Below are 72,089 nucleotides of genomic sequence, written 5' to 3'. Positions count from 1 at the left end.
GTGGGTGCTATGTTACTGATGTTGAACTTTATTTTGTTCATAAGATTAATTATTAGAGTTGCCAAACGTGCCCTAAAAAACGGAATCGTCTCGTATTCAGAGAAAACATTATGCGTTTCGTACTGAGGTGAAAAGGAACAGTTTGTCCCGGACTTCAGCTACAATGAAAAAGACACAAAGCTGGAGTTATTCTGTGTTTACGCTGTCAGCTGCCTCTTCCTCTCTCATTCTCTCCCCTCCCTCTCCTGTTTCTACTTCAATCATGAAACTGATCAATGATCAGCTGATCGGCTTTTCTGTCTTGTTTGTTTATCGCCCACTTTGCGCCAGAAAGAGGAAACCAGCGGATGTCGCGTTAAACAAGAGCAGCACGTTTAAGCTTGATCAGCTGTTGTTAGAATTTATTTAATATTAATTTCTAGTATCAGCTGATGTTTGTTGGAGCCACAGCTGTACAGCTGCTGGTCATGATATTGGTTTGGATATGTGGTGAGAGGGAAACATGCAGATGAAACCAGGAGATGTCCTTACTGAATCATCAGAGCTGAACAGGTGATGGAGAAACAGGTTTACCTTTTAGGTCACATGAATGAGTTGAAGTTATGAACTGTTTCTGAGAGACAAATAACACCAGGATCCTTTTCTATGTAGCTGACAGCTGGTAACTGTGCAGGGGCGGATCTAGCAAAGTGATGCCAGGGGGCCAGGTAGGGCATTAACAGGGAAAGGGGGGCAAAAAGAAATACTTTTCTTTCTTATTCTCATTTAAAATGTCTAGCTTTTAAAAAAATAATTATCTGTGTCTTACAACAAACGATTGATAGATTGATACATATATACCATCAAGACAGTGTACATCACTGTCACAACAGCGTTTGTTTTCATTCAAAGGCTTTATGATTTTTCCTATAATGGCGGGCCGGTCTCTAGTCAAAATGCCCGGGTCGATTTTTGCAGCTCATCTGCAGTCTGGTGTTACCTACATCTTCCTATTCAGAAGGCAGAATTTCTGAGTTCTGAGTACAATCAAAAGCACCACGACTGCAGTTTTTGTGTTGGATGTAAAAAGCGCACATGACGCTGTGACATAGGCTAGAATCATGGCGGCAGTCGACGATGGTCCAGGCGTGGGATTTCTCTCGTGGAAGTATGCACATTATTTTTTCCTTTCTGTTGGTAGGTGGCACAGTGCACTTGTGGCAAGTAAGCAAGCTAGAAGACTGGCAGTCTGGCTGGGTATCCAGTTACGGAAGCAACACATTAACAAGAGAAGTCTGAGTAAAACCAAAGTTACTTTCCCTAGTAACTAGTTACTTTTAAAGTAACGAGTAACTTGAAGTAACTGAGTTACTTTTGATGAAAGTAACTAGTAATGTAACTAAGTTACTAATTTAAAGTAACTTACCCAACACTGGTTATAACTAACGGGATGCGCTCCAGCAATTTCGCTCTCCACCATGGAAATAGGCAGGGTGATTCTCTTAGTCCTCTACTCTTTGACATAGCCATAGAACCACTGGCCCAGGCCGTAAGACAGGATGTTTTCATTTCTGGTATTCGTGTTAAAGAGAATATACATAAAATCTCTTTATATGCAGATGATGTGTTGGTGCTCTTATCCCAACCTGAAACCTCCCTCACCCATCTTCTTGAAGTCATTTCATCTTTCGGTGCATTTTCAGGCTATAAGATTAACTTTGCCAAGTCAGAGGCCATGCCCCTGGGGTCATTGTTGACAGTTCCGGTTACAACTGTTCCCTTTCCATTTCACTGGTCTCCTACTGGGTTTACTTATTTGGGGATACGGGTTTCTCCCTCTTATCATCAGCTGTTCAAGCTCAACTTTGTCCCTCTTTTCGATTCAATTAAGGCTGATCTGGAGCGCTGGGCCCCCCTCCCCATTTCATGGCTTGGCAGAGTGGCCCTGATCAAAATGAATATTGTGCCCAGACTGCTATATCCTCTGCAAATGATCCCCATCTTGTTATCTAACAAGGTTATTAAGGTTTTGGAGGGTTGGTTAAGTGCTTTTATATGGAGCAAAATGGCCACGCTCCAGATGCCCAGTCGAGATGGAGGTGTTGATTTACCCAACCTGTGACTTTACGAATGTGGGGTTAAGGAAAATGTTTTTGTTATCATATAACCAGCAGCATACATATTGTATTAACCAAGTATAGCTTCAGACTATATTAAGAAGAGCAAACATACTGGCAATTTGTAACCCTTGCTAAAGGAATGGTTATAATCATTTTATGTTCACTTTATACACATTGCATCCTGTGTTTTTTAAAGGAGTCGTGGCTCAGTCTGCTAATTGAGGGTCAAGAGCTTTTGGCTGGCGTTATGATCAGCCAATCTACTGTGATGTTGACTAGAGCTGTGGAAGGAATTGCATGCATGCTTACAACACATTTATACCAGGTTATTCTTTGTTATCCTTTATCCATTTATATTCTTATACTAAGCAGAAGATTAAGTTTTGAGTAGTGACATTTAGGACAGTTCAGGTAAAACATTTATTCAACAGGCTACATATGCAGTTTTAAATTGATACACATATGAGAGCGGCCTCTGTCTGGTTGTGAGTCTTAGTAGGCGAGGTGAGAGGTGAAAACAAGTGCATCTGAGGACACATACACACACACACCCACACACTCACACACACACAGTAGTTAGATTCATTTATAGGTAAGAGTTTAAACATATTTTGCTTATGACTGCAAAGTGTGCCTGCAAAAGTACCATTTATTGCAGAACGTGGGCCTGATGTTCCAGAGAGATAAGCGAGCATCCGGTGCTGACAGGAAGACACCTGGGAGTGAGACGAGGCGCTGTTCTTTTCAAACTGTGTCAAAAGTCGTTAACAGATGTTTGTGGTTTTGGATTGACGCATGCATGTATGGTATCTGCTTAATGCAAAGGGGGCGTTGTATTGCCCCAAGGATATAAAACCTTTGTTCCATGTATTGTTAAGAGAGATTAACGCCGATTCTGCACAGCGTTCATCTCCCACGCGTGTGTTCATTAAAATCTTCATTTGACCTTACCTCTTGGACCAGAGTTGTTATTTTAGATTTCCTCCGGTACCCCTCCTTCAATATTTTGAACCTTAACACCAACTTGCTATTCATCTTACAGTGATCGTAAAATGGCTCAGATGCAACTCTACCTCGATCTGGCTTGATATTGAATCCTCTCAGTCCAAATGTCCCCTGTTTAATTTGTTATTTGTTTAAGAGATCAGTGAAGTCAAAAAACTCTCCAACAATCCTATTACCCTATGCTCTGTTAAGGTCTGGAGGTCTGGCCGTGCTTTGGAGGGTCGGGCCCATTTGACAACCTCCCTGGCTCCTGTTATGAATGGCCCTTACTTCTTGCCTGGATGTCTGGACTGGGGTTTTGTGGTCTGGTCTAATTTGGGGCTGGTTAACTTGGGTGATCTGTTTAGAGGCCGGACCCTTCTTTCCTTTCAGCAGCTTCAACAATGTTTTGGCCTTCAAAATGCGGAATTCTTTAGATACCTGCAGTTGAGGCACTTTATAATTAATGACACCACCCTATTGTTGGACCCTACTAGGTCCGCAGTGGAGGATGCTTTGTCCTCCCTGCAGTTTGGAAAATCCATCTGTTCCTTTTATAAGGTTCTCAGCCCCTCGCTTCCTGGCTGCTAAACAGGCCTGGGAAAGAGACCTAGGCCGCTCAATAAATGATCCATACTGGCAAGAGATTTGGGCCTGTGCCTCTAAGATATCTGTCTGTAATTAGGCTAAATCGATTCAGTTAAAAATTGTTCATCAGGCATACATCACACCCTCTTTAAAAAGTAAAAAAGATGTAAACTCCTCCCCTTGATGCTGGAAGTGTAATGCGGAAGAGGGTGACTTTATGCATTGTTTTTGGTCATGTGTGAAAATTCAATATTTCTGGTATGATGTTGCAAAGGTGCTTTCAGTTATTTTCAACTCTGTTGTGATCTATTTGGAAGCAGCCACCCCCCTCTCCTTTAGACAGGTTGTGTGTGAGACTTTAAATCATCAAACTGTAAATTATAAATTTTAAATTATTGATCCCTTTACCCCTAGTCCTAGAGTGCATATTTATTTTCTTACTCTTCTTAAATTTATTTTGTTTACTTGCACTGCTATAACTGGAGCCTCGTCGTCTGGTCTCTTTACTGTACTGTACTGTATATAGCGGAGATGACAATAAAGTTTGCTTTGACTTCAGCACAGCAGCAAGCAGGCGCACCGAGGGCTCTCATGATCACTTTTCGTGTACAGAATTTCACCGAAAAAACATCGGTGCAAATTATAAGTCTGTATTATAATGTCTGGTGTTTTCGTGTTTGTTGGTTTGTTTTTATTTTATTTTAGTTTGCGAGTTGGTTATTAGATGCCGCTCCAGCCAGCCAGAGCATCCCCCACCACCCCGCCCTCTCCTCCCTGTGCTGCAAGCACTAGGCGCACCTCGCAAATGGAGGGCGCCCTTACTCCCAGCAAATGGGCGATAGTAAACCGATCGGTGCCTATGACATCTCCAGAATTCGCAACAAGCAACTTTTTTTTTGCCGATGCCCGTGATGCTGCCCCCACCATGATGCCGCCCTGGGCAACTGCCCATGTCGCCCATATCAAAAACCGCTACTGATCACCAGAACATTTTTTTTTAATTGTTGGCTTACCTAGTCAAAAATGATAGTTAAAATTGAAAAAATTATCAAATTAAATAAAAAAAAACAAACTCATAAAACAAGAGAAAACCCCACTAACCTGGAGAGCTTCTGAAGAGCTGAGACCGAACATCAGACACTTTCCCTGTGCAAGCATCTTTCTTTCTCAATAGGCTCTGGAGGCGGGGAGCATGTTCGTCCAATAAGGCATAGAAGTGGTTCTTCAGGTAGAGGTTTGTAATCCTGTGGAATTCTGCACAGATCTGAACACACAGGATAAATTTACATTTACAAGTTTTAATTAGTCTACAAATCTTTGCAAAATACATCAAAATCCTTACCCTACCAAGGGATAATTTGTTCAGACAGGCCAGAAAATAGAAGTCAATATAAAATGCAACTTATTAGACACATCTATATACATTCTTACCTGGGACTCCAATTTCAGAGCAGGCCAGCGATGCATGATCTGACCTACTGGTAGGTCATCGCTGATGATCTCTTTGCATCACAAGCAGTGTTGCCAACTCCTCAGTAAAGAAAATCGCTATTGGCTGTCCAAAAAGTTGCTAGAAGTCGCTAAATGACATCATCGCCTAATTTGCATAATTGGTCATGCTTTTAAACTATGCTGTGGGAGAGAGAAATAACATCGTGGAAGAGACATAAAGTGAGTAAAAAACATCCTAAATGCATTTAGGCATTTATATTTAGAACTACAAGTTACATTTGTTTTAATATCATTATTCCAACCCTCCTCCTTTATCCAGGCTTGGGACTGGCAAAAGTGACCCGAAATAGGCACTCTGGCAGAGTTACTTTTTTTGGGGGGGAGGCGGGGCCTGGGCTTTTTAAGTAGAAGAACATTTTTAACCATAATGTTGTTAACAAACTACATTAGCAATCTAAATTGACCAAACACACACAGGAGAAATAAACAGTGGCAATGTGAAAAAATGATGGGGACTAGTCTGGTCCTAATTCAGGATGATTGCTTTTTGTTTTTGTTTTTTTTCAGACATCCAGGTGGTGTCCTGGCTGACAGAAACAGTGGATCATCCTCATTTTCATCAAGATTCTCTATTGCAGGTTCAGCAACTGTAGCACTTCACTTAAATGAGTAAGCAGCTGATGTGCCAAAAAGCTGCAAAACATTATCAGGCAGCTGGTGCTCATAGCAAGCCTAACCAGACAGCTTCAGTCCATATCAGATGTACAGGATGGAGTTAAGGCTCTGCAAGGACATCCAATTTCTAAGTTTGCTTTTTACCACACTCATCTGGCTGAATACTCTCTCAAATTCAGCATTTAAGTTGGCAAGGACAACACAGACACATCAACAATGGCAAGTTCTGGAAACGTGTTGATATCAGCTGAATCCCTGTACTTCCAAATCTCACTCCAGAAGTCCATTGTGGGTTTTTTTTCTCATTCCATTTACTAAGATGGATGGTACGCCATTGGTGGACAATCTTATGTATTGCTTCAGGGGAGAAGCCAAGGAGTTTAGCAACTTTTTCTATTTCTCCAGGGCTCCTGTTGTGCTTTAGACTTTCCTCCACATTGAAAACTGATATGTACTGCAATGCTTCAATGTTGTCCAGCAGTCTCACCCTCAACTCATTAGTGAGGGATACGGTGAAGGCTACACACCGCTTTCTGACATTTTTTTCATCCTCAGGCACAAGGTGGAACTCAGCTGCTTTCGACTCAAAAAGGTAACCAAGGTATGGTTTGGAACTGATGTATCCCTCTATTGGCTCTTTGAGTACATCAACATTTGCCAGTGGATTCAGCACCTTGCTGCTCACAGACTTGATCAGGCTAACCAAGCTGTAAAGTAGTTTAAGAGGATCTATCTGTTCCCCTTCAAAACCCTCGATGGCGGTCTGTACCTCCGCCAGCACTGACTTCAGAAAAGTCATGTACAAGGTATTTTGAGGATCACTGTACATGGAGTATAAAACTTCAGCCATGTAGCAGTGTTCACTGGACTTGGCATCTCCTCCCTCCAACTCAAAGAGCCCTAGAAAAGTGGACATGATTGTGACAACCCCCAGGTACTTAGAAACACTTATATCTGTGGACTCATCGAGGAGGAGTCTGAAACACCGATCACATGCCAGCGTGGAACAGTGTTCAGTGATAATGCCATGGTGGCTTCGACCTTTTTTGCAGAGTCTGCTTTTTAGTAACAAACGGCAGTTTCATTTGGGTGGAACTGTTTTAAGGCTTTGCCTTTTGAGTATGTTTTTGTGTTATCATGTGTTTTTTCACATCACTCAATTTAGCATAGAAATCAGCCTTGCAATACAGGCAGTATGCACAGGTATCATCTCCAATAAATGGCTTCAACCAGCCCTTAAATTCAGGGTTTGACTCCCACTCTTTTCTGTAGTTTTGAGTGTACAGTTTAGACTGAGACATGATGAGCTAGCTACCTAGATCTTTAGCTTATGTCACAGAGAGGCACCCACACAATGGAGTAAGTGACTGTGTTGGAATGATTTTTTAGTGCACTGATTTAGTTTAGACAAAGAAAAATGTACATTTACCGCTGCGGCTTCGCTCATGCACGATTCATTTGCTGTTTGTACGGGTAGGTGTAAACATCTTCTGCTCTGACAGCCGCTGGGGGGGGACTGCTGCGTGAGGACTATCTGCCGCCTGTGAGCGCTTTGACACCGGCGATGTGCCCACTGCAGCACCGGCTGCTTGTTGTTTTGGGGTTTTTTGCCTGTCCCGTTTGGATCTTTAGCCATCAGAATTGTTGTCTGAAGGCCAAAAAAGATGCCTAGTGGATTTACTTTACCAAGTGGGTCATCATGGCCTTGCCATATTGGTCCATTTGCTTGACCTCTTATCTAATTATGTATTTATTTCATTTTATTTTATTTTATTTTATTTTCAGTTGTTACAAACGGGACAGACATGACTGGGGGATGGGACAGGGAGAAAGAAAGAATGAAAGAAAGAGAGGGAGAGAAAGACAAAATAGAGGGGAGAGAGAAAAAAAGAAAAGCAAACAAACAAACAAAAAAACACCTGGATCACCTGTCGAGAGACAGAGCAGCATAATAAATACAATACCATCACGATAAAGTAGCTAACAGTAGATAACAGTAGATACTAAATATTAAATGTTATTGCGCAGCACGCAAGATCGACAGCGCACAATGTGCTTTGAGGTAGCAGCCAAGAAAGGTGTAGTTTGTGTCTGTGAACACGTGTGTACACCCGTGTGTACACCTGTGTGGATCAGCACGCTTGTATTCAAAAGGTTTCTCCATGTAACGATCTGCTAGGGAGTGTGGGGAGCCATAGCCCCGTCCCCCAGGGCATGAAGCAGGTATGGAGGAGATTCAGGCCACAGACATCCAGAGGGCCCAGAGTACGAGGACTGTAAATATCAACACTTCACCAAGTTCTTTTGATTCCTCAGAGGCATCCGATGGAAGACAAAACACTGCTCAGTAGACCATTTAACACTTTATTACTTCTAGAACTGAGATGCGTCCTGCATGACACGTTGCCGCGGATCTCAAAATGGTGGTGTGCCTAACAGTTTTATTACAGAAGCTCTCTCATTCTAGTCTAAACAACAGTGTCTCAGTAACTTTCCACTAGAGATGGTCCCCTCTTATAATAATAATGGATTGCATTTATATAGCGCTTTTCTAGGCACCCATAGCGCTTTACAATTCCACTATTCATTCACTCTCACATTCACACACTGGTGGAGGCAAGCTACAGTTGTAGCCACAGCTGCTCTGGGGCAGACTGACAGAAGCGAGGCTGCCATATCGCGCCATCGGCCCCTCTGACCAACACCAGTAGGCAGTAGGGTAAAGTGTCTTTCCCAAGGACACAACGACCAGGACAGAGAGAGCAGGGGGATCGAACCGGCAACCTTCCAGTTACAGATGAGCTTCCCAATCCCCTGAGCCATGGTCGCCCCATTTTCCCAGGCAAGCGTGAGCAAGAGTCTGCAGCTTTCTACTCCCCAGGGACACATGGTCTCATGCCTTTATTTTTCAGGGCTGTGTCCACTTAATAGTACACTATATAACTTTATAACACTTATTACTAATAAAAAGCATACCATTATTGAGGCACTGCAAATTATTTAATCCCAACACCAAAGGGGCAACCGTGCCATCCTCCTGGGAAGAGCTGAGGAGAGCCCCAAATGAGAGGTCACCCAGCAGCCATGGAGCAGAGGCCAGAGGGGGTTACAGTGACGTGCCCGTGGGCTCTGCCGGCAGCCAGCTGTGCCAGAGAGGACCGGGCCCCAGGCCCAGAGGCCTGAGGGCGCCCCACCCCCGAGAAGAGGCCCAGCCTCTGGGCCACAGGCACCAGGCCCCGCCAATCGGCCACCAGGAGTGAGCCGGTGCGTACATGAGCACCCAGCCCCAGACACCATGAACCACCAACTCACCGACGTCTGAGGGCATCAGCCACCGGCAGGGAGTGTGGTGAGGGGAGATAGGCCTCCATACCTTGGAGAGCCTGAGATGTTCCCAGAGAGGTGGAGTCTAAGACCCAAGCTGATATATAGACACAGACGAACAGGCGCACGTAGACACAAACGTGCATTCCCACCCCCATATACACATAAGCAAATATTTGGCACTCACCAGACGTGGAGACAGACGGAAATAGACACTGTACACACATTCACACTCCTCAAACATACTCTATATCCCAGGTCCAGGTACCCTCACCCCCAGAGGGGCAAACCGTACCTAGACCCAGGAGATGTAACCCTTTTCCCTGGTGTGGAGGCAAGCAGACCGCTACCTTATCTGCAGTAGCAGGGAGGCCCCGCATCCCTGACCCCAATCTGATGACCAACACCTCCTCCCAGCCCCCCAGCCCCGACGGTTAACAGAGAACGGGGGTGAGTGAAGACCCAAACCTCCCTCCACCCGCTCATATGTAGTGTTGCTGCGTGCTGTTCTAAAGTGCATTTAAAACACAGGAGGGAATGATGCTTCCTACCAGAGAGCAGGACGGCTCCTCCCAAAAACCCTCAGTGTCTATATGCATTTAAAATTGAGGGTTGGGCACCAGCGCAAGAGGTGGGTTTGAATACACAGACCATCCTCTGGACGCTGTATAACGTGCCCACCCCCAAGGCCCTGTATGTATGTGTTATGAGAATATGAGTAATGTGGATGTCTAGGTCGCGGATTAAAATTTAGGCACAGGCGGCCAGAAGGGGACAGAGGGGGAGTCCCTCCCCTGCACCCTGGTGACACACCTGCACCCCAAGCCTTGCATGTGTGGGTGGGTGTGGTGGAGCGGGAAGAGGGAGGCAGCTTAGGGTGGGGAGGGAAAAAAGGGAGGGGCAAGTGGCCCCTCCCTGGGGCCAGCTCCCCTGCTGACCCCAGTAGGCACCCCCACACCCTGGAACCCACCGGGGCAACGGTGGCCCCTGCACCAGGCCTGAGCCCCCATGCACCCACCCGCCCACAACCCTGGTGCCAAAATAACCAGGACCCAAGCCCCCAAGGCCCAGCCAGAGCCCCAGCCCAGGGGCGAAGGACCCCCCAGATCCCCAAGCCTCCACGCCTGTCCCGGACCCACCCAGGGGCAGCCAGGCTACCAGGCCAGTAACTATCTTCCACCAGCACAGACCCTCCCCCATCTCCGCTGTATGCAGCCACAAGGAAAACACCATCTACGAGCCACCAGAGCCCCTAACCAGGTCATGGCCACAACCCCCGGGTTAGGCCCTCCATGGAAAACGTCCCAAGGGAATCCCCAGATGCCCTAAGCCCGTCCCTACCCCCATATCAACCACAATAGCGAAGGCAGGACCAAACCATGACCCCCCAACCCCACGAAGTGATGAAGCCAGTCAAAGAAGCCCAGAGGGATTTATCAAATGTGCTGGCAGAGGCTGTATCAAGACTAATGTGATCTATTAGATGGCTTTTATATTGGTTAGAATTAAGATTATTTTTATTTTTCCAGTTAATGAGGACCGTTTTCTTGGCAATGCTTAGGGCCGTAAAAACAATGTGGGCTCTGTTTATTTCTGCAGTGACCTCATCCAAGTTGCCCAGCAAGCACACTAAAGGGGAGGCTGGAATGTTACATTTCAGACATTTTGATAAGTCTTCACATATCCCGTGCCAAAAATTTCTGAACTGGTGGACAGAACCAAAGAACGTGGATGTAATTGTCCGGTGCATTGCCTTGACAGTGTGAGCAATTGTTGGAAGATGTAAAGGCCATCTTGAACATCCTATGACCAGTATAGTGCACTTTATGTAGTATTTTGTATTGTATTAATTGCAAACTGGGATTTCAGATCCATTGAAAGGTTTTTAAGCATATTGATTCATCTATTTTAGAAAGTGTTCTGTATATTTTAGACAATAATTTGGGTTTTTTTTAGATTGAACAATTGTACCACACTTGGTGGTGTTTGTAATTCAGCTTCACTGGGCTTAAATTTCTTTTTTACTATGGATTTAATTTGTTGATATTCCAAAAATCGTTTCTTGTTGATCCCATATTGTATAACTAGTCCGTCAAATGAAATAAAGTCTGTTCCTTCCAATATATCTTCCAAGTATTTAATTCCTTTATAACTCCAATCTGGCAAGTTGATCATATTATTGTTTTGTAATATGTCCGGATTGTTCCGGATAGGTGTACGTTTGCATGGGATGAAGACATTTTTAGAAACTCCCACCATGCTGTCAGAGAAGAGCTGACCCAGATAGCAAGGAAACATTGAAACAATGTTGAGTCAATATCAGGCGACGTCATTGAAGCAACGTTGAAGTGTGACGTTGACCCAACATCACTCTTGCACCCATTTTTAACGTTGAAACAACGTCAGGTTTTGATGTTGAATCAATGTTGAAACCTGACATTGATTCGACGTTATATTTTCTAACACTGTTGACATTGAAACAATGTCAGATTCTGATATTGAAACACTGTTGAGCTATGGTATTGATTTTCCACCTCTTTCGCGCAGTTGCTTTTTATTGAAAAAAAAACAAAAAAACAAAAAAGGTCAACAGACATGTATCATTTGCAAAATACTTTATTAAAAGACAAAGTTTCCTATTTACATTTCTATGTTTCACATCACTTTTTATTATTTACTCCGGGATGGGGATGGATGATGTGCGTCCTGCGCGCCACCCGTACGATCTGGAGCATATCTGAGCCATTTCTGGACTGCTTGAGCAAAGACCAACTCAGACATAGAGTTCGCCCCTACCTGCTGCACCAGGCCATCTAGGACAAAAATAGACACACACACAAAAAAACAAAGACAAAAAAAGGGAATTAGAGTACATGAATAAGCTCTTGTTAATTGTCTTCAGCAGGGAGAAAGTATGTAAACTCCTAGGCTGATAAACATGAAAGTCACCAGGCGGAAATCAGCAAACTGCCGCATTTGATTCCCAAAGAGCTATAAGCTGAAAATGTGATATGTCTTAGCATGGTGTGCCGTGTATCCTTTAAAAAAAAGAAAAAGAAAAAGAAAACATGGGGTCCTCGGGCTGTACAAAGTGTACAACCCGAGGACAAAACAAGCCGAAGACCAAAGACTCCATCTCCAGATTAACCGGACATGAAAGTCTTATTAAGAAAGACAAAGTAATATAGCAAAAACCAGACATAGGAAATGTGAAACGCACCCAGCACATCAATTGATCCCTTTATTGTTCACTTTAGGCTCATAAAACTACAATAAATGTTAAAACTTACCAAATATGCATCTGCACAGCGCTGTCTCTTTAAATGCCCTTTTTTGCTTTGTCTGGTCCTTGGTTTTTTTCCCTGCCCAGTTGAGTACAGAGGCCAGCTCCTTTGTAATGGCATAAACCATTACACGGCGGACTCGCACCTCCAGTGTGGTCCAGCAGCACCAATCAACGCAAAGCGTCTCACCTATAGACACATTTTATGAGATGGAATTAGCGTGTCTCATGTCTTAAATGTGTATGCAAGTGCTTGTGTGTTTACTTCATGTAATTGATGATAGAAACATGTCATTTAGTTTTCCCTAAAGCCTGATTTTCAAGTCATACAAAGAATAAACCAAAGTATTGGCAGTACAATGTATTTCTATTCCCTTTTGTTGGATATTCATTTGTTAGTTCTTGTAACTGCTAAAAGTGTTTACTAGTTTTTGCCTGTCACATATATTTGTTATACCATGTAAACTGTGAAATTCCAAGATTTTCAAACTTGCCTTGTAATAGTGGCCTCACAGAGTCTCTGGAATCTACAGAAAAAAAAAAAAAAATCACAACAAGATGACATTCAGGAGTATAAATTGGGTTTTTTTTTTAGATAAGAGTACAATGACATTGTGATGCAGCTTTAAAGCTTTTTTGAAAGCATACCATCTATAGGGAAGACATCAGACTGCATGCTGGCGAGATCGCAAAGCTGTGTCGGTTTGTGCCGGAGTGGCGAAAGGTGCCGGAAGCTGGGTGGGGCATTATGATGGTTGCTATCAGTGGGCTGGGGGGCAGACTGCGGAGTGATGAGGGCTGTTTAGAAAAAGATAATTTTTTAAGTATTTAAGAATACAGACAACTTGTCAAAAAAGTTTCCTCGTGTCAGACACAGATATGTACACAGGCACTAGACAGTATTTTATTACCTGGTATTTTCACTCGAGGGGCCTGGGGAAACCGTTTTTTTGTAGGCTGCTCATCCTCTGAGTCCGTATATGTGTACAGGGGATTTGGTCTAAAGAAAAGAAATTAAAAACGGTCTTAAGTAATTGTAAATATGCTTTTGGCATATTGTTTCCTAAAGTTAGTTTGATTTCTAACAACACACAGAGGAAACAGAGACGTGCAAGAAGGTACAGTATACAATGAATTTTTGAAGTGCACAAGTGTACACGGCTTTGCATTTTTAAAAAGTTTACAAACTTCCACTTTTTGGACTATATTATGTGGTGATATCATAAATTCTTAACAATCAAAGATATGTTTGGGAATAAAAAGGTTTTACTTGTGCTTTCTTTTAAGACTGGTCTGTGTTTCTTCTTCGGACTGAAGGTCAGACGTATCACAGCGTTCACGTGGATATCTCTGAGACTGCGTTCTGCTTCGTGAAATGTGCCTGGAAATACAAACACAATGTACGGCCAGACATACATTACGTGTGGACAAAAGGTGCAAACGCATAGAAAAATCAGCGGTTTCAAAAATACGCTGGTACGTGTGGACGTACCCTTATTCATTATTCAAGGCACAAACGGAAAGTCATGTACGCGTGCAACGTACAGTCACGTGGGCATTCAAACTGAGTCTAAAGTTTTCGTGTGCGAATTGAAGCGAGTGCTCTCCAATCATCAAAAGTAACAAAGTCATTGAACACGTTTATACAGTTAACTTTACGTTTATCAATCATATATCACAGATTTAGAATGTTAAGCAACTACAGAGCGAAAGTCTGGGTCAAGCCCCGAGGCGACGGCAAGAACAAAGGAAAACTCGAAGCGTTAAAGCTAGCTTTGTAAGGGAATATAACGAAGAAATTATGAAACGAAAATGTTTTCTTTGTTGATATACTTTGTTCGCAGTGCAATTTATTTGTTGCCGGATTGTAAGAAGTAGACACAATTTCGGGCTCCCACATTTTGTGGGAGCAACGTAAATAACAGTAAAAAAAAAACTCGTACAACATTAACGAGTTTTTTACTGTTATTCAAATGCAAACATGGAAATAACGAGTAGGAAAAAAAAATCATTCATTCTTACCTTATACTAATCATGGTGCAGGCCAGTGCAGTGCATGAACTGATGCCTTCTCCGGTCAATTCCGCTGAGAGTAAATCAAATGTCCCGCTCTACTGTAGAAGACAATGAATACCTGGGGGGATGTACCAATGTGAGAGGGGTGCTGTGGAATAGTCCAAGTGATCGCTGCTTTAATTTCCCGGTCAACTATACATAAATTGCACGTAGACACGATTTTTTAAAGCTGGTGAACTAGACCAAGTCATTGATAACAAATGAACAATAAATCTACTTTCTCTGGTACTTTATACCCGATCAGTTGCAATGCAATTTAATGCTCAACTACAAATCGATGGTTTTTGATGGTGACCGGAGCCGAATGATCGTCAACTATAAATAGACGTTTTCTCGACGTTGTTGTTGTCACCTGGTCGACTATAAATAGATCAAATATCAATGACAAAAAAACAACGGTGAATCAACATCGTTACAACGTCTCTATAGTAAGACCGTCGGTTTACCACAGTATTTCAATGTTGTTACAACATTGGCATTTCAACCCCGACCATATACGACGGTTCGGATGAAAAATCAACATAGATTCAATGTCGTCTTGCTATCTGGGGATGTTGATGCTTTTAAAGTATTCATGTCGTTTGATGTTTGAGCTGATAAATGGTAGGTCTGAAATCTCTAGATTATTACAAAGTGCCTGTTCTACATCTATCCAGGGTTCATCTAAGAAGGTGTGTTTTAACCATCTAGAGATGAATTGGAGCCTGTTGGCTAAAAAGTAGTGATTACAGTTAGGCAGATCTAGTCCTCCTTTATCCTTGGTCCTTTGTAATGTTTTTAAGCTGATATGCAGGGGTTTATCTTTCCAAAGGAATTTAGAAATATATGAATCCAGAAATCTAAACCAATCTTATGATGGCTTACTTGGGATCATTGAAAATAAATAGTTTATTTTTGGCAAAACCATCATTTTTATAGCGGCAACCCTTTTCATGAGTGATATGGGTAGAGATATCCATCTAGCCAGATCGCCTTCTACTGTCTTTAAAAGTGGGATGTGGTCTAATTTAGTTAATTCTGCAAGCTTAGGAGAGATATTGATACCTAAATATTTAATATTTTCAGATTGCAGTTGGGTAGATGAAGAATTATGGAAAGAGCAATTAATCAGAAGAACTGTAGATTTTGACCAGTTAATTGAATAATCTGAGACTTTTGAGAACGAGTTTATCAATGCAATTACCCCAGAGAGACTGGTTTTTAAGTTTTGGAGAAAAAGCAACACATCATCCGCATAAAGGCTGATTTTATGTTCTACATTCTTACATTTTATGCCCTTAATTGTTGTAGCCTGTCTAATTGCTGCTGCTAGTGGCTCAATAAAAATTGCAAACAATGAAGAGGAGAGTGGGCATCCCTGCCTGGTGCCCCTTAGGAGACAGAAGCTGGAGAATGTTTGATCATTTGTTCTGACACAAGCTGTTGGGGAATTATATAATATTTTTAACCGGAAGAGCAATATGTGGTTCATGTCAAAAAGTTGTCATAAGTCTCCAATAACACCAGCAAAAATCGCCAGATTTGTTGCTAGTCGCTTTTCAAAACTTGCTAAATATAGCAACAAAGTCGCTAAGTTGGCAACACTGGTCACAAGGCCAAAGTGGTGTGCATCAGCATCATTGTAATCAGGACATAATTCCTTTGACTTTTCTTTACTTCGTCCATAATCTGTAGTCTTAGCTGGTCAAGGCAACAGCATCTTCACCCCTTGGGAAATTAGGCAGAAAATTTACTTCTGCCCTGGCATGGACATAACTAACAGTAAAACATAGAAGACAAGACAGACTACACAGAGAACAAAAAAGACACATACCCAAGGAGACACAGATGAAACATAACTAGCCCACAACCTTAACTAATAATAATAACACAAGTACTACACCTCATTTCAATATAAAATAAGAAAGCAAAAATATAAAATAAAGTCAAAATTCTGGGTCTTTCACTAATGTACACTGGGGTTCAGAATAAAATAAAAGGGAAAAAACTGTTTGGTAAATATATTATTGATTGATTCACCATTGATGGATAGACCAGGCACAACAGTTTTACAGTTCAGAAGATTCTACATTTCAACTTACTATACACAACTATTTGCAATGCAAACCAAGTTCTTCCGCCTAATTATGTAATGATTAATCACTGCTTTTGTAAATATCGTCCTGTGCCTACAATTTTGATGCCCCATTTTTAATATGTACAATTCCAGAGAACTGAACATAGGTTTCAAGTTCTACCAGTTAGCAAACAGGTTAGCCAAAATCAATATCCATGTATGCGCCAAGTGTGAAGCAGCGCAGCAGTGCACATTGATTCAACAATTTATCCAGAAGGCATTTTATAATCTGCAAGTCTGTTTGGCACTTTAGAAACGCCTTCTAAATACTTTTTTTAAAAAATAGTAGGAGCTTAGAAAAGTATGAGCAGTACGCACCTCTGCTGGGACTAATAATGTGTTATACTAAATGTGAGCTTATTAGCATAATTCATGCAAAACACACTTTGGGGCCACTGCCACCAAGAATATACACGCTAACCTAATTTTGTGTTAGGCAACATGGATAAAATGACTCATGTCATGCATGTAAATCTTAAATGCCTGCTACAATTGTACATTTATGACGATAAAAACTCATATTACAACAGAGAAATATTGTTTTAGAAAAAATAAAACTTACCACAAAAGCGTTCCTGAAGATGGCGATGGCGGTAAATGCAGCTAGCCAAGTGCAGAGCGTTAGCTGTTCCAGTTCAAAAGTCTGTAACATGCCTCAGCATGTCCTCCTTTATCCAGCGTCAAAGGCAATGCAGCAGAAAAACCTTCCCAAATGATTTTATTTCTGTTTGGATATTAATGTTCCACAAGTTTCTTTCGGAATAACGAGCGGTCATTCGCACTCGAAGCAAGGAATCAAAGATGGTTCCCAGCACCTCATTAGGAAACAGGTGGCGCAAGTAGGCACGTTAGTGTCGACTCAAATTATTCGAGGGCAATGTCAGAAACTAATCAATATATTCAAGTACAGTGGAACCCCGACTTACGAAAGTAATCCGTTCCCGAGGGTCTTTCGTAAGTTGAAAAGCACCCATCGCGCCTTTTGAGTGAGGCGATGCTGGCTGGAGACGAAGTTCTTGGTGGCGGAGGCTGAAGAAAGCATACGTATGCATGCAAACAGCACCACTACGGAGAAAACTGGCATAACATTAGGGTGTAAAGTTCTTGATTTTTTCATTCAAAGATTAATCAGGCTTTAAACATAAGGAGGTAGTGCAACAGACACTGAAGTGCATGTTAAAGACCAAAGAAAACATTATTTTTATTAACAAACATTTTTAATCCACCAACAGCCCTGGCATCTAAAAACACTACAAGTGAAAAAGAACAGCAACAAAAACCAATGTACTATTCATTCAGACATTTTTACACAATTATTAACACTTCAACTCTCTTTGTAATGTCTGCTTGTATTTTAAGAAGTATCGCATTTGGGTAAAAATATTACCAATAACTCAAAATGAGAGGAATAAGTGTACATATGTGTCAGCTGTATGCATGCATGCATACGTATGCTGCGTGTACATAACATTCTAAACATTAAAACTAAAATTACATATTTTTTAAACTTGTACTGTATAATTTTTTTAATTTTCTATTTTATAATTTTTTTAAATTTTATATTTTTGTGCATTTTTATGTTTTTTAACTAATCACTACTGCTACTTTTATTGCTTTTCGCCTTCTAAGGCACACTTTCACCTGAAGGTTGACTTGTTGCTGGCCTCTGTGAAAAATCTATCTAACGACATCTGTCTCTCTCTACTTTTCAAAATGGATCTGAAGTGGGAGAGGCAGACATCACTAAAATGCTCTATAGCACGAGCGGTAAAGTTCTTTTCAGGGTGATTTCTTTCGCCAAAATCGGTCACCTTCTGAAAATCGCAGAGAATGTCCTTGATATCGGCCGATGGTATGACAGCCTCTTCCTCCTTGCTGAATTGTTGCTGTACTGATGAGTGTTGTATCGCCTCCAACTCTTGCAGTTCTGCCGTTGACAGCTCCTCTTGATGTTCAAACACAAGGTCGTTTATATCCTCCTCCTCGACCTCCAGTCCCAGGGCGGTGCCAAGATTTACGATCTCCTCAACTTCGACTTCAGGTTGAGGTTCCCCCTCCTCCCCCTCAAAGCCTTCAAAATCTCGAGGGGGAACAGCATCAGGCCACAGCTTCCTCCAAGCAGAATTTAGCGTTCGACGACTCACCTCCCGCCATGCCAAAGAAATCAACTTGAGGCATGCAACGATGTCGAAATGATTTTTTCAAAACTCCCTGAGGGTGAGCTGCGTACTCTCTGTTATGTCGGAACACCGTTTGAACATGTGTTTCGTGGACAGTTTCTTAAAATTAGAGATGACTTGCTGGTCCATGGGCTGGAGGAGAGGGGTCTTGTTGGGAGGGAGGAATAGAACCTTGATGAATGAGAACTCCTCCAGGATGTCGTCCTTGAGACCAGAGGGGTGGGCGGGGGGTGTTATCGATGATCAGCAGGCACTTCATGGGGAGATTGTTCTCCTCGAGGAACTTCTTGACAGCAGGGCCAAAGACCAAGTTGACCCATTCGACAAAGAACTGTCGGGTCACCAAGGCCTTGGGGTTGGACCTCCACATAATCTCGAGCCTCTCCTTTAAAATTTTGTGTTTCTTGAAGGCACGCGGGTTTTCTGAGTGGTACACTAGGAGTGGCTTGACCTTACAGTCCCCACTGGCATTAGCACACAGGGCGAGGGTAAGACGGTCCTTCATGGGCTTGTGGCCTGGCATCTTTAGTTCCTCCGCGGTGATGTACGTACGCCACGGCATTTTTTTCCAGAAGAGGCCGGTCTCATCACAGTTGAATACCTGCTGGGGGTTGTAGCCTTCTTGATTTATGAGTTCCTCAAATTTTTTAACAAATTCTTCGGCAGCCTTGTGATCGGAACTTGCTGCCTCGCCGTGACGCACAACGGAGTGAATGCCAGTCCTCTTCTTGAACCGATCAAACCACCCACGTCGAGTTCACTGCAGCTAGCGTGGAAAAGAACGTCGCACCGTATCACGTATAATTTGATTCACATATACATTTTTGTGAACTCCATTGTACACGAAGCGATCTTCACGTGTGGGGGGTAAAACGATCTGGTCGATATGCCCCCGAAGGCCGTTAAGACGCTACCGGCAGAGGATGACAGCTATGTCAGTGTTAGCACGCAAGAGGAAAGAACTGTTACCACAGCTGAGAGCGGCCGGAGACAGAGGTGATATTGCTGTCCTGAAATATGACAAATTAATTGTTAAACCGAGGTCACAGAACGCCGGAATTAATATTTAGACTTCAGCAATGTTGTCATTTGTAGCTATTGAGATCGATCGGTCTGCAAATGTCTGACCCTATACTTATTCCCGGATTCTCCGGTAAATATTTTTCAGTATCTCATGTCAATATTTGTAGCCTTAAATATAAGATTCAGGAAATTCAGTCACTGTTGTCAACAAATACGATAAGTGTGCTGGCTATTTCCGAGACTCATTTAGACGATGCCTTTGAGAATAATGAATTTGAAATAAAAGGTTATAAATTGTATAGGAAAGACAGAAACAGATTTGGAGGGGGCGTAGCCCTATACATTAATGATAACATGGCAAGCAAACTACGTATGGACTTAACGCTTGACGATCTGGAAATTGTGTGGGTTCAGTTACACCTGCTCTATGGCAGGCCTGTATTAGTAGGTTGCTGCTATAGACCCCCAAGTAGTAATATGTTGTATGTAGAACGAATCTGTGAAATGCTGGAAAGAGTAACTGAGGAAAACAAAGACATGTTCTTATTAGGAGACTTTAATATCAACTGGTCAGCTCCTTCTTGTCGTTTAAGGAAAAAGATAAGTTCATCAGCGTCGGCTTGTTGCCTGTCTCAGATGATTACCATTCCCACCCGGGTCACGGTCAACGCAGGAGGTCATAGGTCATCATCATGTATTGATCACATATATACAAATGTTCCTGAGCATTGCTCTAATATTGTTTCTGTTCCAGTTGGTTATAGTTATAGTGTAATCTTATAGGCTTGACCAAGTAAATGAAACCACTGAAAACTGCATAAAAGATTATTTTTCATAGATAACACAAAAATTTCAATGCAGATAAGTATATTAATGACGTAAAGGAAGTTCATTGGATTGACATCTGCCTCGAGCGTGACCCTGATATGGCATTATCTATGTTTATTGAAAACGTTTGCTACCTGGCTGACAAACATGCCCCCTTAAAAAGATTTACTGTTAAAAAGAACTACGCACCTTGGCTAGATAATGAACTTAAGGCTGCAATGTCAGAAAGGGATATAGCAAAAGCAAAAGCACATAAGTCTGTCAGTCCACAAGAGTGGGCAAGATATTGCGAGTTAAGAAATCAAGTAACTAAATTGAATAGGTGCAGGAAGAAAGAATATTATCAACTTAAGCTCAAGGAGGCCAATAAGGACAGCAAGAAGGTGTGGAAAGTTTTAAATAATATAATGGGTAGAGATCCAGTGGTGTCTCACATCTACACGGGTGTTACGTTTATAAGTAAAGCTAAGGACATAGCCAATTATTTTGTGAATTACTACAGCAATAAAATATTGCTTTAATTTAAAATCTAATATGAGCAGAGGCGATCCCACCTTATCACGTCGTCTTATACAGGATGTTATCATGAATAATAAGCAATGCCAATTTAAGTTTGAGGCAGTGAGATGGTAGAGCGCTTATTGATATCACTTCCTGACGATAGATCCTCCAGCTCTGATAACATAGACAGTAAACTGCTCAAAGTTGCAGCCAAGTTTGTGTCCCTTCCTATATGTCACATATTTAATAGATCTTTGGCATGCAGCTTATTTCCATTGCAGTGGAAAGAATCGAAAATAATTCCCATTCCTAAAAACAAGAATGACGTTTTTAATCGTGTCAATAGCAGACCTATTAGTCTACTCCCCGTTCTAAGTAAAATTATGGAGAGGATTGTCTATGAACAAATTCAACATTACCTAACAGAAAATCAGTTACTCACTCAGTTTCAACATGCTTACAAACCTGGTTATTCCATCAGTTCAGCTCTCATTCACATGACAGATAACTGGTATAAATATCTAGATAATGGGAATTTGGCCGGGGTGGTATTTTTGGACTTTAGTGCTGCATTTGATTTGATAAATCATGATCTTTTGATAGATAAACTAAAATGTTATAGATTTTCACCAGCTGCTTTGTGCTGGATGGAAAGTTATTTGTCTGGAAGAAGGCAAAAGGTTTATTATAATGGTTATTTCTCGGAGGGCTGTGAAATGAACTGTGGTCTACCCCAAGGCAGCTGCCTCGGTCCACTTCTCTATTCAGTCTTCACGAACGATCTGCTGTACGTCCTGGATAAATCTCTTGTAATGTATGCTGATGATTCCACCATGTTTTATTCAGCCAGTAGCTACTCTGAATTGACAAGTGTATTACAACAAGATTTGCTGAATGTGTTTGACTGGATAAGTAAAAACAACATGATTTTAAACGTGTCTAAATCAAACTCCATGTTAATAGGATGTAGAGTACGCTTAGTCAACAGCCCACAACTAAATCTTTCCATAGCTGGATCGGTATTAGAACAGGTCACCCAGATTAAATTACTTGGTGTTACCATAAACCACCACTTTTCATGGTATCAGCACATCAACTCTGTTATTAAGAAAATGGGACAGGGCATAGCTATAGCTAGGAAATGCTCCTTTTATATTACTTCTTCAATTATGAAAGATGTCATTAATGCACTAGTATTATCTCATTTAGAGTATTGTTCAGTCATTTGGTCAGCAGCTAATAAGACAGATCTGAACAGACTTCAGTGAGTCCAAAACAGGGCGGCCAGATTAGTGTTAAGTTGTTCATATTATACAAATATTGATAAAATGCACGATAAACTTTCTTGACTTTCTGTACAAGCTAAATTATACTATGGCTTACTTGTATTTTTAAAGAAAGCAATACTGGCAAACACACCACACTTTTTTTTATCCTCAGTTTCAGTATCCAGATGAAATACATAATCATGCTACACAATTCGCAACTAATCACAATTTAGTAACTCCTCGAGTTAAAAGTAACTTTTTGAAAAACTCTGTTATATTTAGAGCATCTTTTCAGTGGAATAAGTTGTCTTATGCAACTAGAGAATTGGCTTTTATTCATAATTTAAAAAATCACCTAAAAGCCTATTTAGGCAGTTTTTAATTTATTTGTAAATATTGTAAGAGGGTAATGTCACTTGTAATGGAAATTGTGTATTTTGTTTGAGTGTTTTTTATATTTATATGCTTGTATTTTCAGAATTGTAAAACCTTACTGTGGATGTAAGAGCCAAATTATGTGGATAGTTTGGATCCACTTCATCGTGTAACATTTTATTCGATGGTATTTGATGGTTTGGGCCCCAGGAAGACTAGCAACCACTGTTGTGGAAGCTAATGGGGTTCCTTATGAATAAACAAATAAACATGCAACGCCCTGAACTCTGGGGAGGATGGGGATGCCTCCTGCGAGGACGTCGATGCCGTTGGCTGCTCATCGGAAGGTGCCTTGCTTACTAAATCATTATAAATTGAGGACGCCTTCTTGCAAATGATCCTCTCGGTGAGTGTATCGCCAGTCTTTCCCTTGTCTTTAATCCAAACAAGGAGAAGCCTTTCCATCTCGTCGTGTATGTGGCTCCTCCTTTTGGACATGATGGTGGTGCCCGTTGAAGGTTTACCTGCTTTGATGACTTCTTTTTGTTTTAGAATTGTTCCTATGGTCGAAGGATTTTGGCCATATTCACGTGCAATAGCACTAAGTTTCACACCTCGCTCATATTTATCAATAATTTCTCTCTTTGTTGTCATCGAGAGCACTTTACGCTTCCTCTTTTCACTCGAATCGCTTGCAGGCCTCATTGTGAATGAACAATAGGGGGGTATTGGCTAATTGCTAACTGCAACAACAACACAGTACGAAAGCCAAGGGGGTTGGCACATAATTCGGAAGGCATTGTGGGCATTGTGGGCATTCTGGGCTCGGTCAATCACAGCCAGCAGATTTCATAACACGGGCATTTTGCCGTAACACGAGCAGAAATATTCCCGTTCAGTGCCTTCGTAACTTGAATTTTTCATTTAACGGGGTATTCGTAAGTCGGGGTTCCACTGTACTGATAACTTGGAAAAACAAACTTGTTCAAACTACTCAAAAAATAAAGGTGTATGAACTTATAACAGCTTTTTAAGTTGTTGTAACTCATTTAATTTATCAAACTATTACCATTCGGTCGTACAGTGCATCAAAAGTCACCTTAACAGGCTTAATATTCTAAAGTAAGCCTTCAGTTGCGCACAAGAGGAAGCTTTCCTTCCTCTTGTCCTCAAATGAACTGCAGGTCTTTTCTACTTGCATCCATTTCAATTTCTGCATCCCCATATCCATGTTTTTCTGCCTTCGTATTTATGAGCCACTCAAGTCTAAAACTCCTGGCATGCTAGCATAAAGCTGATTGTGGTATCAAAGTCTCCCTCCTTCCCTGCCTTTGCCAATTCTCAGCCTTACAGTCTCTGTGCTCTCTCCCGTCGGCCAACTTTTAGCCTTAGCGGGCTCTCTGCTCTGTTGGCCATCACCAGCCCTGAGCCTTGATGCAGGCTCCTCTCTCCTGTCTTACAGCTTTCAGTCATTCACAGGCTCTGTGTTCTCTGTTGGCCATTAGCAGCCCCAAGCCTTAATACAGGCTCTTCTCTCCTGTGTTTGCAACTCTTATCCTTCTCTCGCCTTTCCGGTGAGCCTTAGCGTCTCTGCACTCTTATCTCTACTGTCTTCTTTGCCAGCTCTCAGCCGTGTCGCAACATATCTGTCTCTCTTGTGTCGTAGATTAGCTCCGAGCCTATAAAAGGCCCTCCTTCTTCATCTTAGATGTAGTTTGTCCTCACGTCTCATTTCAGTTTCTCTCCACCCTCCTGGCCTCCGGCGGTCATCGAGCCACTCTGCTGCTCTACCCCTGGCTAACCAGACCCTTTCAAGAGTTTCTCACTCAATGTGGTGCTTGTGCATGTTATACCTTGCCCTCTGCCATGCATTACTGCTAAACATCATGTGTTTCATTCCCTCGAGCCTTCCTGTCGCGTTTGTGTCAAATCTGACCAATTTACAACTTAAAACAATCATAAATATTGTGTTTTACATCTGATTGCCTCAAGGCCTTATATCCTCCACACTATGCACTTGAACATATAAAGGTGATGATCACCTCTTTCATTGAACTTTGAGTGTTTTAATCAACCTTGTTATATCTGTGGTGTTTCTCGTAAAACGTGACTGCCATAGGAAATGAATGGAAATCCATGCTCTAATCCCTATCACAACTGGGATTCCATTCTGCCATGCTAGGCCTTTGGGGTCTTACCGCTAAATACCTCAAATTGAATTCTGTACATCAATAAATCATGTTCACTTCATTCTAAAAATCTCAACTTATTGAAATGAAGCTTATGCGTTCAATTAGGAAGATCTGTAGTGACTCATCTGTCTGCTTCCCAGGTGTTGGCATCTAATCTAAACTTCACATCACTTCCACTTTCCCGTGCTGTCAAGGTGATTTTGACATCGTGGTTCTCGTATTCTGCTGTGCTGGGCCATCAAGGTCTAACCACCACATACCACAAATTGAATTCTGTACATCAATAAATCATGTTCAATTACTTATTGAATTGTTTATAATTCACCTTAGGGTTTAATGTTGAAGTTTCAAAAGCTAGTCAGCATATTAAGAAGTTCTGGCATAACACAGGAAATAAGCAACATTTTACACGATGGGCATCCTGCATAAGCCACATTAAAAACATAGGACGCAAAGCCAGCAAATCTACTGCCCGATGTTTCGAGGGAGGCCTCCCCGGCTCTGTGAAAAATTTCTAAACCATTTCTTAATCATTTTATAGATAAAATCTCAGTGTTAAGGGCCCCTCATTTTTGGCAGTAAATCAAGCCCGAGTTTCCGAATGTTCAAAGCCTTTTCAACAGTTTGAACCTGTGTCATTCTCAAGTTTAAAGGAAATAATTAATAACCTGAGAAGCTCAAATTCTTTGCATGACATTATTCCCTCTCGTATCATTAAGGATGCTCTGAATACAATTGGGTCCTGTATCTTACTTTAAATGAACTCATTACTGTTACCTGGCTGTGTTCCGACTGTCTTTAAACATGCAGTCGTGCAACCTGTTAATAAGAAAAGCAGCCTTGATAATAACGTTCTCGCAAATTACAGGCCAATTTCTAAACTCCCTTTTATGTCAAACATTTTAGAGAAAATAGTGCTTCAGCTACTCCAGACCCATTTATAGATAAAAGGTATCAGTGATAAATTCCAGTCCGGATTTAAACCGCGTCACAATACCAAAACTGCCCTACTAAGAGTTTTCAATGACCCTCTAATCGCTGACTCTGGGCGCTCTGCAGTCTTAGTTCTATTAGATCTGACTTCAGCCTTTGATACGGTTGACCATGAGATTCTTTTGGCAAGGTTAGAACATGTAGTTGGCCTTAAAGGAAATGTTCTTTCATGGTTTAAATCATATTTCTCTGAGAGGTCGTTCTCTGTCACGATGGGAAAATATTCCTCTTCTTGTGCCCCTCTTCGCTGTGGTGTGCCTCAGGGCTCACTGCTGGGTCCTGTGTTGTTCTCCCTGTACATGTTGCCCTTGGGTTCCATTTTTGAAAAACATAGTGTCTCTTTTCATTGCTATGCTGATGATATTCAAATCTATCCACACTTGACTGTGGATGTTTCATCTTCACTACATCCTATGTTTGATTGTTTGAGGGGTGTCAGAGACTGGTTATGATGTAACTCTCTTATTCTAAATGAAAAGAAGACGGAAATGATTGTTTTTGACAGAAATGTGTCTCTGGGACAACTAACTGGTACACTTGGGCATGTTGCTATTCACCTCACTGATGCTGCTAGGAATCTTGGAGGAGGACACTCTGCAGGTGGGGGAGAGATATTGGAGAGGTGGGGAATGATTCAACCTGGGTGTCCATTGTCTTGTGTAGCCTAGGAGAAGATTGGATGATGGGGTGGGTGCAGTTTTCTCTGCGGTGGGGTCGGGTGGGCTGCCCCGGTTTCTGTGGGGCGGGGTGGTGCTGCTGCTGTGGGCCCCGGTCCGGATGGGCCTGGGCCCCCTTGCCCTGGTGGGTTCCAGAGTGTGGGGGTGCCTACTGGGGTCAGCGGGGGAGCTGGCCCCAGGGAGGGGCCGCTTGCCCCTCCATTTCTTCCCTCCCCATCCTCAGTTGCCTCCCTCTTCCCGCTCCACCACACTCAGACACACGCAGGGCTTGGGGTGCAGGTGTGTCACCAGGGTGCAGGGGAGGCACTCCCCCTCTGTCCCCTTCGTCTGTGTCTATATGTCAGCTTGGGTCTTAGACTCCACCTCTCTGGAAACATCTCAGGCTCTCTGAGGTATGGAGACCTATCTCCCCTCACCACACTCCACTGCCAGAGGCTGATGCCCTCAGACGTTGGTGTGTTGGTGGTTCACGGTGTCTGGGGCTGGGCGCTCATGTATGTACCAACTCACTCCTGGTGGCTGATTGGCGGGGCCTGGCGCCTCTGGCCCGGCTGGGCCCCTTCCGGGGAGTGGGGTGCCCTCAGGCCTCTGGGCCTGAGGCCTGGTCCTCTGGGCCTGAGGCCTGGTCCTCTCTGGCACAGCTGGCTGCCGGCAGAGCCCACGGGCACATTGTGCGCTGTCGATCTTGCGTACTGCACAATAACGTGTAATATTTAGTATCTACTGTTATCTACTGTTAGCTAGTTTATTGTGATGGTGTTGTATTTATTATGTTGCTCTTTCTTGTTTGTTTTCTCTTCTGCTTTTTCTTATCCTGCATCATTCCCTGTTCCTCAGGTGAGGATGGAGGGGTTCAGCCAGTTCCTCCACCTGTACTGGTTCCATGTTTCAAGCTCAACATGAGCTTTAGGTACAGCATCAAGAGCCAGGTGCGAGCTCTGCGTAGCCCCCACCAGAGGTTTTTGCAACCACGGGCCCTGCTTCATCTCCACCAGAGCATTCCACACCTGCTGGCCCTGCTTCATCTCCACTAGTGGTTTCCACACCAGCTGGCTCTGCTCCATCTCTGCCAGAGGTTTGTCCACTTGTTTGCCCTGCTCCGCCCGAGCCAGAGGTTTCTGCACCATCTGGTGCTGCTTTCTCTAAGCCAGAAGTCTGCACCAAACCACGCCACCAGCGACCTACACCACCAGCGACCTACCAAGCCACGCTGCGGCGAGGTGTTCCATCACCTCCGACAGTCCACAGTGGAGCATCGTTGGCATCGTTGGCCTCGCAGCCAGCCTCCAGATGAGATCCGTCGCTGCCACTGGCCTCACTGCTTCTGGCCTCGCTACTTCTGGCCTTGCTGCTGCCCTTCTGAACTTTTCTTTTGGTCCTCTCTCCCCATTTTCCACACACCTAACCATGACACAGAAAGCCAAAGAAAGAATTTTACTGTGTGCAATGGCTGGAACCTGCAGTTACTGCAGTGATTTCTCTGATAGAAACTAATGATGTCATACAGAATTTAATCCTCTGGAGTCTGGGGTATAATTGGCCATTTTTGACTACTTTTGATTTTACCTTCATAGTTCACCTTTTAAAACTGTTTAACTTGCCTTTTTTGTATCATTATCATTTTGGATCATTGTACCTGCACGTAACCCTCTAACAACATCTGTGCTGCCTGAATACACCATAGCCTAGCATACAGTCCCTTGGAACCTTATCTGTACACTATACATCCCTCTCAGACTCGGCGAGGATGTTGGAGGGCTGGCGACACAGAAACCCCACTGTGTATAACTCCACATTGCCCCCTATTAATCTAGGAGTAAATTATGTCGTGATAGTTGCTCCGAGACAGTAAGAACAGTAACTAATACGTTAAAGTACCTGATAAATAAAACAATATATTAAAAAAAAAAAAAAAAAATCACAAAATGTTATAAAATATCTCCAATAAATGCAAATAGCTCTAATAGATATTTATATATCGGAGCTAAATATCTCAGTCTATTACACAAAATTAAATATAGCTAAGGTTGAAATTGAGGTCTCTCTTATCATACTGACTGTTGTTATTTTCTCTGTAGAAGATGTTCAGATATCAAGAGAGTGCAACTATTGCAGTGTGTACTTGTGCTTTTAGATGGAGGAATTGTAGGCAGAAAGAGGCATGAATGATTTTCTGTGTCATTCAGTGGTGCATTTTGGTAATCTGTCTCTCACTGAACGTGCTCCTGTGATTGGTCAACACATAATAGAGTGAATGGAAGGTATTGTCCAGCATTGTCCTTATCTTGGACAACATCCACCTCTCAGACACCAATTTTACAGAGTCCAGCTCCATTCCCTCAACATTACTGGTCTTGCAGATCAGTTTGAGTCTGTTGCCATTTGCAACCGTCAGCCTGCTGCCCCAGCATATAGTAGGGCAGTGGCCAGAACAGACTCATAGAAAATCCAGAGCAGATGTTAAAAGCTCTCAGCTGTCTCAGAAAATAGAGACAACACAGTTGTGTTTTTAATCCAGTCCAGTTTATAATGAATGTATACTGTGAGGTATTAACAGTCCTCCACAATGTCCATATCAACCCCATGGATTGTAAGGAGTCACTGGTTTACTGGTCCTCCACAATCATTATCCTCCACAATCAAGTCCACAGTTATTCCGTGGTTTTTGTCACATTGACCTACAGAGGATTCTGCTCGCACCATGTGACAAAAGAGTCGACCACAGCCCAGTACTCTGTCTCATCACCCCAGTGATGCATGAAGATGGCAGGTCTCTGTGCAGTGGCTGAAGTCTGTGGTGTCGAGATTGAATAGGAAAGGGGAGAGGACAGTCCCTTGTGGTGCCCCAGTGTTACTGACCACCTTGTCACACACACACACACACACACACACACACACACACACACACACACACACACACACACACACACACACACACACACACACCACACACACACACACACACACACACACACACACACACACCTCTAAAGATGCATATATTATGTTTTTCCTGTCAGATAATCCATAATCCAGGACTAATACACTGCAAATTCCTTGTAGTTTAACAAGATTTATTGTCTTAAATTTAGCCAGATTATCTTGACCATCTTGTTTTGAACATTACAAGCTGGTTTCCAGTCTCATGTGTTAGATGATTAGACTTGTTTCAAGTAAATATTACTTTTTGTTCTTATTTAGTTTGTATATCTAAAAATGAACCATTTTACATTCATTTCAAGCAAAAATAGCTTTCAGATAGAGTTTAAAACAAAATTTTTTCTCAAAATAAGAAACATTCACCTTTTTCCTTGAAATAAGAAAGTCAATCATTGGAAGATATATTTATTTCAGGTTTTTAAAGAAAGGACATCTTCAAGGTTATATTTTGTCATAACATAGACACTGTTTCTGAAATTGACTAGGTAATATGACATAAAATCAAGTAGGTTTTCAACATCAGTCAGTTCAGTTGCTTGGGCAAGGTTGGGAATTGCAATTTCATAGGCAAGAAAGTCTTTGTTGAAACCCAAGGTTTCATACACCTGGTATTCAAAACAATAAAGTACACTATTAACAATAAAAATGTTTTTTTTACAAGTCCAAAGATGGGGTTTAAACCATTTGCTGAAATGAGAATAAGAGACCTGTCACAGATGTATTTGTTACCATGTAAAATAAGCCACTTTACTCCAACGGCATGATGTATAGCATCTTCAATCCCCCAAAAATCTACAACCTTTGATTGCAAATGCTCTATATTAGCAACCTCTGATACAGGACCTAGTTCTTTCTCATTTACAAATATCGGATGCTCAGTTCCTGCTTCACTTTGACAACACTCCAGCAGCTGATTGTGGTTTACAAGAGACTTGCACACATTCTTAAAGTTTAATTTCAATGACCTTTGTTTTTAAAAAAAAAAAAAAAAAAAAAAAAAAAAAAAACAAAACCTGTGTTTAGACTCGAATCTCATGCACATATGACGTATTTTAGGTCCCAGGGCAATAATCTGAGAGGGAAGATGCAGCATGTAATGTTGCTTTGGGATTACATTGTTTTCTGGGAATAGTTGCCTGAAATGTTTAAGATGATCTTCTATCATTTTTTTTTTTAGTTTGGACACAGTTTGTAAAGACACAACTGGGGCAAAAGGTATTTTAACAATTTCAATTAAATCCAAAATAAACTGGATAAAGGGATTTTTCTCTACAACACAGTCCAATAAGAATGGCAAAGTCTTGATCAATATAAGCATTTGTCCAGAGGATTGTTTGAGTCTGTTGTCACTTGAAGCTAAAGTAGCAATACTAATTGTTGAAGGCTTGTCACATATGTCCACTGATGAAAAAGAAATTCTGCATGGCAGAATTAAAACAGTCCAATTCCAAATTTCCAGATAAAACAAATTATTTCAACACACACTTAATTTCCATTGGTGCCACTCCTTCAAGAATTACATGCACAATGTCCTGTGACATCTGCTCTATGAGATTAAAACCTGGGAAATCAACTAACTTGCTTTGTCTATTTATGCCAAAAGTCATTTTGAGCGAGGATTTCAAGAATTCAGTAGTTGCCTTTTCTATTTCAATCCACTGCCTAATGTGTCCGTCCAATGTCCGTCTGGTGAAACTCTGTTCATTGAAATTTTCATCACCCATTTCATCAAAAGTACACTCACAATGGTGGCATTTGCTATACGCAAAACCAACTCCTTCCTTAAAACCTGCAAGCTCATGCTGGGCAAGAGTGTCTCCGCACACAGCAACAACTGCTCCATTTAAATAAAATTCCCCATCGACAGTGTTAATCATAACGCCATTGTACAGTAACTTCAAGTCCTCATTGATTCTCCGTAGTATTATATCTACCCCACACTCATCTATGTCCCTAGACTTTGCGATTGCGAGAAGTCTGATTGAAGCCAGCTTTGATCCAAACTTAGGGTCTATGTTGCCTAAGGTATAATAAAACCTTAGCAGTTTATTTACACTCGAACGTGACCCTAGGGGGTTACACATTTCTATCTCATCAGAATAGAGTATCAGTTGTAAAGCAGAGTTCTTCTTTGAAAACAGTGGGTGGGTTTTGAAAATAATTCCATCATTAATGTCATACAAAAAACTGGCGTTGGGGCAACTCTGAGGTCCAGCACTGAGCATGTCAAATAGTCTTGAATTGGATAATAGCGGTTTCAAACTTTCAATCAAAGGAATGTAGTAGAAATACTTGTTTTTGGATTGCAAGAACTCTAGATTCTCCCTTTTTAACTCTACAGGCATACTTGGAAATGATGATCTCCTCAGGTGTGACAGGGTTGAAATGCATCTGTGTTACACGGTCCTGTAGGTTTGAAGCTGCACATATGGGAAAGGGATCCTGAAAGTTGTCCAGTGTTGAAAGAACTTCTTATTGTAAAGGCCCATTGCTGTCAGGATGCCTTTCAAGGATGGTCTTCATTTTTCCCCATCAAGGACGTCAGAAGAGCCGTTTGATACGGTTGGACACCAAGAACAATGTTGTTGACACTCCTCTGATGGGGGGGGGAACAAAACAAAACAAAACAAAAAAAACCAAAAACCCACACATCAGAGACATGAAAACATAAACAGAAAATATGACAGAAGCAAAATGCAACTCGATTTCTGGCTTTAGCTCAAATTAATGAGGCACTGAATGTTGTAATTTACCAGTGGAGCAGTAGAAGAAGAAATCAGCCAATAATTGGCCTTGTTTTGCATGACATGCCACATGCATGACTCACGTGGCACAAACACATTGCACTGAGCAAGATGGAGGAGCACGAAAGGTTACAACAGAAAAAGGGAACAAATGATTACCTCATTAATTTTTTATGAAATTGTAACGCAAAGTTATTTAAGGGCTAGTTTTATTGCAATGGGTGAGTTTACTGACTGACGCGCAGAAGAAATAGTTCTTTATGGAGCCTAGATGGTGTGAATGACGAGACCAAAGACTGCAATATCTTGTACCAAAAATATATTGAATAAATGGGGGAAAGGGGAAATGGAACAAAATAATTAATACAACACACAACATAAATAAATGTCCACAATTAATTAATTAATCAATCAATCAATGTTGTGATTTTTCTGTGCAAGAGTCCTTTTGTTAAGAGTCCTTTTGGTCCTTTGTTAAAGTTTCTTTTTTAAAGTTCACTTTTAAGGTATTCCTCGTTAGGGTCCAGCTTCATACAATGGGGAAATATGTCCGTAATCCAAAGACGGCAAAGTGGGGGGGGAAAGAGGGGGAAAAAAACAAAGAATGGTCCTACCGGCTCGCCATTTCAATATGAAGAAGATCAATTCAAAGGGGGAAAAAAAACCCTGACCTGTAGGCCAGAAAAATGTCCATTAGTAAATCAAAATCAATTCAGTTTACCGGTGTTGTGCCGAAAAGTGATTGCCTGCCAAAAACTGATTTCCAATGTTTCTGTGTATTTTTTATGTGTAATATACGTATCTTTGTAAATAGACTTCGGTGAACAGGGTTTACAAAGGGGTTATATATAGAATTAAAAAATGATCTGTTTTTCAAGTATCTTTACAACTCTGTGTTATTGTACTTACATTATAACCAATCCGGTCCTTTATCCCCACTTAAAATATTTTTACTGAACTATTGTAATATTTGCTACCATTTCTTCTATCCTCTTGGCCAGCTTACTCTTACAAAAGACATTTTTAATGTTAATGGGATTTTTTTAACTGCATAAATAAAGGTTATATAAAAGTCACTGCCAAAAAGTGATTGCGGCTTCTACCTTGTTACACGAATGTTGTTTGTGGCTCAAGATGACTTTATGTCATCCGTAAGGGATGCATTTGACATATGTTTCACATATTATAGCCCAACAAGTTACTTATAGTAGTTTAAATACGAGCAATCAGTTTTTGGCACAACACCGGTAAACAAATACATTTTTCTGCAATTCTATGTAACAATGCGAATCATGAATAATCATCATCATCATCATCATCATCATCATCATCATCATCATCATCATCAGTCACAAATGTACAACAGTTAAATTATTAATCATCTTGGCTACGTAGCTTAAGCCATACATTCCAGTAGCGTTCGCTGCAAACAAATACAAAAACAACAATAAAGAAAAACAACTGTCTAACAGACAGCATAGCCGAATTCAAGGCAACACATAACAATAATCATTCAATTGCACTTTGTTTCAAAGTAAGCCCATTAAAGTGCTTAAGTAAGTAAAAGTGTTCAAAAACAGCGGTTTCTGAACCGGAGTTCTGCTCGCGGTGGGAACGCCGCCGAACAAAGTCATTTTTTAATCGCGAAAACGATCGACTGGTTACTGACAACTAAAAGGTTGTTTTTGGTAGATATTAAGGACACTTACCGCTGAGGTGATACGATTTTATAAATGAATTGAGGGGAGAAAACACTTTGTTTTCTAACGCCGTTCTAAACGCCATTAGCTTACAGCCACAGCAGGAGTCGAACCCGAAAGTATCCCTCTACAGCCGGTTTTCATAGTTGCCGCGACGTGGAAGGAGCAAATCAGGAGAGGGACCTCAAATCAGCTGACGTGGGTCATGTGACAGGGTGTAGTTGATATGGGTTACATAATTCTACTTCATTTGTCTTTTCTGCCTAAAAATGAACATATTTTACACTGTTAAGCTCATTTTTAACTGTTGAGTGTGCCCAGAGTTAAATACATTGCAGTGAACTGCACAACTCTCGTGTTTAACTTCTTCGTAATGTACATTTGTTCTTAATAACTTATATAGGTGAAAGTAATAGCTGAATAAAACCAGTAATAAAAAAACAATTGATTAATTATAAAAATAATGGACAGATTATGAAAAAAATCGTTAGTTGCAGCCCTACAGTGAACCAGACTTATTAACAAGTTAACAATGACACCCCCATAATATCAGATGAAGCAGTACCTGTGATAGGTGGGATTGCTCCCGCACACCAATAGCAAATGCATCTGCACATCTGGCAAGATCAACAGTTTCGCTTTTACACAGGACAAAAAGAAGACAATTGTGTAAGAAAAATGACTCACTCAGAATGTATTTCAAATTCCACCAGATGCAAAACAAAACAAAGAAATACTCCAAACTGTTGTACATTTTTGCTATTAAAAGATTCCTACTACAAGGGATAGCTAATGTTATGAACAATTTAAGAGTTATTTAATAAAGCTTAACCAGTCTTTATGGAATCTACTCTTTAACTGAAAGAAAAAGTTGAAAGCTGCTTGATTCATGGAGCATCTAACAACAACCAAGGCAGGTACACAACACTGGTAAATAATGAGTTTATTTATTATATGTTGAATCGGTTTTAAGTATGGTAACTAAGCCTACATTGCTGTGTGAGCCTGAATTTCAGTGGATTCATGCATTTGAAATTCAGCACTGGCCTTCATACCTATTAAATTATTCTAATCAAGTAGTTTATCTTAGAAAACACATAACTTTGATCCTATAACCCTCACTTGAACTGAGTACATTTTCTCTAGTTAGGCTTTACTCCGGTTTTGCTGAAGCTGAACTGGGGAAACTGTGCTTGGTTAAGGTTAAACAACACACATACATTTAAAAATTTGCGCACGTACACACAGAAACACATAAAGTACATTACCTGATTCTGACGAGGTGTTTGAAGCTCAGCTGCGTCTTGCTCCATCACGTTCTGACTTTCCTGCTCCTCCTCCAACACCTCCGATGTGACTGGGGGGTCTAGTGGTGGTGACTCTACTTCAGTGCCATTGCCATTGCTAACAGTTTGTCTGGGTTCGGCAGTATAGTCGGCAAAAATGGCTGTACCAAAATTTTCACCTCCTAATACATTTGCATCGGATGAAGCCGTCAGCCATCCTGTAGGCGGTGTAACGTCGGGTTGTGTTTAGTGGTTGAGAGGAGGCGGCAAAACACTTAGCAGGGCTAGTCAAAAGAATGCACATTCACACTGCATTAGGAATTCCACAGCGTGTCCTTTAATAAACCTCATCTTCGCCAACCATATAAGCCCGGTTGAACGGCTGCAGCTTAACAAAAAGCGCACAGTGTTCGTACAACCCATACATTGCAAAAGAAAGGTGTGTGGAGAGGTAAAACATAAACCCCGTCCTTCCTCATGCACTAGCGTGCAAGCACATGTCCACACAATCACACAGAGAGAGGGCAGTGGCGCATACTGATGACAACATTAGCCCTCGACTTGGGTTGTCTTAAAGAGACACCACACCATTGTGACTGTTACATATTCCCCCCGGGTTAAACAAAGGCTGTCCCCAGCCGAACACAGCAAAGGTACAGTCCAGACTTAACCAGCCTCCATACATGGTCAGCAGGATAAGATGTTAAAACCAAAACAGGGAAATGTACAGTGTAACATCGACAAACTGGCATACATGACAGTGTCCCACATGGTGAATGTCCATTTAAATAAATGTTATAGAAAGAAAACAAACTTAGGATAGCCAGGACAATTACAGAATGAAATTCCCTTTTTCTTACAGTGCGTTTCTTCTTTTTTTTTTCCCAAAGACTGTAACAGTAAGCATGAACACATTACCACAACATGAAAACAATGCCAACATGAATCGTAGAAAACTCAAACAACGGTCCTGTTACAACAGTAGACCACATAAAACACACCAAAAAGAAAACAAGGTCACTTTAGGTCAATTCTGTCAGTATGAAAAGGGTTGGTCCACCTATTGACTGACCAGTCAGCGGTGACTCTAGGAACTCGTCTTGGTCTGAGGTTATAAGAACCTCTAACAGCACACCCATTGTCAGCAGGAGGTGAACTGTTAACCTCTGTCTCCAGAGCAATGTCAGCAGTCTCTTGGAAAGAGTTCTGGTCCACGAAAAGCGGGACAGTGTCAGTACAGTCAAAGTCAGTCTCAGCAGGGGCGTTGCTAAAGACAGTGGGGGTTCTGTCAACAGCGTCACAGTCACTGCGGCCTGGGACTGAAAGAGCAGGAGGCAAGCTGCTGTCCGGGGAACTTAGATCCAAAGCTGCTGCAGCCTTTAGCTTTGCCAGATAAAGCTGTGGCCCAGGTGTAGAATGGTTGCAGGTTTGCAACATGAAAAACTCCAACTTTCTCCCCAGTGTCCACTGTGGTGAGACAGTAATTCACATCAGACATCCTCTTGGAGATGCGGTAGGGACCAGTGTAAAGGGGGGCCAACTTTGCAGAAAAGTTGGACGATGCATCTGATTTTGGGTGCGACTTAACTCTGACGAGGTCTCCAACTTCATAAGAGACTGTGCGACGTCTCAGATCATAGTAGTGCTTTTGCCTTTTATGACTCTCTTCGAGCACCAAGCGAGCATGTTCATGAGCATCAGAAGCTCTCAGGTTATCTGAGTAAGATGTTTCAGGGTCACTCAGTCCTTCCCAGGAGGGTTGAGTGACAAGGTCCAAGGGCGTTTCCAACTCTCGCCCATACAGCATCATAGACGGGCTCAGGCCAGTGCTCTCGTGAGGCGCAGTACGCAGTGCAAAACAGATCTGGGGAAGATATTTGTCCCAAGAGGTGTGTTTATCCCCAACATATGCTCGAATAGCTGCTTTCAAAGTGCGATTTACACGCTCAGTTGCATTAGTTTGAGGATGGTATGCAGTCGTTAGTCTGTGTTCAGTCCCAAGAGTCAACAAAACATGCTCAAAGAGTTCACTGACGAAAGGTGTTCCCCTATCAGAAATAAGGTAGGAGGGAGAACCATGTCGGGCAAAAATGTCAGTAATGAACTTGTTCGCAGCAACTTGAGCAGTGGCTTCTCTCACAGCACTCACCTCGATCCATTTTGAGAAATAGTCCACAAAAACAAGGATATAAGCATTCCCTCTTTGTGTGCGGGGCAGTGGGCCAACATAGTCCACCCCAGCGTACTCCCATGGTCTTTGTGGCTGGATAGGGACCATAAGGCCTGCTGTTTTTCTTTGACTTGGCTTAGTGGCTTGACATGAACAACATGAGACCACATACTTTTTCACGTCAGAGTTCATGTGTGGCCAGAAGAATCTGAGACGCAAGCGTGCCAGCGTTTTTGCAATGCCCAGATGTCCGGCTGTAGGATGATCGTGGTAATACTTGAGCAGATAACCACGGAGTGTAGTAGGAGCAAACAGTTTAAGCTGCTTGAGTGGGTGGAGACCACATTTCGTTTTTGGGTCGAGGAAATAGAGGAGACCATCATGGACAACGTACTTTTCCAGATCTTGACTATCCTCCCCAATCTGTTGGTCACTTTCCAGCTGATTGAGCAATGAACCTGTGACTGGGTCCTCAAGCTGCAGTTGACGAACATGCGGGCGGTCTGAAACAATTACAGAACGCAGAGCACGAAGGTCCATGCTCCCAATCATGGCATAGGGAGGGAGAAGATCAATGGGGGCATCCACGTCTGGTAGAGGATTATGTGAAAGGGCATCGGGCACCTTATTACGTTCTCCAGGTTTGTGGATAATGGTGAAGTCAAAGTCTTGAAGGCGAAGAGACCACCGAGCAAGCCTGCCAGAGGGATTTGGTCGAGACATCAACCACTTGAGGCTGCTGTGGTCAGTGTAAATGGTTACATGCAGGCCTTCGACATAGGGTCGGAAATGCTCCAAGGCCCAGATCACGGCTAGACACTCCTTCTCTGGAGTTGAGTAGGGCTTTTCCGACTTGTGCATAGCACAGCTAGCAAATGCTACAGCAACGTCTTTGCCATCCCCATCTTTCTGCATTAATGCTGCTCCAAGACCAGCATCGCATGCATCACTGTGAATGAAGAATGGACGGGAAAAATCTGGGAACCTGAGGACTGGTGCTGAGGTTATAGAATGTTTCAGAAAGTCCACAGCTGCCTGGCACTTGTCATCCCAGTGAAACTGCACGTCCTTTTTAGTGAGGATGAAGAGTGGCTCCGCATGGCGGGCATAGTCCTGTACAAAGCGACGATAGTAGCCAGTTAGGCCAAGAAACTGTCGCACCTGCTTTGTTGTGGTCGGCACTTTGAACTCGGTCACGGCTCTCACCTTGTCAGGGTCAGGATGAATGCCAGGCGGCGTAACCCGATTACCAAGGAAGGTGAGTTCTGAAAGGCAGAATTGGCATTTACTCAGCTTTAGAGAGAGGCCAGCGGACTGAAGCCTACCAAGGACCTCTTTCAGGTCAAGCAGGTGTTGCTCAAAGGTCGGTGATGCGACAACAATGTCATCGAGATACACCGCGCAGGACTTATAAATCAGGCCAGCTAGAACATTGTTCATGAGCCACTGAAAAGTCGCAGGGGCGTTACACAGGCCGAAAGGAAGGACTCTGAACTGAAACAGGCCACAGTGCATGATAAAAGCAGTCTTTGGTTTAGCTTCTTCAGCAGTGGGGACCTGCCAGTAACCTCTAGCAAGGTCTAGTGTTGTGAGAAACTTCCTTCTCGACAGAAAGTCCAGTGAGTCATCCACTCGCGGGAGTGGGTAAGAATCCTTCACGGTCAGCTGATTTAGACCACAGAAGTCAACACAGAACCGTGGATCGCAGGGGGGTTTGTTCACAATGACCACGGGGGCCGCCCATGGTCCTGATGCAGGTTCGATGATGTTATCCTGTAGCATCTTTTGCACTTGCTCTTCTATGATTTGCTTTTTAGCTGGTGAGGTGCGGTATGGTGGCAACTTAACAGGCTTTGCATCCCCAGTTACAATGACATGTTCTGCCAGAGAAGTGCGACCAAGGTGGCCATCAAACAGGTCACCGAAACTATTTAACAACTCTAACAGTTCTTCCCTCTCCTCAGCATCCAAGCTAGCTTCTCCAGCCTTATCATGGAGGGAGAGCTGCGGGGTGTTCTGCAGAGTCATAGTTCCACACTCAGGATCAGCTTCCACAAAGCCATTTTCACAGAGTTCATCAAGACATGGGGGGTTATCATCCATAATTACAGTTCTTGTTGGGACATGTATTGTTAGTGAAGTGCGAGTCATAAAGTCCATCCCAAGAACAAAGGGGGATGACAGGTCCTGCACTATCACAAACCGCTGATAGACTCGCTTGCCCATAAATCCAATGGTTAACCAGGTTATTCCCAATGGACTGCAGTTAGTGCCATTGGCCAGTCTTATGGGTGGAGAATCCCACGGATTCTTCAATGACTGATTTTGGTTTTTCTCAGGTAACAGGTCTGCATTTACTGCTGAAAGAGATGCCCCTGTATCTAGTGTGGCATCCAGGGCTGCCCCAATAAAGTTCACTTTTACTCTGAGAGGGGTGTTCCATGGTGATTGCGAAGTTCCATCTTCAAAGTGATTGAGCACAGGTGGCACACTTGGATCTGACATAGGCAATGAGGGCTGAGTTATTGGCTGGGGGGAGGGTTGCCCCTGTGAAACACTCTCCCCCCCTGAAGTTTCCCTGCCTCCTGCCAGCTGGTCTCGTCTCTCTGACAATGCCAGTTTCATCTGGATCTGCAGGCTGAGTTACTGGATGGTGGTCAGGAGGCAGCGATTGAGGAGGCTCCGGAGCCGTCCTGGGAGAGTGGCGAGCTCCCTGAAAATCAGTGGAACAGTTAGGGCACGTACGAGATGTAACACCAGGCATGGCACATTTAAAACAGCGGGGTCCTCCCTCAGCTCTGTTTTTCAGCTGAACTCGGGAAGACTGTGAAAGGCTGGTGCCAAGAACAGAATGCAGCTCATGGGCACGCAGCACTAGATCAATTACTGACCTTACAGGTGTTCCATACAGTGCTACTCTGTACTTCTCCACTGCGTGTTTACAGATTAGCTCAATTTGCTCCTGCTCAGATGGTGGGTTCCTCAGTCTCCTGAATTCACTGAGCATATGGGCAAGAAACTTTGGCAGAGGCTCTTCAGGGTGCTGGAAACGGTCCAGGATGCCTCTCAAAATCTGCTCCTGGTTGTCAGCAGGCAAGAAGACAGTTCTGAAAAGTTCACAAAACTTAGCCCATGTAGATACATGAGGAATGAGCACATTAAACCACTTTCTTGGTTCCTTAGCTAGGAAGTGCGGTAGCTCTCTGAGGATTTGGGCGTCTGTTAGGTCTAAGGAGGTTTTATAAGCATTAACAGACTGTAGCCATTCTTCTGGGTGAAGACTGCCATCATTAGCGAACACAACTGGCTCTAATTTAGCTTGGTGCAACGCTGCAGCAAGGACTCTGGTTGTATTAATTAGCTCCAGCGAATCCAACGGAAATCCGTTGTTGGAATGCTACTACGCAAGTAACCCTGGCGGAAGGGGTTACATGAATAGGATGAGGGACCTATGGATTCTTCGATACCCAACATCCACAATGACGGCGAAACAACTAGTAGCTCAGTGTTCCAACATTCGAAAGAAGGGACTGCTATCACAGCTAGAGATTGACGAGGTACAACATAAATGCTACGGCAAGGAGGAGTCAGGACGCCAGGTCAGGGGGGAGATATCATCACCCAAGATTACGTGAAGTACCCTCAGAAGGTCTGCTAGATGATGTTAATGCAGCACTACGGACGATACCTACAACCACGATTACCGACACTAACAAGCTGATCTACAATACGGCAGCAGTGATCAGTGAGATGCTTGGCTACAAGTTGAACAGCCACAAGGGGCAGTACCCTCCATGGAGAAGGAGGCTAGAGGGCAAGATCAAAGTAGCACGGAGGGAGGTTAGCCAACTAATGGAGTTGCAGAAAGGTGCGACAAAGAAGATGCATAAGAAATACAGCAAGCTGTCCATACCTGAGGCCTCTTTGCCAAGCAAAGACTCACAGCCTTGGCCAGCCGCTTGAGGAGGTACACCAGAGAGATAGAAGGCAGGAGCATAAACCAGCTGTTCTCCACAGAACCAGCAAAGGTGTACTCTCAGTGGCAAGGGAACAATAAGAGAACAGCACCACCAAGGCTGGAGACGGAGCAGGAAGAGCATATGGGAGAAGGACGCAACCCATAACAGCAATGCTCAGTGGTCCAGTAACCATCACAGTGGCAGATATCCAAGAAAGGGTCTCCAGTATGAAGAGTTGGACAGCACCAGGGCCCGACATGGTTCACGCCTACTGGCTGAAGAAGCTGACTGCACTCCACGAGCGTCTGGCAGCACAAATGAACCAGCTGCTAGTTAACGAGAGACACCCGGAATGGCTAACCGAAGGTCGGACAGTCCTGATCCCCAAGGACCCCAAGAAGGGACCAGTCCCATCCAACTACCGACCAATTACCTGCCTCAGTACTACATGGAAGCTCCTGTCAGGCATCATATCGGCTAAGATGAACAGGCACATGGGTCAATGCATGAGCGGGGCACAGAAAGGGATTGGCAAGAATACCAGAGGCGCAAAACACCAGCTACTAGTAGACAGAACAGTCAGCCGAGACTGCAAGACCAGACTGACCAACCTGTGCACTGCCTGGATTGATTACAAGAAGGCCTATGACTCAATGCCCCACAGCTGGATACTGGAATGCCTAGAATTGTACAAGATCAACAGGACCCTAAGAGCCTTCATCAGGAACTCAATAGGGATGTGGCGTACAACACTAGAGGCCAACTCCAAGCCCATAGCACAAGTCACGATCAAGCGCGGGATGTACCAAGGAGATGCTCTGTCCCCACTGTTGTTCTGCATAGGCCTGAACCCCCTCAGTGAGATCATTAACAAGACTGGCTACGGATACCGACTACGGAACGGAGCAGTTGTCAGCCACCTCCTGTACATGGATGACATCAAGCTGTATGCCAAGAGTGAACGAGACATCAATTCACTGATCCACACTACCAGGCTATACAGCAATGACATTGGAATGTCGTTCGGACTGGAGAAGTGTAGTTGGATGGTAACAAAGGGAGGGGAGGTAGTCAGAACTGAGGGGATTGAACTACCAGAAGGCAACATGGCAGACATAGAGGACAGTTAAAAGTACCTGGGGATCCTGCAGGCGAATGGGAATCATGAAGAGGCCGCTAGAAAGACTGCAACCACCAAATACCTGCAGAGGGTCAGGCAAGTCCTGAGGAGTCAGCTGAACGGTAAGAACAAGATCCGGGCCATCAACACCTACTCCCTGCCCGTGATCAAGTACCCTGGTGGGGTAATAGGCTGGCCAAAGGAGGAGCTAGAAGCCACTGACATAAAGACAAGAAAGCTCCTTACCATGCATGGAGGGTTTCACCCCAAGTCCAGCACCCTGAGGCTGTACGCTAAGCGGAAGGAAGGGGGCCGGGGACTGGTGAGTGTCAGCACCACAGTCCAGGATGAGACAACGAACATCCAAGAATACATTGGGAAGATGGCCCCAACTGACCGAGTGCTCAGTGAATACCTCAGGCAGCAGAAACCCAAGAAAGAGGAGGGAGACGAGAAACCATCATGGAAGGACAGGCCCCTGCACGGTATGTACCACCGGCAGATAGAGGAGGTGGCTGATATCCAGAAATCCTACCAGTGGCTGGACAAAGCTGGACTGAAAGACAGCACAGAGGCACTAATCATGGCAGCACAAGAACAAGCTCTGAGTACAAGATCCATAGAGGCCGGGGTCTATCACACCAGGCAAGACCCCAGGTGCAGGCTGTGTAAAGATGCCCCTGAGACAATCCAGCACATAACAGCAGGGTGCAAGATGCTAGCAGGCAAGGCATACATGGAACGCCATAACCAAGTGGCCGGCATAGTGTACAGGAACATCTGTGCCGAGTATAACCTGGAAGTCCCAAGGTCAAAATGGGGAGATGCCCCCAAGGGTGGTGGAGAATGACCGAGCTAAGATCCTGTGGGACTTCCAGATACAGACGGACAAAATGGTGGTGGCTAACCAACCGGACATAGTGGTGGTAGACAAACAGAAGAAGACTGCCGTAGTGATCGATGTAGCGGTTCCGAATGACAGCAATATCAGGAAGAAGGAACACGAGAAGCTGGAGAAATACCAAGGGCTCAGAGAAGAGCTCGAGAGGATGTGGAGGGTGAAGGTAACGGTGGTCCCCGTGGTAATCGGAGCACTAGGTGCGGTGACTCCCAAGCTAGGCGAGTGGCTCCAGCAGATCCCGGGAACAACATCGGACATCTCTGTCCAGAAGAGCGCAGTCCTGGGAACAGCTAAGATACTGCGCAGGACCCTCAAGCTCCCAGGCCTCTGGTAGAGGACCCGAGCTTGAAGGATAAACCGCCCGCAGGGGCGTGCTGGGTGTTTTTTTTATATATATATGTATATACATATATAGTTATGTACTTGTACAGTTGAACTGGTGTTTGTCTTTTTGTGAGCTGCAAGCATTGATGAGCGCATGCTTTTAACATTGACCCGTGATGATCTGAGGGACCTTTTTTCTGGGCCTGAGCACTTTCTCAGAAGAAAACATGCGCGGTCAATAATTCATCCTGAGGTATTGTGTAAAAAATATTTAGTTCAACTAATCTCCAGAAAGTATGCTTTTATTTTAGCAGTACTTGACATTTTTATTTTCTCACCCTAAACCAGGAAGACCATCCTTTACCACAGAAACCTGAAACAACTTCTTCACCCAATGAAACCCAGCTGAAAACCTTGCAGCTCCCCAGTCCTCCGGAATATGTTGTGTACACCGACAGTGAGTTGGAGCAATACCAAAAGAGTTACCTGGAGTTGGCCCGCTCCAGCAGGGAACAGGGATGCGTCATGTCAAAAGAACTGAGATGCAGAGTGGTGAGAAATACAATCACAGGTATGGTGTCCCTTTTGAGAGCAAGCCAAGGCCAAATGGAGCGATACCCCTCTAAGATCGAAATCACTGCAATGGCTAAAAAAAATCGTGGAATATTATCCTATGCTGCAGGATAATGATGCAAGCGTAAAACACGTAAGTTCTTGTATTTGTGTCTCATACATAAATCATTTTGTTTTGTTCAGGGGGCATGATAAATATGTATTTTTCACCAGGAGAGCATCAATGCCAAGTTACAAAAAAGGCTGCAAAATATGAAAACCCCAGTAAAAAAGCAAGGACCAACACCGGAGAGGGGACGGCCCAAGAGAAGGCTCACTGACCTCTCTCCAAGGGATGAAGAAGCTCATGATGAAGATGCTGATTGCAGTTCTTCCAGTGGTGCATCTACTCTTATCACCTGTCAGCAATTCTGAAGATGCCTCCACTTCATGTGAGTACATACATGTAATTTTGTAAAATGGTTATCAACACACAGCCAGTAGTAGCTAATGTTTTGTGGAAGTCTACTTCAGTAACAATAAAAAACCAAAATGCTCTTGTACTTCTCTCCATCTTAGCTGACAAGGATAGTCGGCAAATACAAGCAAGACATTACAAAACATTACAAGAAATGTGCAAGAAGGCAAAACCAAACCAAGAAGATGTGTCCCAGCTATTAGACCTCGAGTTTGAAGCCAGAAGATCCTTCACTGACTCAGACACCATGAAAGAGGAGAACAGAGCTCACCTCATCTTGGATGTATATCCATGCTTTAAAGAATTACGTCATGTAAGTTTTTGGAAGAGGTAATCAATAATCACACTTTAATTTCAAATATATTTGGTGTGGTAGTAAAGTTATTTTGATTTTACTTGTTTACTTGTTTTTTTTAAACCTATTGTAGGCGTTGGGTGAGCTTCGCAGAATTTTGGTTCCCCACAACAACAAGTTCATCAGTCAAATAAAACTGAGATGGGAAGAATTCCGCTCCAGGGTAGAGTTCTACGGTGTGTCAAAGAAGGCAATGAATCCACCCATGACCATGGACAAAAGTAAGATTTACAATTTGAATACAAAGTTCTCATCCTTTAAAATTTGTGTTTATGAAGGTTTGTTTTTGCTTTGTCCAGCTGAAGCCCACCTTGCACTGATGAAGGCTCTTCCAACGCTCTTTCCCTCACCTGCCCATCTACCAAAAAAGATGGGGAGTGCTTCTAAAGCATTTCTACATGTCCTGAAGGTAAGTTTTGTAAAATTTGCTTTATAAAGATCTACAGAAATATTTTGGTCAAAAATGACTCAAAAATGCATTTTCGGTTTCAGCCAAAAGACTTAAATCACATAAAAAACACGGCTGAAACGTGATGCTGCGAGCAAACAGAGCAGGCAGAATGTGAGGAGAAACGAAATGAGCATTACAAAAGAATTTTTACAGTGAAATAATCATACAGTCTAATGTCCCAATCATGTTGAAAGGAAGGTTACATTAAAACCAAGCCCCAACCTCTGCCTTTGAATTTTGCTTCTAACACAGAAGTGACAATCAGAAAGTGAGAGGTTGATGGGACTCGGTTTTCTACTGCAGTACTCAATTTGACCACAGGATGTATGTGTTGTATCTTTCTCATTAATTTTACTGTCTTTCTTAGCAGGACTTTCAGCTATAAGCCTGTACATCTATAATTTATTGTTTTTAATAATTTATAACGTATTTAATGTACACAAGTGTGGTCACATAAGGAGTCACCTGAGACTGATAAACCAGGAGTCAAAACTACAGTATAAAATATGTGTAACCAACAAAGAACAAGATAATGACGTCTTCGACGTTATGACCAAATCCCAGCAAAAAAACATAAGATGTTAATTGTCATGTCTTTTGTGTCTTGCAGCTTACAGAAGATCCAGATGCTGTCCTCCAGAAACGAAGCTTGTCATGTCCAGTAGTGATGTTCGATGGCTGCAAGCGTGTCATTGCTGTTGGTAATTTACCAGTTACAACATCTGACAAAGAAAAACTTGGTGAGGCTATGATATATGTGATGGCATACTTTTATGCACTCCATCTGACTTATCCCAAATGTGTGGCAACCCTGCTGTCTGTCATTCAGACAGAAGTTCTCCAGGATGATGGATGATGGATTGCATTTATATAGCGCTTTTGGATGCCATTCATGAGTGTGACACTACATCATCTTACAGAAAAGCCCTGGCAGAATGGCATGCATTTATTGGAAAGTAGTGTGTAGATTTCAGATGAGATTATAAGAGGGCACTTAAAGGAAAACTTCTGTTTTTTTCAATCTGGGTCTTATTTCTAAAATGGAAAATGTTCATTTACTCACCCAGACAAGTTTTGAGGCATTTGGAGTCATTCGGAAGAAATTTGAATCTTTGTGGTCTTCCTATGTCACTCTCGTCAATTTTAATGGGGCAATGGCGAAACCTCTAAATAAGGCTGTTGAAATGTTGAAACCACTTAAACAAAAGCATATTGTTGGACCTGTACTGTTCAATTGTATCATTATTATCTGCAGGTTATTGTTAAAGTGGACAAACAAAGATTGACACTTTTGCTCTGTTTCAGTTTTGTTTTGTCCTTAATCAGCAATATAATCTTAAAGTAGTGTTTAGCTAAATTTAAAAAGAAGAAATATCTTTAAAATGATTTAATGTACTAGTTTTTAGATTATTTGCCTTGATTTGTTCCTTAGAATAAGTGTTTTATGCCTATTTTCAGATTTAATTTCTTCAACATTTTGCTTAGAACAAGTGGTTAAACCTTATTTTAGGTTTCAATTGCCGTGATTGGTTGCCTGGAATAAGTGTGTAAGGCTTATTTTAAGATTTAACTATCTTTATTTGTTGCCTAGAATAAGTGGTTAAAGCTTATTTTAAGTTTCAATTGTTCTGATTTGTTGTCTGGAATAAGTGTAAAAGACTTATTTTTAGCTTTATTTAAATCTAGATATTGTTCTTATTTCAAGATACCTTAGTAAGAAAAAAACACTCCACTGGAAGATAATTTCACTTGTTTTAAGCAAATCTTCACCAAAAATAAGTGTATTTATCTAGTACAGTGGAACCCTGACTTACGAAATTAATTTGTTCCCGAGGGTCTTTCGTAAGTCGAAAATTTTCGTAAGTCAAAGCACCCATCGTGCCTTTTGAGTGAACAATAGGCTATAGGCTAATTGCTAACTGCAACAACAATATGTCATTCAAGTGGAACAGCGAAGCGCAAGTACGAAAGCCAAGGGGTTGTCACATGATTCTAAAGGCATTGTGGGCATTGTAGGCATTCTGGGCTCAGCCAATCAGAGCCAGCGGATTTCGTATGCGGGCATTTTGCCGTAACACGGGCAGAAATATTGCCGTTCAGTGTCTTCGTAACTTGAATTTTTCGTTAAATGGGGTATTCGTAAGTCGGGGTTCCACTGTATTAAGGAGGTGGGTTTTTGCAGTGTACCGAGTGCTACATTATCAAAACATACTAACTGCTCTGGTGGTGTACATTAACATAAATAAGCTTGCTAAAGTTTTGTTGTAAAAATTTTATTATGAAGTAAGATGAAGAGTAGCGAGTTCCAACATGTTTATTTTACTTGCAAGGAAGCAAAACCATACACAGTGAACATCTATGCAATTGCTCACCAGGACAGTCCAGCGAGTTTAAATTTATGCACTTTATCCTGGGAAAAGATATGTGTGTGACGCTCTTACAGGGAAACAGTTACATGATGTACTCATACATGATTATAACTGTGCTTCGAAATAATAGATAGCAGAGGAGCCACAACACAGCCTGAGAAGAGGACAGATAGACAGAGGCCGAGAGAGAGATACTTTCCTTACTTTTAGCTTACTGTAAAGAGTGTTGCATAACTTTACTAATTTATCTATCATATCACTCCTGTGTTTTTCTGTTAATACATCAGGCTTATCGCTCTTCTATCTGGGCTTTCAACATAACTGTCATTATTGCATTACACTTCAATACTATCCGTAGCATCATCTAGGGCTTTAGATTGGTTTTTTTAGTTTATCTCCTTTCATCCTATCTGGTGATACATGTAGATGATCCTGGCTAGTGCAGTGTCAATCAGCCTCTGGACCAGTTTTCTCAGATAGGGAAATTAAGCATGATCCACAGATTGTCAGCAAGGCCGCTGACAGTGTGCTGTCAGTTGAAATGGTGATGTGGCCAGGGTTGGCATAGAAAGGGCACACGTCATACACCTAGAAACATTAGTTCATGAGGCAGTCCAAAAACACACAAGTTAACTATTTTTGTCAATGTCAACCTATTTCTAATACTTCTTCAGCATTTGTTATGTTTAGGGTCATTACTGCTGTGAGGTTTGTGCTAGCTAGTGTTAGCATGGTGTGTAGATGAAGAGTCTGTGTCAATCATTAGTATTTTAAACAGTGCAACTGGGCTGGTGCATGATACCCAAATGCCTAATACATACAACCCTGTGTCCCTTATTTTAGGATTTTTTCAGAGATATTATGACCTAATGTTTATGTTGGCCTACTCTCTTTACAATGGAGGGGCAAACCTTTTTCCCGTGTTTTAACAGGTATCCCCAGCCATGGCCTGTATTAGCCACTACAAAACCCCAAGCATTACAATAACATTTGCCTGACTGTTCTGATGTCTACTTAATTTAGTTTTGTGTTCCCCCTTTCCCCACACTGATATCAGACCTAATGTTACAGTGAGTAGCAATGCTAGCACCCCCATTCTTGATCCCTGTCTATTACCTCCTTAATCAGGGGTCCCACTGTGGACAGTCTTCACTGGTGTTGAGACGACTGCCTCTGTTGAATGCAACCACCTTTGTAGCCAGACTTCCAAGTTCCCCTGTAGTTGGCAGCAACTGTCCCTAGTTCACAACTATTGTCGTGTTGAAGTGTGGGATTTGTTACGTCATGCAGATTTTGTGTGTGTCTCATGTAACCAGGTCTTTCGCTCAGTTATTTTTACAGCAGTAGGTGTGGAGAGCGGCTCCTGATATGGTCTTTTCCACCCGGGGTGTGACCATGTATATCTTTGTATTCGACCCAGCATTTAGAGTTTATGTTTTTCAGAGTCCGTTACCTGAGCATTTCTTCCTCCCAGCTCCTGTCTCAGGCTATGTGAATCAGTCTGCATTTTAGTGTTTCCTGTTTTACTTTCACAGTTTTGCACCCTGTGTGCATTGTGTTTAGTTTTGCTTCCTCTGTGTTGTTAAGTCTATTTGACTCAGCCGTGTTCCCATGTGTTTCCACTCTCCCTAATTACGCTTGTGTTTATTTATGTGTAAGTGTTTGTTCATTGTCAGGTTGTCTGCTCATCTCCCCTTGATCCCAGTCTCTAGCTTTCCCTTGTACCCTGTGTATTGCTCTGAGTTTAGTTTCTCCCAGTTTAGATGAGTTTTGGAGTTTGTTTTTTCTTATTTTTGTACTCTTGTGATTTTTCATGTAAATAAACGTCCCGCCTTTTGTTATTAAGTTCCTGTCTCCCTGTGTTGTCTGCAGGTCCTCACCTCAGCTCACACAATCTGCATCCACAGATCACTGACAGGTGGAAATGTTAGCCACCATTACTTTATTTTGTAATGTGTTTTTAATAGAATGGGTGGATAGAACAGCTTAGCTACAGGGAGTGCAGAATTATTAGGCAAGTTGTATTTTTGAGGAATAATTTTATTATTGAACAACAACCATGTTCTCAATGAACCCAAAAAACTCAATATCAAAGCTGAATGTTTTTGGAAGTAGTTTTTAGTTTGTTTTTAGTTTGAGCTATTTTAGGGGGATATCTGTGTGTGCAGGTGACTATTACTGTGCATAATTATTAGGCAACTTAACAAAAAACAAATATATACCCATTTCAATGATTTATTTTTACCAGTGAAACCAATATAACATCTCCACATTCACAAATATACATTTCTGACATTCAAAAACAAAACAAAAACAAATCAGCGACCAATATAGCCACCTTTCTTTGCAAGGACACTCAAAAGCCTGCCATCCATGGATCCTGTCAGTGTTTTGATCTGTTCACCATCAACATTGCGTGCAGCAGCAACCACAGCCTCCCAGACACTGTTCAGAGAGGTGTACTGTTTTCCCTCCTTGTAAATCTCACATTTGATGATGGACCACAGGTTCTCAATGGGGTTCAGATCAGGTGAACAAGGAGGCCATGTCATTAGTTTTTCTTCTTTTAAACCCTTTCTTGCCAGCCACGCTGTGGAGTACTTGGACGCGTGTGATGGAGCATTGTCCTGCATGAAAATCATGTTTTTCTTGAAGGATGCAGACTTCTTCCTGCACCACTGCTTGAAGAAGGTGTCTTCCAGAAACTGGCAGTAGGACTGGGAGTTGAGCTTGACTCCATCCTCAACCCGAAAAGGCCCCACAAGCTCATCTTTGATGATACCAGCCCAAACCAGTACTCCACCTCCACCTTGCTGGCGTCTGAGTCGGACTGGAGCTCTCTGCCCTTTACCAATCCAGCCACGGGCCCATCCATCTGGCCCATCAAGACTCACTCTCATTTCATCAGTCCATAAAACCTTAGAAAAATCAGTCTTGAGATATTTCTTGGCCCAGTCTTGACGTTTCAGCTTGTGTCTTGTTCAGTGGTGGTCGTCTTTCAGCCTTTCTTACCTTGGCCATGTCTCTGAGTATTGCACACCTTGTGCTTTTGGGCACTCCAGTGATGTTGCAGCTCTGAAATATGGCCAAACTGGTGGCAAGTGGTATCTTGGCAGCTGCACGCTTGACTTATCTCAGTTCATGGGCAGTTATTTTGCGCCTTGGTTTTTCCACACGCTTCTTGCGACCCTGTTGACTATTTTGAATGAAACGCTTGATTGTTCGATGATCATGCTTCAGAAGCTTTGCAGTTTTAAGACTGCTGCATCCCTCTGCAAGATATCTCACTATTTTTGACTTTTCTGAGCCTGTCAAGTCCTTCTTTTGACCCATTTTCCCAAAGGAAAGGAAGTTGCCTAATAATTATGCACACCTGATATAGGGTGTTGATGTCATTAGACCACACCCCTTCTCATTACAGAGATGCACATCACCTAATATGCTTAATTGGTAGTAGGCTTTTGAGCCTATACAGCTTGGAGTAAGACAACATGCATGAAGAGGATGATGTGGACGAAATACTCATTTGCCTAATAATTCTGCACTCCCTGTAAGAGTGCCATCCTCCAACTTTTTGCAACCTCCTTGTCAAAATAGATAAAAAACATTTAGTAAATGAAGTAATTCATTTCTAAATTTAAAATCTTTTGGACCACCAGTTACAGATGAACATGATTAACCACATATGTGGACATCGCATTTTGGGTTGTCCAGAGCAAAATACAAAATTGCACTACAAGGGCCTGATATCCACTTATGAGGACATTATACTGCCACTGTCCTATCGAAATTTAAAACTAATGTCCTCATATGTGGATCTCATTTTTCTCAGAAACAAAAATCAGGTTAAAAAAAAAATTGGTAATTCTTTGTTTTTATAGTCATCAGGTCCCAATCAGCCCAAATAGCAAAGAGAAATTAAAAATGCATGCCATGAAAGAGTTCGGGTCTTAGGAGGTTAACTGCAGACCTAAAATCCACAAATAGAATCTCATGATAAGCTTTTAGGTCTTCTAGATGTTTCCTAGATGGCATACTGGTTGTCTATGTAGGCCATGGGTATCAAACCAGAAGCCCAGGGATCAGAATCAGCCTGGCAAGGACTCCAATCTGGCCCACTGGATTTTTTGTGGACAAGGAACTAAACGTTGGACTTTTAACTGCATTTACAAGAGTTTTGCTGACTGATAAAGACCTTCCCCATGGCTACACACAACATATCAAAGTAATTAACCTTGTCATTACTCAGTGCTGTGTCAAATAAATCTGCACGAGGGAGTGTGGCTGCTTCTAGGCATTGACAGAATCGAGGATTCCCATTTTTCCTTTTTTATTAAGCAGAGTCATTTGGGCTGGGTCTTGTAATTACTGAATGAAAGTTTGATACTTCTACTCATTACACACGCTTGCTAAAAACAGCTTAATTATCCCAAGTGTAATCAAATACATATTGTATATTATTTATATTTTTATATGACCATTATATAAATGATACACGGATGTCTTACTTGAATGATTACCGTCATATAGATGAGAAAAAGTAAGGCAAAAAACAGAGATCCCGTCTGCACTTTCAACAAAAAAATCTGCTACTCACATAATTCGCTGCAATAATGAATATAAATTGATTTATTGCGAGCAGCATGACTGTTAACAGAGTTAGAACTTTGCATAGACACCTCGAATGTTTCTCTGTTTTACACAGCCTTACTTTGCCCATTACTGATCAGGCACGGAGAGAAAAGGTATTTTCAATTCAATTCAATTCAATTCAATTTTATTTATATAGCGCCAAATCACAACAACAGTCCCCTCAAGGCGCTTTATATTGCACAGTAGATTGTACAATAATAGATACAGAAAAAAACCCAACAATCATATGACCCCCTATGAGCAAGCACTTTGGCGACAGTGGGAAGGAAAAACTCCCTTTTAACAGGAAGAAACCTCCGGCAGAACCAGGCTCAGGGAGGGGCGGGGCCATCTGCTGCATCTGGTTGGGGTGAGAGAAGGAAAACAGGATAAAGACGTGCTGTGGAAGAGAGACAGAGGTTAATAACAGGTATGATTCAATGCAGAGAGGTCTATTAACACATAGTGAGTGAGAAAGGTGACTGGAAAGGAAAAACTCAATGCATCATGGGAATCCCCGGCAGCCTACGTCTATTGCAGCACAGCACATATGGACAGTATTAACATAGGGAAAAAGATTTTAAAAAATTAAATTAAAATGACATTGTGTGTGTTTTTAATCATTCAGGCTGTTTGCAGCCTATTGTACAGTAGCCTGTTAGAAATTATTATTATTTACGGCCTAAGTAACATTTCTCTTCAGTCATAATGCTTGTATTCTTTATGTTTCTGTTAATTGTGATGTGATACTTAGACCAGACTACTGGTTTTGGGTTACGTTAGCATTGTATCATTATCACAGGTTAAACAACCTATCAATGCCTCCCATAGGCTGTCTGTGGTGCCTCCTCTCCACAGAGTTGCAGGCTAGTGTAGGCTACTCTCTGAGTGCACCTAATTTTGAATGTGCATCTGAAGCTCGTCTCCGATTGGATAATGACGTATGCACCAGCTGCAGAGTGGAGACACAACACGGGAGAAAACATCAAACTTTTACCAACTACGTTTTAGGACAAATCACATATATACGATTTTAAGTGTTTTTTTGATGATCTGTGGTTGTTCATCAGAAAGTTTGCACGGTAAGTTTAATATCTTGGCTACTTTTTTTCGAGACCAAAACATCACTAGCACCAGTTGATATTTAGACCAATGCTTGATAACTTAGCGCTAGCATGCTAATTCAGCTGAAAAGCATGGGGACACTTTTGAAATACTAAAAATGATCACCTGCATCTTTTGTAAAAAGATACTGGTCACATTAAGAGGCTATGTACGACATTGTGAGTATGTAGGAATGAGCCTTGTTGTCTTTTCAAATGTGTTGGCGCCAATTGTATTCAAACATTCACAACTTACTCTGCTTTAAAGGACATTTTTATCTTGTGCACAATGCATCTGCACTTAAAGCTGCTCCCAAAGCTCTTGTTGCAGACTCAAATGCGAAATTTCATTATGTGCCTGCCATTTTCAAGCAGTGAAAGAGCTAGTGTCTCACTTAAATGATCTTATTGCAGAGGGCAGGTCTGTGTCATGTCCAGTAAGTGGTTGTAAGCATGTGTTTACAAAAAAACTCATCATTTACTTCTCACATGTGTAGGAAGCATAAAGCACGTTCCCCAGATGGTATTGATGACATGTACAAGAAATCTCACCCTCAGCCCCCAAATGGCAGTACAGATTATTCAGAAAACACATATGAAGCCATGTCATCTGCTAGTACAGCCAGTGATGTGCCAGAAAATGATAGTCAGTCTTACCTCAGAAACATGTGTATCTTTTACCTTAAACTGCAAGGACAGCTCCTAATTCCTGCCTCTACTATACAGACAATTGCTGAGGAAATGCAGAATGTGCATGAATGGGGTCAAGCCTACACAATAAATAAGGTAAGTTGTTTACTAAAAAATGAAATGAGCCTATAAGATGAAACAGTCACTAAAATCTGTGACCACATTAAAGAGTCAGTTTTGTCTCTGCTTGGGATCAGGGACAATTAGGAACAACACGCACCAGAAATCAAACATTTAAAGATCCGAAGCACTTACAAAGCTATGTACTGTCAAACCTGATGGAGCCAAATTATCAGGGCAAGCCATTCAAAACTGATACCTTTTGCGATTGCTGCCAGTTTTGATTGGTGACAAAGTGCAAAACTATGAGGATGAAGTATGGCAGTTAGCTCTCTATTTGAAAGACATTGTGGATCTTATTTGTGCTCCGAGCATTTCCTACTCCCAGATTTGCTGACATTTTGATCCGGGATATGTGAACCCAAGCCACCACCGTTTGCACCATTATTCAGCACTGTTGTTGAAATTTGGTCCATTGATAAGGTTATGGACGCTTAGGTTTGAATGTAAACACAGTTATTTTAAAAGATGTGCAAGACACTTGAAAAACTAAATAAATATTTGCCAAAATTGTCAGCACTTCATCAGATGTATCAGGCTTATCTTTTAGCCGGGCAAGAATGCCCTAAACTGATGCAAGTGAAGAAGAGGTGTGCGTTTTTTCCCAAACTCTTAGGTGACACTTTAGAGTTACCACGGATGTTTAGTACAAGGGCACTGCATATAAAAAAGGACAGTTTCTTGTGTACAGAAATGACAACTATATGGAGTTTGGTGAACTTCTACTCATCTTGATTCAAAATGACACATCTGTGTATGTTTTGATGGATATCCACAAAGGCATCTTCCTCTCAGAATACCATCTGTATTCTGTGACAAAGGATAGTCTTGGGTTACAGTGTGACAAAGGATAGTCTTGGGTTACAGTCTATCAACATTAATGACCTGCCTGATTTCTATCCTTTGGTATCATCAGTGTTGGGCAAGTTACTTTGAAAAAGTAATCAATTATAGTTACTAGTTACTTCTTCAAAAAAGTAATTGAGTTAGTAACTGAGTTACAAGATTCTAAAAGTAATTAATTACTTGAAAAGTAACTATTGCGTTACTTAAAAAAAATGTTTAACCCTCTGGGGTCCAGGGTATAAGTGGCCATTTTTAACTACTTTTGATGTTTCCTCTACATTTCACCTTCAAAAATTTACTTACTTACTTATTTACGTTGCCTTGTTTGGTATCATCCTTTTCAGCACAACCACACGTGTCTGAATTTACAGGTATGTTTTCATTTTGACATACTGTATTAACACAATTGATCTAAAATCAGACAAAAAACATAAAATCCGAGTAGAAAAAGTTCTATTTTTTACTGTTACAACCACAAACATGTTTATTGAATCATATTTCATAACTTGAAATGCAAATATAAATTGTCAATTTGATAATCATATGCACAAGTTTTGCAAACAACAAAGTTATTTACAGCCATTTACCTTTTACCCCTTTTTTAATAACCATTTCAAACTATTTACATAACAATCAGGTGTTCTACATTCAGTAAGATGCCACAAAAATTATTTGTGCCACTCCAAAAAAATAATTTCTGTCCACTATAAAGGAGAACATCACAAGCCTGATACCTGCAGGCCTAACAGCAGCAGTTGTATCACTCCTCCTGTTTTCACTCAGCAGTCGCCTCATTGTTCTGACACACAACACAAAACTATTCACAACACTACACACTAACTACACATTCCAAACATGCTAAACGTCAGATGCTTTGTCATCTTGAAGTGGTCATGTGATTGGCCTACCACGACTACTTTAATGTTCCTCAGTCAAACAGCAGCACTCATGCGATTGTTTTGCCCCCTTAGCTCCAGGTGTTGTGCCAAAAAGTGATTGCCGCCCGCGGGAGCGGGTGCAGCTGCTAAAAGCATGTAGCGCCCAGATTACTTACAGCTACTTCCATGCAAATGATATAAGATGCGGTAAACTGAACACAGCTTCAGTCGTCGGTTTGTTGAAAAATAGTAACGTGACCGCACCGCATTTTTGTGTTAGTAATGGTAACGGCATTGTAACGATAGAAATAGTAATTAGTTAGATTACTTGTAACTGAGAAAAGGTAACGCCGTTAGTAACGCCGTTACTTGTAACACCATTATTCCCATCACTGGGTATCATACATTCTTGAAGGGTACTAAGTTATTCCACTAAAGCACAGTATTGTGGCAAAATAAAGTCCAAGTAATCGTTCACTTCTCACTGTAAATAGTTTGACATTAATATAAGTGTTACCTTATGGATATCCCTGCTCTGTTAGGTGTATGAACTGTATAATCTTTTTTCTGTTTTGTTCGCAGGTGGCATTTCTTCGTCGGTGTGAATGAGTGACTCAGAGCGAACCTTCCTAGATGTCGCCATCATGGAAGTCCTACCAGAACTTCAAAGTGGCTGCTCAGATGACATGAAAGAGATGATCCTGCTTCTGCTTCTGCTGGGCTACTTTAAGAGGAGGAGTCAAGGAGAAGACATACATGTCTGGCAGATGTGTGCAAGAGTGCACCAACTATTATTGTCCTCGGTAAGTCTGTTTCATAACTCTCTCTCTCTCTTTTGTTTAAATTTACACTGTTTAAAAAATGTCACGCGACAGGAAGATACATGCTGAGTCTTGATTGGAACCTCATCAGCACAAAGATATCCTCCTTCACTTCTGTATTGTGCCTCATGTTCGGGAGCTACTACAATTTTAACATCCATTATCCATCTGAGCTGGCTTCCACTCTGGAGTTTCTTCAAAGGTCTCCAAAAGTTGATTCTGTTCATCTGGACATAGCGTTTTCAGTGCCAGAAACGTTTCATCACTCATCCAACTGACTTCTTCAGTCTCAACTGACTGCAGGTTTCCCCAATCTTATAAACAGTACATTTGCATAATGACTGAAACCAGCCCACTGAAGGAACAATGGGCTGGGACGTCAGTTCCTTCATCATAATTATGCAAATTCTCATGACCATTGATCAACAACCACTGATCAAAGCCCACTGATCAATGTCCATGAGTACCATTCACAGAGAGCTGGGGAATGGCTGCAAACACAGCATTGTAGGATGGCGAAAGATACACCCTTAGGCCCCCTCCTCGATTCAGAGATGGTCTTTCCCTTTTCACATAAATGGCCTCTTTAACTCCACGCTCAAACCAGCGTTCCTCCCTGTCCAGGATGTGTACATCCTTGAAAGAGTGTCCACTGACCTGTAGGTGTGAATAGACTGCAGAGTCCTGGTCTGACAAGGTAGCTCTTCTGTGTTGCTCCATCCACTGTGCCAGAGGTTGTTTGGTTTCCCCGATGTATAAATCCTGGCAATCCTCCTGGCACTTAACAGCTTTGGGTGGACCAATTTTTGGCGCTGTGTGCTTTGGGGTATAAAAGCCACAGAGACGCAGCGTTTAGAAAAAATGCATCTCAACTGCTCTGATACTCCTGACAAATCAAAAAGGCCCTGAGTAAATGTGGTTATCCCAGCTGGACTTTTGTCAAAGCTGGGAAGGCACCAAAAGAAAGCTCCAGCCGATCCAGGAGAGAAGGACAACTGCTGCCTAAGCAAAAACCTGTAGTGATCCCGTATGTGACAGAAATGCAAAAGTGTGATCTATCACCGAAAAGACACTTGTGAAGGGTGCCAATACCTTTGACCATGCAGTGTTCACTTCCCACATCATTTTGCTTATATTTTGTCTTGAATTTGGGGAAACCAATTGTTGTTGCAGTTTGGCCATGACTATACCTATATGCTTGTACTTATTTTTCTAACTGATCAATTAAAATGCTTAATATGCTTTTATATGATTGTATTCCACAAACCCAGAAAAAGGAACCAAAGTAGGGAACAAAAACTCGAAGTGTCATCTCAACGTCTCACCTTGATTCAGGATCTCGCCAACCACGCATGGCGTTAAGCCTAAATATTGACTCTCTCTGCGGACTGGTAGTTTTTCCTTTGTTAAAACCACAATGTGTAATTTTGAACCTTTTTCTGGTCAAGGGCCCACCACCTGTTGAAGATGTTCTTGCTTTGAAGGAATGTTCCACAGTTTTATTTTACTTATTTATAGTGCTGCTACTGCAGTGTTTTTAGACCACCTGTGTAGGTTTGTTTCCTCACAGGTGGTTTTCGTGGGTGTGGTGACAGCAGAGTCCGTGTTGTGGGGGATGGTGATTCCGATAATTTTAGCACAAATTTTTTTGCACATTTTTGTTTTAAAGGCTTAATGAATTATTATGTAACTTTTTCCAGTAGAGGGTCTGCCACCTGCTTGTTTCATGAAGATGGTTCTTGCTTTGCAGGAATGTTCCACAGTTTTATAGCATTTTGATTGAATTGTGTGATTGATGTGCTGTTGTGTAAGTTGGAAAAAATGCATCCAATTGTTTTATTGACGATGGCTGCAAAATAAATTTCCTACAAGTGATATTTCCCTCGCTAGTCTTTGCTCAAGATGCATTTTTACATGTTTTTGTGTTGGCGTGGCAGTAATAGGTTGCAGGTTTATGATTAAAATTTTACACTACAACATAAAATCTATTAATAAAATGCTGTATTTTTATGTATAATATACAGAACAGCTCAATTTAAAACGCACAGTTTCATTGTTGTTTTAACAGTTTAAATTAGTTTTTTGTTCAATATTTCCCAGTTAATTTTACAATTTATTGATCCACAATAAGCATTTATTACATGCAAAAAATACAGGAAATAGTCTATGTTTATACAAGATCGTTGTGTGAAATTAACATCTTTTTTGTAGATTTAACAGTTTTTAATGTGCGTTTCATTCACTGTAAATCAATTTACATATTTTGTCTGTAAAGCTGTCTACTGTGCTGCTGTATTTTTTACAAAAACTCTCTGGCAACCACAACTGCCAAAATTTTTTTGTAAAAACAACAGTTTTTTTTTTTTTACAGTGTACTAGCTGCTAATGATACTGTGCAATCACTAACAATGAGGGCGCTGTATATGGCTGATGTTAAAGTTACAGAAGTGTGATGACTCATGCATTTGGTGGCATTAATGATTGATTGTGATGAGTCCATCACGATGGAAAACAAATCCAGACTTTTGTATTGACATTATAGACATTATAAATGAGCTCTCATATGATAGATAGACTATAAAAAACCCATGAGCGTTCCCTCATTTGGTTACATTTTGGTAGAAAGATGGGAAATAGCTGCAGTGATTTATTGCAATGTGCAAAAATGCACACAATCAAATGACATAGTGTAAAAAAAAGAATAGTTTGTACAACTTTAACGAGCCTGACGGCCAAGATTTGGTAAAACACCTATATTTGTAAGCAGTCTGAAGTTTCTTTAAACAACAAACAAGAGACAGCTTCTGAAGTGGAAGCATTTGAAAGAGGAGACCAAACATCAGAGTTAATCGTGAACGTGTTTGTCGGAATGAAAGCACCTGCTCATGTTGCAGAGAAAACAGAGCACATCTTGGCGAGAGTTCCAGTCCCAGTAAAACCTAAAAGAGGACAAAAGTGACACACGCTTATGCTTTTCTGGACCCTGGCAGTACTGCCTGCTTTTGTACTGAAGAGTTAATGTATGAGCTCAACCTCTCTGGCAGGAAGAGAAACATTTTGCTGAAAACAATGGGAGAAGAAAAGGTTGTCAGTAGCCACATTGTGTCTGGGTTGGAAATAATTAGCTTGGACAGTGATGACTTCTTTAAGTTGCCAGAAACATACAGTCACAGTGGCATTCCTGCTTCTGCCTTCTCAAGATTACGTGAACAGGTGGACCTACCTTCAGCAGATGTCTACACCTAGGATTGAAGCAAAGATTGGACTGCTAATCGGGGCTAACACACCTAAAGCTGTTGAACCTTGGCAAGTTACAGCCTGCAAAAATGGCGGTCCACATGCTGTGAAGACAAGGCTCGGTTGGAGCATCAGTGAACCCCTCCAAGGAAACAGTTCTCAAATGCAGCATGCGGACTGATTCAAGTTTCAGCAAACCACATATCAGTTAGCAAATTGGATGAACTCTGGGACCAGCAGTTTAAAAGTGACTTCCCTGAGTGTGAAAGAAATGATAATCAAGAAATGCCAAGGGAGGTTTTTGGCAGTTTCTGGAGATAGCGACACAATCAGCTACTATCGTGGACGGATATTACAGCATCGCTCTGCCATTGCGGAACAAGCACATTAAGATGCCCAACAACCATAAAGTGGCTGAGCAACATGCCTTAAACCTAAAGCTGAAATTGGAGAGGAATACTTAATTCCACGCAGAATACTCAGCTTCAATGAGTAACATCATAACCAAAGGTTACGCAGTGGTCATGACAATGGAAAGGTTTGGTACCTGCCGCACCACGGAGTTTACCTCATCACGAAGCTGCGCCAGCTTTGCTCTGCGCAAATGTGCTGAAGACAACCGAGATCCAGCCAACAGGTGGTGGATTCAGGCTCACAAAATGGGTAAGGAATAGTAAAGCAGTGCTGTCCGCTACTCCAGAAGAAGAGAGGGCATCAGAGGTTAAAGATCTCGATCTGGATCAGGACACACTTCCCATAGAGAGAGCATTGGGAGTCCATTGGTGTATTCAATCCGACAGCTTCAGGTTCAAGATCGTGATGTCAGACAAGGTGCCCACTCGGAGGAACCTCCTGTCCATTGTGAGTTCTGTCTACGACCCACTGGGTATCTTGTCACCCATCACACTTCAAGGTAAGAAGATTCTGTAAGAGCTTTGCAAGAGAAAAATTGGCTGGGATGTCATCATACCTTCAGACCTAGCTCATAAGTGGCTCAAGTGGAAGACCCAGCTCCACCAGCTAGAGAACATCAGCATTCCAAAATGTTTTAAATTTGTGGGCTTTGGACAGTCCATATACAATCAGCTGTAACATTTTGCTGATGCCAGTGAAGAGGGCTACCGTACAGTTAGCTACTTGCTACAAAGGAACAGCAGTAACGAAGTCCATTGTGCATTCATGTTGGGAAAGGCAAGAGTTAACTTAAGCCCATGACGGTTCCCCACATGGAACTTACCACAGCAACAATGGCAGCACGCATAGACAGGGTTCTGGCATCTGAATTGCAGCTTCCCCTCCAACCATCTGTAATTTGGTCAGATAGTTCCACGGTACTTAATTATATCGGCAACCAAACAAGTAGGGTTCCGTACCTTTGTTGCTAATTGTGTGGATGCCCTCTTGAAATGCTCCAATCCACAGCAGTGGAGGTATATCAACACCACACTGAATCCTGCTGACTTTGCGTCAAGGGGACTCCAAGCAGAGAGCTTCATTCAGTCCCACACATGGTTACAGGGGCCGGACTTTCTCACCAAACCCATGGAAGAATGTCCAGAGATTGTGCACCCATTTGGAGACCTGACTACAGATGGCCCAGAGGTAAAGGGTAACCTGATGTGTGCTAGTAAAGTCAAGGAATGTGAAGATGTAGTGCTGGAGTTCCTGCAGTATTTCTCATCCTGGTTTCGGCTCAAAAAGGCAGTTGTGTGGATACTTAAAGTCAAGAGCTTTCTGCTGCAACTGTGTTGCAAGACTGTTGTTAAAGCTCAACCTGAAGTCGAGAAGGAAATGAAAGGTTTCGAAGACAGCCTGTTTAAAGTGGACACCAACAAGCTAACTATGGAGAACCTTGCTAAGGCTGAAGAAGCAATCATTCGCTATTGCCAAAGACAGATATTTTCCAAGGAAATCGCCACACTTTCCAAAGGTCAAGGGGTGAAGAGGACTAGTAATCTTTTCAAACTGAATCCAGTACTTGAACAGGGCATCCTCAGGGTCGGAGGGCGAATCAGCAGGGCAGCATTACCCGAGGAGTCAAAGCGGCCAATCCTGAACAAGGATCTTCACGTCACTAAGCTTATCCTCAGAGAAATACATAAGAACTTGGCTCATTGTCTTCACAGTCATGTAATATCCAAGTTGAGAACAAAATTTTGGGTTCCTGGTGCCAACTCTGCAGTAAGAAAAATACTTGCTAGGTGTATTGCCTGCCGGCGTGAGCATGGAGTTGCAGGACAGCAACAGATGGCCGACCTGCCCCAAGACAGAAAATGGAGGGTATCTGGCAGAACTTTAACTCTGGAGTGGACTACTTTGGTCCATTTGAGATTAAACCCGGTCGAAGTATGGTGAAGAGGTATGGAGTTATTTTCATCTGCCTAACTACTCATGCAATACACTTGGAGATGGCAGCCTCGATGGACACGGATTCCTTTATCCACATTCCTTGTCGCTTCATAGCCAGACGAGGCCAGGTAAAGATTCTTTGTTCTGACAGTGGAACTAACTTCACTGGTGCAGAGCGTGAGCTTAAAAGAGCCATTGATGAATGGAATGTGTCCAAGATTGAAGACCACCTAAAACAACAAGGCATTCAGTGGATGTTCAACCCTCCCACAGGATCCCATCATGGAGAGGTCTGGGAGAGATTAATCAAGTCAGTGAAGAAAATCCTAAATGTAACCTTGAGACCGCAGACACTGGATGAAGAGAGCCTACATACACTTCTGTGTGAGGCAGAGGCCATTATTAATAGTCGGCTAATAACCAAAGCAGCCAGCGATCACAATGATCTGGAAGTACTCACTCCCAATCACCTCTTGCTTCTCAAGAACAAGCCATCTCTTCCTCCCGGACTGTTCGACATGCAGGATCTCTACGCAAGAAGGAGATGGAAGCAAGTGCAATACATGTCGGAAATATTCTGGAAACGATGGCCAGGGGAAAATTTGCCACAACTTCAGAAAAGGCAAAGGTGGACCCATCCATCTCGCAGCTTTTCGGTTGGAGACATCGTGCTTGTTGTTGACGATACAGCCCCATGTAACTCCTGGATAACAGGGAAAGTAATCCATACCATCTCGGACAAGACAGGAATGGTGCGTCAAGTGAGGATCAAAACCAAAAAGAGTACGCTGGACAGGCCCGTTACGAAGATTTGCCTTCTGCAGGAATCGGGCGGAAGTAATCAACTGCAGAGACTGAAGTTTGTTTACGTTGTGAATGAAGAACATTTGTGTACTTTGACTCCACAAGTTTTAATTTGGTAAATGTGTAATAGAGTCACAATTAGGGGCCGGTATGTGGGAGCCAAATTAATATAGCTCATATATTTTAGTATTTATATTTATTGTTAAACTTGTTTTGTGTAATTTATAATTTAACAGGTAAATGCATGGTTATAATTAAACTAAAATGATTGTATTGCTGTGTTGGCTTGGTTAAGTAAAACTGTGAATATGTTTGCCCTAAAGGCTTGGTTTATAGTTAAAATCCCGGCATCACGGATTTATACAAATGAGTGCATGCGGTGCCGGAGGGGGGAGAGAGAGAAAAAGGTTAGTACGGCGTAGGCAAGACACTGCAGCCGAGGAGATCAGAGCCACACGGTTTTCCTACCACTGTAAGTTTTTTTTTGTTGAGGATAAATTAAACCTGATTACTCCTGTAAGAAGATTTGCAAGCTGTGGAATAGATCTTTGTTTGCATCTTTTCACATCGGAGTACCATGGAAATTTTTCTTTTTCCTGTTCAAACTAACGTACACGAGTAAAGCATGGGAATACTGGTCCCACGGCTATACAAACAACAACAATAATAATTAAAGCTGCAAGCAGCGTTATGAGGGCCCTTGCACCCCGCAGTGTCGAGCCACGCCCAACACCTACAACCAGCATGTCCGATCTGATGTCACATTGATGGAATTCATGCATTTAACCACCAGCTAACATTTCATCTCATTCAATCATGATTATAGTTGTCCCACTAGCTGGAACTGTAACCATTACTGAAAAATGGCGTAACAAACATTTCCGAGCTCGAGTCTCATCATGCCTGTGACCTTTGGGAGAGATTGGACATTGTGTTTTTGAGTGACAGCAGATTACTGCTTTGCAGTTTAACATCACAAAGGTCTTTAGATTCCCTGCACTGGAGATCGTGTCAATCTGATGAAATCCCTTGGAGGAGTTCGTCAAAGTACGGTGCCTGAAAAGAGGGGAAAATGTCGCCAAAATTACACATTAATTTTAAAATGGCTGACTTCCTGTTGGATTTGGGATATTGCTCCAGGAGACTTTTTTGTACATCTTGATATCTTCTATAAGCTTACCAGGTTTCAGACTCATAGATGAAACACAGAGCAGGGGCTGATGTTTTGAAATTTTGTAGGGGGCGCTGTGGAGCTATTTTGCACTATTCAATGAAAATGATGACATAACAAGAAAGCGTTCATCACATTGGAGGTGTGGGCCAAATTTCAAGACTTTTTAAACTTTCCAAGCCCCTCAAAAGCCACTTCATTTTTCATGGTAAACCACATTGCCACCAGGGTGCGCCGGTCAGGTTAATCTCACAATTTTCTCACTTTAGCATCATGAGGGACTGTTGTTAATATTTACCGCTTTTGAGGTGGACCTGATGCAGCTGTGATAATCAGTATATCAAAGAGAAAGACATGACATTTCCTGTTCCCACTAGGTGGCGCTCTGCGTATTCCTGACAATGGGCATATCAATCTGTTCAGGGCACGTCTGACATCGCGCCTGTAAAGTCTGGTACTGATCAGACTGGATTTCTTTGAGTTACACTAATTTGTTTCTTCATGGCGAGACATCAATGTTCGCCATGTTGCTGGGGTCACACCCTTTCGCAAAAACTCACACTTTTCACTGTAACCCAAGACCAACTCCTTAAGGCTTTCCTGGAGAAAACTGACGTTGCAGATGTCACCCATCACTATACTGTACCCCAAAGTGTAAAACATGACATTTCCTGTTCCCACTAGGTGGTGCTCTCCCTGATGTCTACTATGGCAGTTGAAATATGTTCAGGGCTGGAGCCTTATCATATGTGTGCACTTCGGTCCAGATCGAACAATGTATGACAGAATGAGAGGCAATAAGATTTTCATGGCGAATCATCGAAATTCGCCATAGCGCCATGGTTACACTGTATCCTGAAAACTCAAAAAAGCTCGGCAATTTAACATGGCCCAGGTGTGTAGTTGACATTGACCAAATTATAGCTTATACAATCAAAACCCAAGGAGGAGTTCGCAAAAGTACGAGGCATGGAAATGGCAAAATCAGGGCCAAAATGTCACCTTCACTTCCAAATGGCGGACTTCCTGTTGAGTTTGCGTCAATGGTCCCGTGACTTTTTTGTTCGTCTTGGCATGATACACATGCGTGCCAGATTTCATACATGTAGGTGAAACTATGTGTTCGTAGGGCTTCATTTAACAAGGCATAGGTGGTGCTCCAGAGCCATTTTCTAATGCTCATATGTAAAACTATTAAAATACCAAATTTTTCACCACACCTGACACGTGAGCAAAATTTCATGAGTTTTTGAGCATGTTTAGGCCCTCAAAAAGGCCCTTGTTTTGTCTGAATAATAATAAGAAGAAGAAGAAACGGAGCAGATACAATAGGGCCTTCGCAGCAGTACAGCAAATTAAAAATACCCAATTAAATAGGAATAAGATAAAACACATAAAACCACAAAACAAAACTGATCAAGGTCGCAACAGACTGAGACCATGTTATAATGAAGGTGTAACACAATGAGTTTTCTGGGAGACCTGATATGATTCATTCCACACACTTTTTGTGATCACAGTTTGAATTTGCTATATTTACAGTTCTGTGTTTTAGCAGCCTGATACTTCCAGCCTGCCATGTCCAGCCAGCTCTGCTGTAGTCATTCTGACTCCACACACCTTCACTACTGAAATAGGAGATGCAACTTCCTAGACTGACTAAGTTATTAAGCTAGCTAAAGAGTTGGGATGCTGTGTAAGACATAAATAAACTTAATACAATGGATTGGACATTCTTTTGCACAATTCCCTACTGTAGCGGTCTCTGCAAGCATACAGGACTCTGAGAGGGTACAAGATGACAACTTTGGAACTCTACTAGAAACAGTCGATCATATTTGTTTGTCAAAGCTGAACCCAGGGTAAACTACGCTAAATTAGCGTTTTTAGCTAACAGCTACAATAAGCACAAAAGTTACTGTACGGCTATCATTTGTTAACATGAAGCTTGTTCTTACACATGTAATACATTTATTACCAACCTGAGAGCTTATCCGCTGGTCATTCGACATGACGAATGACTTCTGAAGTCTTAATCCAGCTCCAGATGCTGTAAATGACTTCATTTTCAAAATATAAAATTCAATATCAATTTAGTGCCGATCACTTTAAAACCAATATATTGAATTTCAAGTTAGGCTAATTCAAATTCAGTTTTAAAAAGCATTTATTCAAGTTACAATTCAGATTCAATCTGAGCAATTCAAATTCGAATTTAACTTATTCAAATTCAGTTTCCGATGGCACAAAGTTCTGCCCATACCCATCACCCAACAGTCCCCATCACCAATATGGTGATTTGGTGATGTGATTATTATGTAATCGTTGTTGATATGATGATTACCTCTTCTGGTAGCCCATGTAGTGATAGTTTGTATGCTCTCTTCTGTCTGTATGTTGTCAAAAGTAGTGAAAGACTGGTGACCGATGTCTTACTTAGATGAATGTCCTCAGTTAGGTTTACATTGACTGCATGTATGCATTTGGACCAAATCAAAAATAATGCAAATCTAAAATATTGGTTGGCTGGCTGCCTAATTGCATTTGCTGATGTGTGTATGTTAATATCACCCCTCCCCCACTCCGGGAAACAGGGAGAGAGAGCGTGCCATGAGGTAGGACAGTGAGCATACATACATTTTGTCATTAAAAAAAACATTATACCATCCTAGGGTGACACAAATAAGACCCAATTGTTCCATATATTAGTAGGGATGGGTATTGATAAGATTTTCACGATTCCGATTCCATTTTCAATTCTGTTTAACGATTCGATTCTTTATCGATTCTCTTATCGATTCTTATTTTTTTAAAAAGAGAACACTAAGGTCAATTAGCTTAGAACTTTGTTTTATATCTTCTCTTCGAACAAGATAGAAATTTAGGAGTAACACGGCCTTACGAACCCAACAGTGAGATCTTAAGAGATCCACAGCCTACGGCTCTTCAATGTGGTGTCACAGGGTACCCAGGAAAAAAAAAAAATTGTAAATGTAAAATAATAAAATAAATATTCTTCTGTAGCATTAACAAAGTATAACATAAATTATTCTGTAGCAACTACACAAGAATATCCAGTAATGTCCCTGCCTACAATTAAACGCATTCACTTACCAAAAATCGGGGGCATCTGCTGTAGCAAATGGGTGCAAGCCTTTTACCACAAACTTAGTCACTGCTCGGTGACATTCGTCTATCCTGGCCTGAAAGGAGACGCTACCGGTAGACTGCAGCGAGAACTGCCACCCAGACTCTGTCTCTCATCATGGTCACCTAAATGCAGCGTACATTAATGGCAGGTTTTGTAATAAGGCAGATCGCGCTAACATAATATGCACTGTTAGTTGATTATTTACCTGCCGCATTAACGGGAGAGGACTTGCAAACGTTACCGCTGCTGCTGGGTTGAGATTCACGAGTCCGGAGCAGAATTAAAAACACGACATTCATTTAAGGTTATCGCGTGTTTTGTGAGCAAATGCTTTTGCATATTCGTAGTGTTTCCTCCCTTAAATGAAATATCTACTTTGCAAGTATTGCAAGTCACCCCGTTGTCATCCGTTCTCGAGCATTTGAGCCGCTTAGGCGCCCTGCCAGGTAAATGACGCTCCGCAACGTGGTGACGTCATTCGGGGCGACTGGAATCGATACGGGAATCGTTTGCAAAAATGGCAAACAATTCCAAGGAATTGAAACAGTGGGAACCGGTTCTCAACAAGAACCGGGTTTCGATACCCATCCCTATATATTAGTGTTTAAAACATAACGGTCTCTGGTGAGCTTTTAGCTAACCGTTTTTAATATGTAACCTTTACTTGACCCGATAATAAAAACAGCTTAAAAATCCTACGATTGCTTAGGTTATACAGTTTAACTCTGACTACTTAACTGAAAGGAACATCTTTAAACCGCATGATTATCAATGTTTTAACTAGGAGGATTCCTTGAGGATTCCTTTGCACTGAATGTGTAGGTGTTTGAAATGACTGCAAAATTACTGAAAGATATGGTGTACATATGATATCAACCCTTTTCCCTTATCGCTGGATAGGTGGAGTGACATGCATGCTTTTAAAAACACTGGAAAAGAGTCTTGATGCATGCTCCCTCAGGTAAGTAAATCTGGGGAAACCAAACAACCTCTGGTGAAGCGGATGGCACAACACAGAAGAGCTACCTCGTCAGGCCAGGACTCTGCAGTCTATTTACACCTACAGGCCAGTGGACACTCTTTTAATGATGAGGATGTACACATCCTGGACAGGGAGGAAAGCTGGTTTGAGCGCGGAGTCAAGGAGGCCATTTACGTGAAAAGGGAAAGACCATTTCTGATTTGAGGAGGGGGCCTAAGGGTACATCTGTCACCATCTTACAATGCTGTGATTGCAGCCATTCCCCAACTCTCTGTGAATGGTACTCATGGACATTGATCAGTGGGCTTTGATCAGTGGCTTTGATCAGTGGTTGTTGATCAATGGTCATGAGAATTTGCATAATTATGACGAAGGAACTGACCTCCCAGCCCATTGTTCCTTCAGTGGGCTGGTTTCAGTCATTATGCAAATGTACTGTTTATAAGATTGGGGAAACCTACAGTCAGCTGAGATTGAAGAAGTCACTTGGATGAGTGACGAAATGTTTCTCCCACTGAAAATGCTACATCCAGATGAACAGAATCAACGTTTGGACACTGGAAAAGAGGTTTACTAAATTAAAATCTTGACTCTACAGTATAGCAAACAATCCATTAGCTGTAACTGCTAGTCTGTGCAGCTACAATTATGGACTGACCATCAAGCATAGACTCCTGCAGATTACAAACAGCTGGAAAGCCTTCACTGGCCCAATCAAAGCCCATGGCTGAACACCAACCAAGTAGTTGGTATAAATCTTCCCCAATCACTGACATATATACTAAAGAAAAAAATCTGATAATTCATAGCTAGCTAGTTTCTCTCGTTACAAAAACCAGATGCTGTTGGCTATAGAGTGCATAACAGCAGCATCTGATTTATGATCAAGGCCACCATCCTGAGAAAGTGCTTTTTCTCTTTTTATGCCTGTTAGTATCAGAGTGAATCCAAACCTATTCTACAACACACTGTGTGGATTAAACCACAAAACACAAATATGGGATGCTAATTATGAGAGGTTAGCCTTAAAGATAAAAATAAATTCCAACAGTAACCTACAGCACACGAGCACTAACTCAGCATCTAGAAATTAATGTAGACAATTGATTTAATAATTATTCCAATTCCAATTCCCTATAAATAATAAAAGTAACAGCTTATTTAATGTTTATTTTGGTCAACCTCAGCTCAAAGTGAATGACTTCACATGAACAATATCTTATTTGCAGATCTGAGCTAATTCAAACTGATATATTTAATTTATCCTGTTTTTTTCTAGACAGGGGGGCCCCACAAGGAACAGTACTCGCCCCTTTCCTCTTCACCCTGTACTCTTCAGACTTCAGCTATAACACGGACACTTGCCATCTCCAGAAGTTCTCAGACAACACCGCCCTCGCGGGCCGGGTGTCAGAGGGAAACGAACTGGAATACAGGGGGGTCATCAATGACTTCATCAGCTGGTGTGAACAGAACCATCTTCGCATCAATGCCAGCAAGACAAAGGAGCTGGTGATTGACTTCAGCAAGAAGCCATCCCCTATTACACAGTGAACATTCAGGGTTTGGACATTGACACAGTAGAGGAGTACAAATACCTGGGTGTTCACCTCAATAACAAACTGGATTGGTCCATGAATACAAATGCACTCTACAAGAAGGGTCTAATCGCCTCCACTGGCTGAGATCCTTCGTTGTGAACAGGACAGTCCTAAGGACGTTTTACGACACTGTGGTGGTGTCTGCTATCTTTTATCTTGTGGTCTGCTGGAGTGGTGGAATAGCAGAGAGGGACAGGGCAAAACTCAACAAACTGGTCAAGAGGGCCAGCTCTCTCCTGGACTGTTCCCTGAAGTCCATCAAGCAGATTAGGGTGGAGAGGATGTTGTCTAAGCTAACATCCATCACAGACAACACCTCCCACCCCCTGCATGAGACTGTAAGAGCACTGAGCAGCTTGTTCAGCAGTAGACTTTTACACCCACAGTGTAGGAAGGAGCGCTACCGCAGGTGATTCTTACTGTCAGACTCTATAACACAGTTTAACATCCTTTAGTCATCTTACTCACCAGCTTGTTTGTTCACTGTACATCTTATACATAGCCCTGCACACTTTGCACATTTTATACATATCTCCGTACAATTTTTCTTTACATATTTCTGTACATTATTACCTGTATATATGAACTTTGGTTGCCTATGTAAATAGGACCACTTTGTGTCTTCCTTTTATATTTTATATTCCCCTTGCTATAAGAGCTATGTAACACATGCCTGTGAGCCTCTGGCAGGAAGAAAATGGAACCAGCAGGCGCACGGGCCTCTGGCAGGGACAAAACTGGACCAGCAGGTACACGGGCCTCTGGCAGTGACAGAACAGGACCAGCAGGCACACGGGCCTCTGGCAGTGACAGAACAGGACCAGCAGGCACACGGGCCTCTGGCAGTGACAGAACAGGACCAGCAGGCACACGGGCCTCTGGAAAACACATGGCAGACTGCAGCTGCGTGGAGCACTGACCCTGCTCAGGCAGCGACAGCACGATGCAGTCCTCAGCTGGGTTCTTAGCCTCCAGGGGTCCAGAGTGGGCTGAGGGCTGAAACTCAGCCTCTGGGGAGGCCCTGGAGTGCGTCACAGTCTCTGAACTGGCCAGCTTTTGAGGACTGATTACATTATTGGGTGGTTTGTCTCTCTGCTTAGAATGAATAGATGAAAAACAGTTCCTTTCGGGTTGGATAGACATAGCCTGCTGTACCGGAGGAGTAGGTGAAGATGATGGCTGAATAGGTGTCTGATCTGAGAGCGACTGAAGTAAAGGTGGAGATAATAATGGTGGTGAAGTGGGAGACTGAACTGATGACAAAGATGATGATTCTTCTACCAACTGAACTACTGACTGAGCTATGGACTGTAACAAAGTTTGTAGTAAGTCTGGCTGTGGTAGTGACTGAGCTATGGGTAGTGAGGCTGAATGTGGTGGAGGTGGTGACTGGGCTTCTGGCCGGGCAGCTAACTGAGCTTCTGGCCGGGCAGCTAACTGAGCTTCTGGCCGGGCAGCTAACTGAGCTTCTGGCCGGGCAGCTAACTGAGCTTCTGGCCGGGCAGCTAACTGAGCTTCTGGCCGGGCAGCTGACTCAGAAAACACAGCCCTGGAATAAACAGTCACAAAGTCTCGCGAAACAGAAAAAGTCTCTTTTCCACTCACCACAGCCAGCAGTTCTGAAGTCCCAACATCCGGCTGTGGCGCGAATGTCGCTTCCTTCTCGGAGATAGCTCCGACCGGCTGGGTAATTCCACATCCGGCGGGCTGGACCGCAGATC

General features: G+C 42.3%; 1 long non-coding RNA gene across 1 annotated transcript; it reads right to left on the bottom strand.

Annotated features, from left to right (window-relative positions):
• Window positions 1-32,622: 32,622 nt before the first annotated feature.
• Window positions 32,623-36,174, bottom strand: LOC109196684 (uncharacterized). Its single transcript, XR_002058098.2, has 2 exons — window positions 34,028-36,174; window positions 32,623-32,989 (listed from the first exon to the last, which is right to left on the bottom strand). It is a non-coding gene; the product is annotated as an uncharacterized LOC109196684 (long non-coding RNA).
• Between the last annotated feature and the right edge of the window lie 35,915 nt (window positions 36,175-72,089).

This window comes from Oreochromis niloticus, linkage group LG22 (assembly GCF_001858045.2).
Source record: "Oreochromis niloticus isolate F11D_XX linkage group LG22, O_niloticus_UMD_NMBU, whole genome shotgun sequence".
NCBI lineage: Eukaryota > Metazoa > Chordata > Actinopteri > Cichliformes > Cichlidae > Oreochromis > Oreochromis niloticus.
This window is presented reverse-complemented; position numbering and strand designations above follow the sequence as displayed.